This window comes from Salarias fasciatus (assembly GCF_902148845.1).
Source record: "Salarias fasciatus chromosome 23 unlocalized genomic scaffold, fSalaFa1.1 super_scaffold_20, whole genome shotgun sequence".
NCBI lineage: Eukaryota > Metazoa > Chordata > Actinopteri > Blenniiformes > Blenniidae > Salarias > Salarias fasciatus.
The window spans coordinates 2,254,020-2,326,108 of NW_021941230.1; the positions used below are offsets into that span (position 1 = coordinate 2,254,020).

General features: G+C 46.2%; 1 protein-coding gene and 1 long non-coding RNA gene across 2 annotated transcripts; one reads left to right on the top strand and one right to left on the bottom strand.

The window, feature by feature from the left end:
- Positions 1-16,882: 16,882 nt before the first annotated feature.
- On the top strand, positions 16,883-48,978 carry LOC115384265 (NACHT, LRR and PYD domains-containing protein 12-like; the record flags this gene model as incomplete). Its single annotated transcript, XM_030086596.1, has 16 exons — positions 16,883-18,206; positions 18,327-18,807; positions 23,052-23,225; positions 23,480-23,662; positions 27,396-27,569; positions 27,653-27,826; positions 28,903-28,994; positions 29,649-29,716; positions 31,474-31,529; positions 33,614-33,828; positions 33,910-34,172; positions 34,518-34,631; positions 34,805-34,955; positions 37,687-37,764; positions 41,304-41,450; positions 48,899-48,978. Coding segments are annotated over 16 exons (3,774 nt in total), but the record flags the coding sequence as incomplete, so codon positions are not given.
- Positions 48,979-51,742: 2,764 nt separating this feature from the next.
- LOC115384172 (uncharacterized) lies at positions 51,743-52,569 on the bottom strand. Its single transcript, XR_003930837.1, has 3 exons — positions 52,558-52,569; positions 52,106-52,279; positions 51,743-51,803 (listed from the first exon to the last, which is right to left on the bottom strand). It is a non-coding gene; the product is annotated as an uncharacterized LOC115384172 (long non-coding RNA).
- Between the last annotated feature and the right edge of the window lie 19,520 nt (positions 52,570-72,089).

A 72,089-nucleotide genomic window follows, 5' to 3' on the forward strand; every position in this document is an offset into this window, starting at 1 on the left:
CCTAACCCTAAAGAAATGTTTTTGCACTTTTACTTTTTTCAGTAACAACAACATGGTCAAGAAAACACTGTTTCTCCTACTTAGGACCGGAAAAAGGTCCCCACAAGGCACGTCGTTCCACGTTTTGCTATCCTTGTGGGGACATTTGGCCCCGACAAGGATAGAAATACAAGAACGCGCGCACACACACACACACACACACACACACACACACACACACACACACACACACACGTTTGTACTTATATCGTTGTGAGGACACTCATTGACATAATGCATTTCTTAGCCCCTTACCCTAACCCTAACCATCAAAAATAAATGCCTAACCCTAACCTATACCCTAAACCTACCCTAAACCCAATTGTAACCCTAAATCAAAAACCAAGTCTTAACCCTCAAAAAGGTCAAAAAAAGGGCTTTTGAAAAGTGAGGACTGGCAAAAATGTCCTCACTTTGCAAAAATGTTCTCACTCTATTAGTGAAAAACTAATTTTGGTACTTACTTTTGGGGATGTACAAGAATACACACACACAGTTTTGGACAGTTGAAGCATTTTCATTCCTCAGCTGCAGCACCTGTTCCTCTTTTCTGAATAGATTCTTTAATTCGGTCATGTTGAGTGTCTTTATCTAATTCTATTTTTGATGAACAAACCTTTTTTTTTAACTTGACTTCCATAGAAACTCCTCACATGAAAGCCTGTGTGTCTGAGCTGTTGGTTCATGTGAACAAATGGAAATAAAAACCTTGAATCTTTACTGATTGATCAATCCTGATGTCATGTTAAAAGGTTTATGTCTGAACTCACTATGTTGAGAACATGTAGTTAATGAAACCACATTGGTCTTACCTGAGCATGTGAGATTAATGAAAGAGGGAGAATCACAGGACTTGAAGCAGTTCTTCAAATCTGACGGAGACTGGGTACATTGAGGGTCAACCCTCCACACTGATCTGCTTGATGACTCAGATGTTGATTTCATGGAGACAACAGAGCCACAGTCCAGACATTCACAGACTGCTGTTAATAACTTCTGGGTCCAGTAAAAGTCATCCACTGGTCTCCATTCTCCGAGGTGTTTCAGCTCCAGTCCACCTGAACAGCCTGAGCTTCCTCCCACCAACCTGAACTCACCATCAGCCTCTGAGCAAAGAGCACAAAGTCAGCAAGAACAAAGATTCACTTTCTGTCTTCATCTCTGAGGACTGTCTTTACCAGCTGGATGGTTTCTGTCTTCCAGATGGACTCCTGTGGGGAAAACAGAGTGTTCAGGATCAGGTTTGAATGATTCTCACTTCTGATCATGCAGCTTGAGTTCAGTGTCAACATTCCAATGAAATATGTTTGATCTGAAGATGAGCTGAAAGTATGAAGACTTTTAAACTTCACATTTTCAGTTTGTAATTGACACAAAGGCTCCATTTTTACCATTTCTTAAGAGAAAACTCATCCTTGTTGTGTTTCTGTTTATTGTTCTTGTCCATCTACTGAACATGAGCAGAAGAACTGTTGACCACGGCTGTGCTGTGCAGCAGCAGTGTTTCCCCAGTCAGAGGAGACTCCCCTAGCGTTTCCACAAAGTCTCCTTTTCTCTTATATGTTCATCAGACAGTTCACTCTGAAGTTTTTTTTCCAAAGTTTACTTACAGTCAGATCGAGGTGATTCTACCTGGAAATGCTAAAGCAGCCCTTTCTACTATTTACACAGCTGTTTGAAAACTACAGTAAAGTTGAACATGATTGTATTCAGTAAGTTGTAGTGACTGAAACAGATTTGATCCTCCTAAACATGTTGTCATCCTCTATAACAGCACTTTGTATCGCAGTCGGCATTGTTTGAAATCACCACTGCACACATGGTGCTCTTATTGTCTAAAACAGGTCTTCTTCCACCTCTCCAAGGTTGCCTTGCAATCCTCTGTGGTTCAGAGTAAAACGACAGTAAACAAGCCACTGTACACTACAATACACTGAATCTGGGCTGCAGTAAAGCTGTTAGTCTAAAGGTAAAAAGTGACAAATTCTTCACACGCAGATAGTAGTTGCTGTGGAGATGCTTCGACAGAAGCAGTTCGGAGTGAAGGCAGGTGGCATTGGGGGAGAGAGAACAAGGCCATAGATTAAAAAAAAAAAAAACAATCCCTGGCCTGGCCTTGAATTTTTCAGAAGGTGTTTTGACTTCCAAGGGGCACCAGATGCAATCAGTAGGTATCTTGTTTTGGTCTGAGAGGAGCCGTTGACCTTCCTGTGCTCGGTTCTCAAGTTTTTCCAGACAAAAGCTGAAGTTTCACCCTCTCTGAGATGGTGACATCCAACTGGTGTCTCAATCGTCCATAACCCAAATTGTCCAGCTTTCGAAAGAGCTCGCACAAACGGTCAGTCTCAGCTTTTGCCCGTTGATTTGAAAAGACCGTCCTCCCTTGGACGTCTTTTGTGGTGGCGGTCCTCTTAATCCTCCAGAGGATCAGGCCGCAGCACAAGCCAATCAGCAGCAGACCGATCCTCAGAAATCCGAAAAAGCAAACATTTCTTACGTCCTCCACGGACAGGGGTGCCTGGCATGTGACCCCCCCCTTCACTTGCCCCGGGTGTTGATCACATACCCGGCATGCCAGGCCCCGTTCGGGCAGGCAGGTTCTCCCGCTCTTGTGCTCTTCATTGAAAAAATCGTATTGTGTTGGGAGACCAGCTGATCAATTCCATGGTTGATATTTGGTTTGTTCAAAAAAGCCAAGTCTAGAGATTGCTCCAGTCAAAAAGATGAGACGAAGGCAGCAAGCAGAGACAAGAGGGAGGGAGAAGCAAGTAGGAGCGACAGAAAAAGCGTCCGCCTCCTCCAAGAGCCAAGCAAGAAGATTCACATCATGATCCACAAGTGGAGTGCTCATTTCATCAGGAGTCCTCCTATGTACTTGGCCTCTTCTTCCTCTTCCCCTGTTTTCTTCTCTTCCTCATCCTCCCAGCATCCTCACCTCTCTTCCACCAGGCTGACCTTCCATTTCTGTGTCTCAGTGTTGTAGAAACGATACACTCTCTGCTGGTAAAGTTGGGCTTGATGGGATTCAGCTGAGTGTCCATGGAGAGGTGACTTGTTGGAACTAATAAGAATAGATGAGAAAATGCTTCACACACTCCTCATCAGTGAAAGCTGAAGTTCACCTGAGAATAATCCTTCAATTTAGGAGCCATTTTCAGGAACAATATTAAAAATGTCTAAATTCTGCTTGAGATGCTGACAGCTGCTCAGCGGTTTCAGTGGTCCGGTACGCTCCGGTACGGAGTTCCAGGACTTCTAAAAATGTCAGCTGAGCGTCCTGGCACTTCTCCAAGCTCCAACAACGTAGTGATACGCTCACCAGCGCGTCTCTTTGAATCCTTCAGATAACATCAGCCTTCACAGGGCCCAGCGCACGTTCACCACTTCATCCTGCACAGACTTCATTACCCATACTGCACTGGGCTTTATACACAGAAGTGCACATGCCTCGTTCAAGCTGCCTGCAGTAAGCATGCCAGTCCAGCCAAAGTGCGTGTGGAACCAAAGCTCTTAAATTCAGAAAATACAAGGAAAACTCAAAAACACATTCAAAAAATGCTTTGATTCACATCAACTCTCAGTAAATGTATGTTGTTTGGAATTCATGATTGGAATATAGTGACTCTAAAGTTCTGACAGAAGGTATAGAAGCAGACAGAGTTCCAGAAATCAAGTTTCTGAGGGTGAAAATCAACAAGAAGATCTGTTGGAAACCTCATATCAAACATGTTGAATCCAAAATATCCACAAGTCTTTCAGTCCTCAGCAGAGCAGAATCCTTCCTGAACAGCAAAGCTCTCCAGATTCAACATCGATCACTGATACTGTCGTACTGGAATGACTGCCTGGAAGTTTGGAGTAACAGCTCCAAATCCTCACTGCCACTGCTGTGCTTACTCCAGAAAACAGCCATCAGGAGGATCCATGAAGCAGCTTTCAGGACCACACTCATGTCTTGTGTCTAGTGTGTGGAGTTTGGAGCAACAGCTCCAAATCCTCACTGCCACTGCTGTGCTCACTCCAGAAAAGAGCCATCAGGAGGATCCATGAAGCAGCTTTCAGGACCACACTCATGTCTTGTGTCTAGTGTGTGGAGTTTGGAGCAACAGCTCCAAATCCTCACTGCCACTGCTGTGCTCACTCCAGAAAAGAGCCATCAGGAGGATCCATGAAGCAGCTTTCAGGACCACACTCATGTCTTGTGTCTAGTGTGTGGAGCAGTAAAACTCCCAGATGGAGGAGAATTCCCAGCAGAGAGAGAAGCAGCAGTGAGCAGCAGAGTCCTACCTGAGCTCCACAGCAGCAGCAGCAGCAGCAGCAGCAGCTTCAGCTCCATGTTCCAGGTAGACCACGTCTCTCTGGGTCTGATTATCTCCGTCTCTGGATATTTGTCCAGGTTGAGAAACCTCTGTAACCATGTTGAGCAAGAGGTCATTTCCTGAGAAACGGACTTGTATAATCAGATCTGATAGGAGGCTGCTGTCATGTCAGGATGTGGTTGTGTTTCCATGACAGAATTAGAGATATCCTCTCAGATTAAAGCAGTCTGATTTGTCTCTATGTATCTTCTGCAGGCTGAAAACTGATATTCACAACACCTAAACATGTTTGTGTTTCTTCATTCTTTATGTTCTCAAACAGTATTTCAATCAGTAAATTCCAATCAGGCTGGATCAATAAGAAAAACCTTTATACAGCTGGAAGATCCAAACGCTCACAGCTTAATGCTGAAACACACTGCAGGATGGATTTTGTCCTGATCTCTTATTGTCAGAAATCAGAAATACTTTATTGATCCCCAAAGGGAAATGTCTTTATGCTCCCATTCTAAGGTCTAAAGAAAGTGGGACAACACAAAATATTAATCAGTTAAATATAAGTACACACATAAAACAATATCTGAACAATAAAATCTGAATCTAAATGTACATTTCTCTCTTTCTAAAATGATAAAATATTATATTTTAGGATTGCACATGGATGTTGTTACACTGGATTATTGCACATCAGTAGTTATTGCTTCCTACATGAGAGTGAGGAGTTCGACAGTCTGACGGCCACAGGCATGAGTGACTTCCTGTGATGCTCTCTGGAGCATTTTGGTGAGATCAGTCTGGTCCTGAATGTCCTCCTGCCACTGAGCAGCCGGTTGTGGAGAGGCCAGATGAAGCTGCTTACCCCTGGTGTGGAGGGTGAAGAGGAAGGGAGAGAGGACAGTCCCCTGTGGAGCCCCGGTGCTGCAGGACTACAAACTGTGGTCTGCCAGTCAGGTAGTCCACAATCCAGGATACGAGGTGGGAATCCACCTGCAGCGCTGTCAGCTTCTTCCCCAGTAGAGCCGGACGGACGGAGCTGAAAGCAGCGGAGGAGAAAGAACATGACAGTCACAGAGCAGGCCGGCTGGTCCAGGAGGAGGAGATGCTGTTCAGTCAGCAAAGGCCCGGCTGATGGATGAGAGAAAACAACATGGCGTCTGATGATCCTGTGGTGTGAGGAGTGATCAGAGTGATTGATCCTGTGGTGTGATCAGAGTGATTGATCCTGTGGTGTGATCAGAGAGATTGATCCTGTGGTGTGTGATAATGAACATGCTCAGTCTTTGTTTCTAGAACTCCTGCAGTGTGTGTGGAGCTCTAGAGGATCCAGTCTGTCACTCCCTCATCATCAGCCTGGTATTCACTCCCTGATTGGCTAAACAGCTCCGACTCACCAAGGTGTTGCTGGAGCTGCTTTTAAAATCCTCCTCAGCTGTCAGTGTGGCTGCAGATGGTGAAACAGGGAGAAGTGGGAGCTGCTCTGCTCAGTAGAGCTGAAAGTGAGTCAATCCTCAGTCACTGTATCACTGCTGGAAGCGTTTCCTCCATTCAGACCCCAAACCCAACACTTGTCCATCTGATTCTCCTCCATCCTGACACCACTCTCAGGGAGCCTCATGTTTTCATTCATCTCCTCTATGAACAGTCACCGAAGAAGGAAAAAAACTCCTCATGAGCAGGAAGGGAAGCAGTTCAGGAACCACAGAAAGTTCATCAAAACACAATAGATGAGAGCGCTCAGTCCCTCAGGTCATTTATTCATATCTGCAACTCCCCTTCAGCCACCACCACCCCAACACCATCACCACAATGGAGCATAGATGGTGAGGCTCAGTCAAAAAAAAATAGGTTAACAATATAGTAAGAGGGAAGATAGTTTGAGATAAATTTATCATAATTCACTCTCCACATTTCACACATTCATGTCTTACAGACTGTGGAACAAGCTGGAGACAATAGAAAGATGAGCACATTAAGAGCAGGATACTGTGAGGAGATATTTCATCATTCAGCTCATTAATGCTTTTTTTTTGTTTTTTTTTTTTACTTTTGACTCCGGAGTGGAGCAGCAGACAAATCAGTTATTAGTAACGGTATGTGACACATACAAGTGTTTTTGTTTTTAACTCACCAAATATGTACTGTCATTCTTTTCATTGTTTGTTCCAGATTGAATAGTTTAGATCAGAATAAACACATTCTTAGGTTTGATTAGGAAAAGTTTAATTGTGCTTCCGCTCTGTCTGCTCTTGTTGAAGTCCCTGAGAGTTTCTGCAGGAGTGGAGGAGATGCAGATAATGAATTAAAACTGTTCAGAGTTGAGTCTGAATGGAAGAAATATGTCCAGTTCAGGAGCTCTGAGCTCTCCCTGTTTCACTGACATATATAGTTAATATATTCTCAGAACACAGGAACGTCAGACACTTGGTCATTTTCACACATCCATCAATCGGACCTTTGCTGACTTTGATCATCAGAGATCAGGACTAAATCCATCCTGCAGTGTGTTTCAGCATTAAGCTGGGAGCTTTTGGATCTTCCAGCTGTATAAAGGTTTTACTTATTGATCCAGCCTGATTGGAATTTACTGATTGAAATACTGTTTGAGAACATAAAGAATGAAGAAACACAAACATGTTTAGGTGTTGTGAATATCAGTTTTCAGCCTGCAGAAGATACATAGAGACAAATCAGACTGCTTTAATCTGAGAGGATATCTCTAATTCTGTCATGGAAACACAACCACATCCTGACATGTGACAGCAGCCTTCTATCAGATCTGATTATACAAGTCCGTTTCTCAGGAAATGACTTCTTGCTCAACATGGTTACAAAAGTTTCTCAACCTGGACAAATATCCAGAGTTAAAACTCCAACAAACTGATGCAAATGACAACAAATAGATGTAAAGCCTCCAGAAAGTGATGGAAGCTAATAAACAGATGTAAAAGTGAATTAAAGCCGCAAGCGGCATTGGTCGGGACCGAGCCTCCCCGCCGGCCAGCGACTGAGACGTCCACCCACTAACATGAAGCTGTAAGACTCTGTCTTCCACTAACACAGAGTTGTTAGCATCTCCCATCCACTAACATGGAAAAGTTAGCATCTCCCATCCACTAACATGGAGCTGTTAGCATCTGTCATCCACTAAGATGGAGTTGTTAGCATGTCCCATCTACTAACATGGAGCTGTTAGCATCTCCCATCCACTAACATGGAGTAGTTAGCATCTCCCATCCACTAACATGGAGTAGTTAGCATCTCCCATCCACTAACATGGAGTAGTTAGCATCTCCCATCCACTAACATGGAGTAGTTAGCATCTCCCATCCACTAACATGGAGTAGTTAGCATGTCCCATCCACTAACATGGAGTAGTTAGCATCTCCCATCCACTAACATGGAGTAGTTAGCATCTCCCATCCACTAACATGGAGTAGCTAGCATCTCCCATCCACAAACATGGAGTAGTTAGCATCTCCCATCAACTAACATGGAGTAGTTAGTATCTCCCATCCACTAACATGGAGTTCTTAGCATCTCCCATCCACTAACATGGAGTAGTTAGCATCTCCCATCCACTAACATGGAGTAGTTAGCATGTCGCATCCACTAACATGGAGTAGTTAGCATCTCCCATCCACTAACATGGAGCTGTTAGCATCTCCCATCCACTAACATGGAGTAGTTAACATCTCCCCTCCACTAACATGGAGAAGTTAGCATCTCCCATCCACTAACATGGAGTAGTTAGCATCTCCCATCCACTAACATGGAGTAGTTAGCATGTCCCATCCACTAACATGGAGCTGGTGGCATCAGTCCTTCACTAACATGGAGTTGTTAGCATGTTCCATCCACTAACATGGAGTTGTTAGCTTCTCCCAGCTGCTTTTGACAGTCACTGAATGAAGGCAATCAGTGGCAGAGTTTGATTGACAGCTGCTGTCAGCTGTGTAACTGCAATACATGCCCATATATGGTAATGTGAGTTAGAGTGGAGAGAGGAGAAAATAAAAGTCTTTTTTGGGGAAACAACTGGTCCTTGTTCCTTTGCTGTTTGGCAAAACTGAACAAAAAATATCACGTTTGATAGAAAAATTTGTTGTCTTTCAGTTGGTGAGGCTTTCAGAGCAGTCAGACTTTTAGTTTGGACTGTAGAGGCCTCAGTTTGTGAGAAGCGCGAGATTTTTCCCCATCCGGCTCCATTATAACTGAGAGCAAAAAAAATGCAGAGCGCACACCTTTTCTTACCTGTGAAAACATACATATAACATGATATTTTCCCCACTTATGTTACATCATCTTGTTCGGGAGAACCTGCTGGAACTTTGCGTGTGCTCGGTTTGTTGATAGGAGTCACGGTTTAGCCGCAGTCGCCACTTGTTCGAGGTGCTGAAAAAAGGCGACTTTTTTCCTTTTTTCCCCATTATAACGGATGAGGGCCGGAGCAAGGCAGGATTTCAGACTTCCAACTTCGTACACTAATAAAATCCACACCGTCAGACTTTTGACAAAGTTGTTCACAACTTTTGTAGAGAAATTTGTCCTCTTTCACGTCGTGTGACTGTTATGTCTGTGCGACAAACGGTCTCGGAGGAGATAATTTTTTCGCGAGGAGTGATTTTCATCAAAATTTTACTTTGAAAGGGAAATAGCGGACTTCCTGTTGGATTTAGGTCAGGGGTGTGAGCGCGTGAAATGTAGATCTTGATGAGACGAACGCGTGCGTGTTGGTTTGATCTCTCTACGACATTCCTGCGGGCCGTAGCGTCTGTTTTAGACGTTTTTCGGGATCTAGGTGGCGCTATAGAGCAGATGCTGGTTTTTTTTTTCCATTTTATCGAATTTTTCGCCGATCCGGATGTGTGTGCCAAATTTGGTGAGTTTTCGTGCATGTTTAGGGGGTCAAATTGGCGTTTATTTGGGCGTTAGTATAATAATAGAGAACGAGAACGACAAACGAACGAACGAAAAACAATAGAGACCTTGCCCTCCGGGGCTCGGTCCCTAATAAAGACATGTAAAGTCCAGTCCTCAGATGTGTAAATCCACCAACATGAGGGATGATGTTTGACTGGACTCCAGGATGGAAACGGCTTCAGTTGAATCCAGAAAAAGTTTCCCATGTGAGTCTGAGACAACAAGACTCTTTAGCGTCTGGTGAAGAACAAGCAGACAGGATGTGGGTCAGCTCGGCCTCATTGGAGTTCATAATATGAGTCACAACAACTTAATCTATTGTTTGCTTCCAGGAACAAGTATTGCAAACTTTCCTCTTGTCTCAAATGATGTTTAAAGGAATAGATTTCAACTGGAATCACCGTCCGTCTGTTGGCCACTCCCCCCGGTGGTGTAGGATGGAATCTGCAGCTCCAGTCCTCTGGGGGAGAAGGTTGGTGTTACAGAGGGAATCGGAGGATGCCAGGGAGCTGGACAGCTGGGCAAGGCCCGGGGGTCAGAGGTTAGGATTCAGGAGACACCAAAGAGTGGAGGAGGAGATGAGGAGAGTTACTGACTGAGAAGCAGCAGCAGAGGGTAGCAAACTCAACATGCAGTAGTGATAGTGTGTGTGTGTGTGTGTGTGTGTGTGTGTGTGTGTGTGTGTGTGTGTGTGTGTGTGTGTGTGTGTGTGTGTGTGTTCAATAATATACATTTATAGTGTGCAAGACAATCATTCATCTTTCAAATCAATTCAATCAATTCAACAAAACTCCCTTTTAACAGGAAGAACCCTGCAGAACCAGGCTCAGAGGAGGCTTTCTGCGATTCCAGTTGGGGTGAGGGGACAGAAAGAGAAAAGGACAGGACAAACAGAGCTGTACTAAATAGAAAGGTCTTGAAGGTGCTGTAGGCAGGATTTTGCTAGTCAATGCTAATTTTTCTGTGTTTTCTTTGGAATAAATGTTAGAGTATCCATTGATAATCCTTTAGGAGTGTAGTATAATTGCACTACCGCAAGGGCGCAGCGTTTCCATCTGTCTCTGTTCTGAGTTGATAAGGAATCTCCACCGCTCCAGGTATTTGTGACCAATCAGAAGAGCCCCTACATACAGGAAGCTTTCACCATGACCCTGAGGAACAGATTCGAGGTACTGCAGGAGCTTACCACCAATGACGCCGATGCCCACGACCTTTGGAAAGGAACAAAAGAAGCACTCAAAGAAACATGCCAAGAAGTGCTTGTGCCAAAGAAGAACCAACATAAGGACTGGATCTCAGTAGACACCCTCCGGAAGATACAAGCAAGAAGACTCAAGAAAGAAGCAGTCAACGTGAAACGTACAAGAGCCAGCAAAGCAGCAGCCCAAGCAGAATATGCAGAAGCCCATACAGAAGTGAAGAGGAGCATAAAGAAAGATAAACGACACTATATAGACAGCCTGGCGCAAGAAGCAGAAGAAGTGGCCTACTACGGCAATATGAAAGACCTGTACATGATAACCAAGAAGCTAGCAGGCAAGTACAGCAGACCAGAACGACCGCTCAAAGATAAACAGGGACAAAACATTACAGACTCTGAACAACTATTAGAGAGGTGGGCAGAACATTTTGAGGAACTTCTCAACAGACCAGCTCCTGAGAACCCACCAGACATAGCAGAAACAGAGATTGACATCGACATAGACTGTGATCCACCAACTAGAGAAGAAATTATCCATGCCATCAAGAAGACGAAGAACGGCAAGGCAGCCGGCCCAGATGGAATTCCAGCGGAAGCCCTTAAGGCGGATGTAGAGGCAACAGCTGACATGTTACTACCGCTCTTTGTGAAGATCTGGAAACAGGAAGAAACACCAACAGATTGAAGAGATGGACATATTATCAAGCTGCCCAAGAAAGGTGACCTCAGCAGCTGTGAGAACTACAGAGGCGTCACACTCATGTCAGTGCCGGGGAAGGTGTTCAACCGAATTCTGTTGGAGAGGATGAGGGACGCAGTGGATGCCAGGCTCCGGGACCACCAGGCTGGCTTCAGGTGGGACAGAGCCTGTACTGACCAGATCGCCACGCTATGTATTATAGTCGAGCAGTCCCTGGAGTGGAATTCCTCATTGTATGTAAACTTCATGGATTTCCTCAAGGCTTTTGACAGTCTGCATCGTGATACCCTGTGGCAACTCCTCCGACACTATGGGATCCCAGCCAAATTGACACGCATCATCAAGGAGTCTTACGAGGGAATGGGGCTTGTCAGGTGGTTCATGGAGGCCGGTTGTCGCGTCGTTTCGACGTGAAGACCGGTGTTCGTCAGGGGTGCCTTCTGTCGCCGTTCCTATTTCTCCTCGCCATCGACTGGGTGATGAGGCAGACGACAGATGGACAGAGAGACGGAATCCAGTGGACCCTCTGGACCCAGCTGGACGACCTGGACTTTGCTGATGATCTTGCTCTGCTCTCCCACAATCAACAACAGATGCAGAACAAGACCACAAGACTAGCCTCCCATGCCTCCCAAGTCGGCCTCCACATCCACCCCAACAAGACCAAGATCCTGAAAATCAACGCCTCCAGCAGAGAAGCGGTGAAGTTGGGAGATAACAACCTGGATGAGACATGGAGAACAACAAAGACCACCATCAAAAGAGTCCAGACCTTCATCAATTTATGCCTGTGAAGAATTCTAAAGATCCACTGGCCAAATACCATCAGTAATGCAGATCTCTGGGAAAGAACCAACCAAGTGCCAGCAGAAGAAGAGATCAGGAGGAGAAGATGGAAATGGATAGGGCATACCCTGAGGAAACCATCAACAAACATTACACGACAGGCCTTGACCTGGAATCCTCAGGGGAAGAGAAGGAGAGGCCGACCAAAGAACACCTGGAGAAGAGACCTGGAGGCGGACGCCAAACAGACTGGCTACACCTGGAGGGAGTTGGAGCGAATCGCCCAGGACCGTGGACGCTGGCGTACTGTTGTGGATGGCCTATGCCCCTCTAGGGGTTTAAAGGGCAAGTAAGTAAGTAAGTAAGAAGAGCCCCTGAGGCTCTCTCCTGATTGGTCGAGGGGCGGCGCTTCATCCTTCATCACGATTGGTTGTAAAGCTCTGCTTCTCATGAACGCGCATGAGAAAGTCCAGGCCCACATATTTACCTGCCTCATCGGACATAACATGTCACATAATGAGTGCTGGAGTGTTTTGATACCGGCAGGCATTGTGTCGCATTCGTCGCACGTTCTTGTGGGAGGGGCTTAACTTGCGTAAGGGTGTGATGTCAGAGAAAACAGGACAGGATTGGCTGTGCCGGGTCCCAATTCGCCATCTTAGATGGGTAATCACCGTCTTGCTTAGGTAAAGGCCTCCACACACTACAGGATGATCGGGCCGAATTTTGCCCAGATCTTCTCCTCCTGATCGAAGCCAACAGGGTCCAATTGTCAGGAGTATGCAAATAAGTTCTGGTCAAATCTTCGTGTAGTGTGCGGTGTGTTCCGAGAGATTTTTTCACGCTGACAGAGCGATACCGATGTGAATGAATGAACTGAGGAAAGGAATGAGTTCTCCACTTATTATTGAAAGTGGAGATGAACGTAAAAACAGCAATGAAGGGAAACAGCACAAGGTCACGTTGGGTGACGCGAGATTTGAAGGAGTGAGGAGCCGATTCTCGGCTGAAGAATCTTGTAGTGTGTGGTCTGCCCTAGAGCGACACCACACACTAGAAGATCAGGAGAGGAAGATCGGGTGCGATCTGTCCTCTGTTGTCTTGTAGTGTGTGGTCTCTGAATCGGGGAAGATTGAAAAAATCCTGTAGTGTGTGCCGGGCTTAAGCCAGAAGGAGGGGGGGGGGTTCAATGTGGCTTTCATAAACAATAGCTAAAGCTAACACCAACCGTTAAGCTAACAGGCTGGCTTCAATCAGCTGGGGGAAGAGCGGTCCTCACCTGTCAGTAAAGCTAACACAAACCATGTGTCAACAGTCGGGCTTGATACCAATAAGCTGGGAGAAGAGCGCATGAACGGCGCCTCCACCAGCAGCGTCTGAAGCTAACACTAGCCATGACGCTAAACAGCCATGCTAGTCATTTATTAAGTCGCGAGAAAAACGCATGAATGGCACCTCCATCAGCAGCGTCTAAAGCTAACACTAGCCATGTCGCTAAAAAGGCAAAACAGGTACTAATAAGCCGGGAGGAGAACGCACAACAGCACCTCCATGGGCAGTTTCTAAGATAATGCCTACCGTGTGGCAAACAGCCATGGTGGGGCCCAATAAGCAGGGAAATACCACAAAGCAGCCTTACAGGCAATGGTTAAATCTCAGTAAAGTTTCCTGTAGTTCATGAACAATGTCCTGCCTTGAACTAGATGTGTTTGACTTCGGGAACAGCAGTGGAGTGTGAGCATCAGAACATTTCATTACTTTGTTCACTGTAGAGTTCTCTAACAGAGGTAAAGCTGGACTTGTTGCCAACACTTCCACTGCATACACTGATAGATTATCTGATGTTCTCCTCATCACATTAATCTTCAGGCCTGGAATATAGACTGAGAACCCAGTTTTCCCTGGAACAGGATCCTCAGATCCATCAGTATGAACTTGAACAAAAGCTTGATATTCTGACTGTAACCAGTATTCATCCAAAACATCAATGTTTTCTGACTCTTAGAACATCTTAAACTTGTCATAAACTCTGTACAAGTAGTTTTCTGTGTGTTTCCTGCCTGAAGCCCAGACTGTTCTCTGATCAGACTTTGGACCTGACGGATTACTGTGAAGCTCCATCATAAAACCTCATCAATCTTTAATCCAATGAGTCGTAAATGACACTCATCACACATTTCTCCTCCTCTGACCGTACAGCTCACAGGAAACATTTCCAATTTCCAGTAACAAGGGAACTGTGGCCTGTGGTCTGGGGTCTGGGGTCTGGGGTCTGGAGCCCCCACCCAAGAACCATGGAAGGCACACAAGACACTGCAACCTTGTATCCTCAGACGGGACTGGTAACGCCCCGCTCTGATGATCAGTGATTCTCTGAGACCTCAATTAGAAGGAACTGTGAACCTGAGACATTGGAGAAAAGAGATAAATAAAGAAAGAAGCAGACTCAGAGGAGGAGACTTCCTGTTGTTCCAGCTGGAGCTCAGAGGAAATGGGGTGTGTTGGCTATTTGTACATTTGTCTGAAATAAGGATTCAGGAAAGGTTGTCTTTGAAAGTTTATTGAAGCTTCAGTTCATCATCATACCCTCCTCTCAGGAGTCTGGATGAGAGTGAGACCCTCTCAGACACTCGAGATCTTCAACCCTCTATGGTGGGCTGGGGTCCGAACAAAGCACAGACAAGTCATTCCTACTCTACACTTCTCTAAACGACTCAAGGAGGATTGAACTCATTTCTGCCTTTACTCCATAAAATTCTTTTTCTTTCTGACTTCACCCCCCTTTCTCCAAACAACACTCTGCACTGCTATCTCTTGACCTCTGACCTCTGGTGTAAACTGCTCCCATGAACAGCATCCAACAAAACACGCCATGTGCAGCTGTGAAACTCATTCCTTTTATAACCAACAGTAAATAAGGAAACAGTTTGATTACAGAAGATTTCATAGAATTCTGCCACCACAGGGGGTCCATGTGGAGGGATGGGGTCTGGTTCTGCAGGTCTCCTCCTGTCATGTTGTCCTTCAGCTGGACTCTCCTCTGGTCTCGGTGTTTCCTCACCTTGTTGGACAGAAAGACGGTCAGCAGCTCTCTGAGAAGCAGCTGTTCTGCTCAGATCCTCTGGACTAACAGCTCCAACAGTCTGGTGGAAGCTGATCTTCTGGACGTGTCCCTGGTGTCTTTTGAATCCAGGGTTTGTTTGCTTCATGCTGTGAGGATCTGACCTCTGACCTTCATTCATGACGGGTGTCAGTGACAGAAACATAAAAAGAGCATCTCTTCAAAAACACATGATCTTAGTTTGAGGAGCTGGTGTGTGTCACACACTTCCTGGAATGTGAGGCTGTGATTTCAGATCATAAAGGAGGAGGAGCAGCTGAGCTCAGGTGATCCAGGTCCAAGAGTCCAACCAGGAAACCAGCAAGTCCAGAGTCCAGCTGACAGTCAAGAGGAGGAGAACCGCTGAGGGTCTGAACAGCTTCTGTCTTCTAACGTCAAAGTGGGACTGAGTTTTGTCTCCGTGAACGTCAAAAAGAAATACTGTGTGTGACTGTTGGACAGGTTTGTCCTGATTCTGTCTCAGCTGACTGAAGATGAGTGACGTGGACAAAGAGGAGGACAGATCAGAGTCTGTGGACAGGTAAGAGACGGCAGCTGCTCCTGCAGAGTCCACCAGCACAATCCACACAAAGAGACATGTTGAGAGGAGAAACGCTGAGGGAGAACATGAAGACAACACAGTGAGAGCAGAGAGAAACGCTGAGGGAGAACATGAAGACAACACAGTGAGAGCAGAGAGAAACGCTGAGGGAGAACATGAAGACAACACAGTGAGAGCAGAGAGAAACACTGAGGGAGAACATGAAGACAACACAGTGAGAGCAGAGAGAAACACTGAGGGAGAACATGAAGACAACATAGTGAGAGCAGAGAGGATTCAGAGAGAGATTATGTTACTGAGTTCAGATATTCAGGACTGAGAGCAGATCTGATGTTTTGGTTCAAGTTCTAACATTTCTATTGTATTCATTTGACCTTTATCATCTGCTGACAAGCTGTCTGTGTGTGTGTGTGTGTGTGTGTGTGTGTGTGTGTGTGTGTGTGTGTGTGTGTGTGTGTGTGTGTGTGTGTGTACGGGTTTTTCTATCCTTGTGGGGACCAAATGTCCATTTGGTCCCCACAAGAATAGGTAATTCCGGCACGATGTGCCTCGTGGGGACATTTCTTGGGTCCCCATGAGGGGAAACGGTGTTTTCTTGACCATGTTGTTGTTACTGAAAAAAGTAGAAGTGCAAAAACATTTCTTTAGGGCGACGCATTGTTTTGGTGTGGGTGAGGGTTAGGGTTAGGGTCAGGGTTAGGAGTTAGACATGAATGGGAGTCAATGGAAGGTCCCCACGAGGATATAAATACAAACGTGTGTGTGTGTGTGTGTGTGTGTGTGTGTGTGTGTGTGCAGACCCACAGCAGAGTCTTCAGGATCCAGCATGTTGTCTCTGAAGAGTGACAAGTCCAAAGATCTTCCACCAGACTTCAGTGTTGAACCTGGACCTTCAGACTCAAAGTAAGAAACTCTTAGTTTCTTTGATTTCCTCCAAACCAGAGTGAGAGATGTTGAGCTCCCTTTCAGATTCAGCTCCAGGATTGTGAAGCAGTGTGAGAGTTGAAGCTGGATCTTTGTGTTGTGTTGCTCAGAGTAAATGTTGCTTGGTGTCCACAGAGAGAAGAAGAGGACTGATGTGTGTGAGGAGCAGCCAGAAAGATCCAGAAGCGCCGCTGCACTAAGTAAGAGTGGACATGTGTCTGCTGAGGGACTGGTCTGTCTTCACTGGACTTGTTGTTGTGTTGTAGAGACATGAAAGCTTGTTGTTTGTGTGCAGTGTGATTGTTGTTGTTGTCTGTGAGCAGGTGTGGGTCTGCAGCAGCTTCTAGAAGAACATAAGAAGAGTGTGAGGAGGAGATGTGAACGTGTGACTGAAGGAAGTGATGAAGCAGGAGGAGGAAGCCTCCTCAACAGGATCTACACTGAGCTCCACATCACAGAGGGACTCAGTGAGGAGCTTCAGAGGGAACCTGAGCTGAAGCAGCTGGAGACAGCTTCCAGGAAGGAGAGCCTCCATCACACTGCCATCAGGGTTCAGGACATCTTCAAAGCCTCGACCCAGCAGCACACACACATCCGAGTGGTTGTGACCAGCGGCGTGGCCGGCAGCGGAAAAACCTTCTCGGTGCACAAGTTCAGTCTGGACTGGGCCGAGGGCCTGGAGAACCAGGATGTCAGTGTGCTGGTGGTGCTCTCCTTCAGGGAGCTGAACCTGCTGGGAGAGCGGCCGTACAGTCTCCTCTCGCTGCTGGCTGTTTTCCATCCCACGCTCCAGAAGCTGACGGCAGAGGAGCTGGCCGTCTGCAAGCTGCTCTTCATCTTTGACGGCCTGGATGAAAGCAGACTTTCTCTGGACTTCAGCGGCGGCCGGCGGCTGCTGGACGTCTCCCGGCAGTCTTCGGTGGGCGAGCTGCTCACTAACCTCATCCGGGGGGATCTGCTGCCCTCGGCTCGGGTCTGGATCACTTCCCGACCGGCGGCGACCCATCAGATCCCTCCAACATGTGTGGACAGACTGACAGAAGTGCGAGGCTTCACTGACGCCCAGAAGGAGGAGTACTTCAGGAGGAGGCTGAGTGATGAGGAGCTGAGCAGCAGAATCATCTCCCACATCCAGACCTCCAGGAGCCTCCACATCATGTGTGGAATCCCAGTCTTCTGCTGGATCACTGCTACAGTTCTGGAGCACATGTTGAGCAGCGAGCAGAGAGGAGAGCTGCCCCAGACCCTGACTGACATGTACTCCCACTTTGTGCTGCTTCAGACACACAGGAAGAAGCTCAAGTACCATAGAGCACATGAAACCAGTCAGAGAAAGCTGACAAAGGCTGACAGGGAGCTTCTTCTGAAGCTGGGCAGGATGGCCTTGGAACATCTGGACAAAGGAAACATCCTGTTCTACCAAGAAGACCTGGAGCAGTGTGGTCTGGATGTGACTGAGGCCTCGCTGTACTCTGGAATCTGTACTCAGATCTTCAAGAGAGAGTCTGTGATCTTCCAGAAAGCCGTCTACAGCTTCGTCCATCTGAGTGTTCAGGAGTTTCTGGCTGCAGTCTTCATGTTCCACTGTTTCACCAGCAGGAAGACAGACGAGCTGAAGACCTTCATCAAAGAGGAGGATGAGAATAATGAGTTTAGTGAGGATGAGGATGATGAGTTTAGTGAGGATGAGGATGATGAGTTTAGTGAGGATGAGGATGAAAAGTTTAGTGAGGATGAGGATGATGAGTTTAGTGAGGATGAGGATAATGATGAAGATGATGATCCTTTCTCATCTCTGGACAACTTCCTGAAGGTCGTCCTACAGAAATCCCTCAGCAGTCCGAACGGTCACCTGGACCTGTTTGTCCGCTTCCTTCATGGCCTCTCTCTGGAATCCAACCAGAGACTCTTAGAAGGTCTGCTGGGTCCAACAGAGATCCGTCCAGAAACCATCCAGAGAGTCATCCAGAACCTGAAGGAGATCAGAAGTGAGGAAGTGTCTCCTGACAGAAGCATCAACATCTTCCACTGTCTGACGGAGATGAAGGACCTCTCAGTCCATCAGGACATCCAAGAGTTCCTGAAGTCAGAGAACAGATCAGAGAAGAGACTCTCTGAGATCCACTGCTCAGCTCTGGCCTACATGCTGCAGATGTCAGACCAGGTCCTGGAGGAGTTGGACCTGAAGAAGTACAAGACATCATGGGAGGGACGACTGAGACTGATGCCAGCTGTGAAGAACTGCAGGAAGGCTGAGTGAGTCCACATGTCCTCATGATCAATGTCTCAGTGATGTTTGTAGAAAGTAGTTCCTGTAGTTCCTCTGTGGAGATGATCCTCAATGATCTGTCCTGAAGAACCTTGATCTACAACAAATGATGATGTTGACAGTGATCTAGTCATATTAAGGACCAGAAAACATGAAATGATTATTATTCAACTGATTATTTTTTTCTAAAATTTTTTCAATAAATTTTGTTGTGGGAACACTTCAACAATAAATCTCAGGCAATGAGAATGGTGGTGTTGAGGGTGAACCGCTCATAAAGCAGCTCCCACTCTCACAGGCATTTATGCCATAGAAGACAGGAATCCTGTCGTCATTTTCCTCCCGTATGTTGGCCCAACCTATCAATTCCAGAAACATATGAATCAGCAAGTTGATGAAAATGCCACACAACAGGAAATAGAAAACCATCAGCTTGTTAAGAAAAAGAATAACACTTTTTTAGATTGTATTGTGAACCAGTAACAAATATACAAAATTCTATATTTTGTTAATTAAAATGTGTACATACCAAAGTGTAACTGCAAGCAACCCTATTGATACTTAGAGCATTTGTAGTCTCACATTTGAAACTTTTATTTTGTTTTGATGTGTATTTTTTTCTGATGAAAAAATGTTTATTTCAACGTGATGAATGAGATCTGAGTCGGCAGAATCTGCAGTGTGCTGCTGCTGCCAGTAGGTGTCACTGTAAAACTGTGGGAAAATCACTGAAAAGCAGCTATTTTAATCATCCATATAAATTAATTACATTTGATGCTACTCACCTTGGCAAACGCTGAGGCGACTTCATCCTGGAGTTGGTCATCCGACACAAAGGTGGAGAGGCAGCGCTCAGAGATCCATCGTCGGACATTTCTGTCTGAAAATCCCCGCACCGGGCCAAACTGACTGCACAGGTGTGCAGAGATTTCAACTGCAGTCATACCGCTGACATTCATGTCCACTATTAAGTGGGCATAATCGCCTAAAAACATTTCCAAAGAAAATGCGCATTTTTATATTTAGGCATCGAGAATGGAGGCCCAAAAGCAAAGAGGATGAAGTAGCAGAAGAAGAAGAGAAAGCTCAATTTCCAAGGTTTCCAGCAGCGCAAACTTGAGAAATGGTTGAATTAAATCAAGGCTGTATTTTATTTCCCGACTTTTGTTTGATAAACACACAATAAAAAATCAGATAAAGGCTCGTTTTACATTTTTTGGTTTTCGATTTCCAAACAAAAAATGGGAGATGGTTTGTTTCAAGTTTTTTTGTTCACCTTCATCCAAATGGAAATGGGAAATCGGATGGTTTTCTGTTTGTTGTTCATTCATATCAACCCGGAAAACAGATGGCCGCAAAGTACACAGACCGCAGTCATGGGTTGCAAGGCTGTACTTTGTCTTTTGAAGGTGACCTTCAATTGAGTCACTGCTCCAGATCGCTGGGATATTTCCTCTGAAGATCAGCTGCTCCAGAACTCGATCTTTTTTGACAATGGATGAAATGTTGCGCTTGCAAATCAGTGGATTAGTGGAGGCTGGCTCAATATGGTTAAACTCTGGTTCATAAAGCAGTGGTGAATTGGTGGAGGATAGTTCATGATGGTTAACTCCTGGTTAACTCCTGGCTCATGACAGTTAACTCCTGGATCATTATGTAAACTCGTGGCTCATTTTGGTTTACTCCTGGTTAACTCCTGGTTCATGATGGTTAACTTCTGGTTCATGAAGCAGTGGTGAAGGAGGTTAGTTCATTATGGTTAACCCCTGGTTCATTATGGTTAACTCCTGGTTAACTCCTGGTTAACTCCTGGTTAACTTCTGGTTAACTCCTGGTTAACTTCTGGTTCTCTGGAGACACAACATGTTGGTGATCTGCTCGGGTCGATCCCTCAGACTGACTTTCAGAGACCAGGTGAGTCTTGCTGGTCTCCATCAGCCACAGCAGTAACTCTACCAGGCTGGAGCTACAAGGAAACACATCACTGAGTGAGACCATGAGGATAGAGGAGACTACTCAGACCTGGTCCTCCAGGTCCAGTCTGGGTCCAATGGGGGTCAGGTCCAGTCTGGGTCCAATGGGGGTCGGGTCCAGTCTGGGTCTAATGGAGGTTGGGTCCAGACTGGGTGTAATCAGGGTCAGGTCCAGGCTGGGTCCAGTGGGGTTCGGGTTCTATCTGAATCTAATGGGGGCCTGGTCTAGTTGGGGTCTAATGGGATTCAGGCCAAGTCTGGTTCTTTAAGTGGGGAGATCAGTTGTCTTGCAATCGGGAGGTTGTTAGTTCAATTCCTGTCTGCATGTCGAAGTGTCCTTGGGCAAGACACTGAACCCTAAATTGCCCCCGTAGATGGACTGAGGGCCGTGCATGGCAGCTGCCTCCACGGGTGTGTGAATGGGTAGATGTGTTAATGCAGTTAAATCACTTTGGGGTCAGTTAATGCAGAGGAAAAGTGTTATATAAGTGTAGATAATTTACCATTTAGTCTTTAATGGCGATCAGGTCCACTCTGGGTCTAATGGGGGTCAGGCAGTCAACAGACTGACTGGAGGCTCGATGACTCGAATCAGAATGTTCACCATGGCCTGGAGCAGACTAAATCCTGGTCCTGGTCCTTTTCTGGAGCAGACTGGATTAGTTCGTCCAGAATCACCAAGGTATCCAGGATTAATCTCTGATCTTGGTTTTGTGCAACAGGTCCCAGCTGCACACACACACACACACACACACACACACACACACACACACACACACACACACACACACACACACACACACACACACACACACACTCATTTTTGTTGCATCCTTAAGGGAGGCATTGTTCAGGACTAAGCCTCATGGGAAATGCCACCACTGGGGTCATCCAGCCCAGGAGAGGTCAGGACTGATTTTACTCTGAACTGGATTATTTTAAGAAAGAAGATCAGAATCTAGACTGTTGATTCAACACAGAACGACTTTTCGAAATAATGGCTCGTTCACACCGGACGCGTCGTGGGCGTCGTGAGCGGCGCTGTTCTATGCAAAGTCTATGGTGGACGAGCGTCGTGGAGCGGCGGGCGGCGGGGCGGCGCGTCAGGACCGTCAGGAGAGTCGACTTTTCAAGCGTTTCGAGCGTTTTGAGCGTCCCCGGTGTCAGGAGCGTCGTGAGCGTCGCTTTTTGAGAGTTGGGAAAACTGAACTCTCGACTCGCTGCCGCTGAGCGTCAACCAATCAGAGACGTCAATGAGCTGCGGGTGCTGCTGTGAGCCCCTCCCCCGTCCCAAAGCACTCACAAGCGGTCAACGCTCCCCGCTGCAGAGCAGAGAGGAGCAGACCAGCCAATAGCGACTTTTCCGACGACGACGCGGTCTAGCTTTATTTAACAAATAAAGTAGACGGAGCTCCAGCCTGATGGCTCCACTTAAAGACACGGAAAGAGTGAAAAACTCATGGAAAGAGAAAGCAGACTGTCTGGAGGGAGGAGAAGGTCTGCAGACAGAAGTGAAAGTCTCTAATCACTCCGGTGCTGCCCCCGCGATTCAGAAACAGGAAAAAAAGGCTAAATAAACTTTATTACTTAATGATAATGTACTGACAATGTATGTGCTTAATTTTCTCTAAATAATCCGTAATCAAGGAGCAGATAAACAGTCTGTAGTGCCGGAAAAGCTTCTCGAGGCTGCGTGGATTCACCGTGCCTGGATGGGATGCGCACAGCTGAGCTCAAAATGTAGCATGGGAGAAAGCGCGTCCGCATCGGTGGTGCGCGGAGCTTCCAAAGCGGACGTGGAAACGCATACATTTGAAGCATGGACGGGCCTTTAAGGCGAGCCGCTCTCCTGATGCGATCCGCCATAGCTGGAAACAGATATCAGCCTCCCGCGCGCCAATAAACTGACATGCGTCAAGAGCGTCGCAAGCGTCGTGGACTTTGTGACCACCGGGTGTCAAGTGTCGTGCTCGAAGTGTCACAAGCGTCAGCTTCGAGGCGTCCCAAGCGTCGACGACGCCCGCGACGCGTCCGGTGTGAATGCAACATTAGAGACGTCTGAGGCCTGACCTGCAAACAGCAACATAGAGAAGACCTGAGAACTCAGTGTTCTCTCCTCCAGGTTCTCCTCCAGGTTCTCCTCCAGGTTCTCCTCCAGGTCAACATGAAGCCAAAGTGAAGAAGTGAAGCTCTGATGTCCAACAGTCCATCAAAGTGTCCTCTCTCATAGCGTCCTGTCCTCTCTGGTCTCATTACAGTCTTTCTGGCTGTGGACTCTCTGGTCCTCACTGTGAAGTGATCTCCTCAGCTCTGACCTCTGACCCCTCCCATCTGAAACATCTGGACCTGAGTAGGAACGACCTGCAGGATTCCTCAGTGAAGATTGTGTGTTCTGGACTGGAGAGTCCAAACTGTAACCTGGAGACTCTGAGGTCAGTTCACTGTCTGAAGGGAGAATCTGTTGGAGGCAAAGGACTGAGAGGAGATCAGGAGGATTCCAGATGTAGTGTGGACAGAGAGTGGACTGAGCTCTGCAGCATGTTGATGAGAGCTCTTCTCCTCCTGGAGGCTTCAGCTGTTTGGACTTTACATTTCTAAACTCTTCCAGTCTGAACCTTCTTCAGCTCTCAGTCACTTCAACATCAAACTCTGTCCTCTAATCTCACTTCTTTCTCACTTTATTCAGGTTGGAGCTCTGCAGTTTGTCAGAGATCAGCTGTTCTTCTGTGGTCTCAGCTCTGAAGTCCAACCCCTCCCTCCAGAAACATCTGGAACATCTGGACCTGAGTGTGAACCGTCTGCAGGATTCAGGAGTTTCTCAGCTGTGTGGTTTTCTGCAGAGTCCACTCTGTGGTCTGCAGACTCTGAGGTCAGACTCCATGTTTGAGTGTGTTTCAGTAAAGTAGTGTTGACACTAAAGGTCAGACATCAGGCTGATCTGAGAGTGATCCACACTGAGGATCTCCAGGAGAAACGGAGCTTCTTCTCTGCTCTTTAGTCCTGTGACTGTGGCAGAGCCGTGTGCAGCTCCACATTTCAAAGCTTGCTAGAAGAAGAAAGGAGCTGCAGTGGATCATTGACTGTGAACCTCTGACACGCTCCATGTTGACCTTCAGCTTTCAAAGCAGCGTAGCGGCTGGGCTCTTCACTCCTCCATGGCAGAACTAAACAGCTGACTGAGCTTCACAGGGTTCCAGTGTGGATTGGAGGATGAAGAGTTGTGAAAGTGTCCAGCAGTCCAGTGAGGTCTGGATGGGATGTGGTTTCAGAGTTCAGTCAGAGGAGGAGGAGAGTGAACAGGCTGCAGAGCTTCTACCAGACCATGTGGGCAGTAGTCGAGTTGTGAAATAAACTCAGGGGGAAATGGTCAATTTTTTATTTTTTATTTATTTATTTATTTTTTAAACATTTATAGAAAAAGGATTGGGGGGGGGGCGGGGTCTCATTCATGTGAATTCATTATCAACACAAAACACTAAATAAGACTTCTGAATCCTCTCAAATCAAGTGAAGCCAAGTTTATTTTAAGTGAAAAATCATAGCAATTTACAGAACAGAATTTCCAACATTTTACAATACTTTTACAACAAAATCAAACAGATTATTTTTTTCTCATTTCCATTGACATAATGAGGTACAGTAGGTGGCAGGCCTATATATGAATTGAAAAAGAGTCTAAACTCAAAAAAAAAAACCAAACAAACAAAAAAGAGTCTATACTCAACATGTAAAAAAATCAAACCTGTTCCTTCCCCTCCTGGTCCTCCTGCTCCCCTGTGCTAACCCTCCTCTCTCCGTTGTCACGGGTGCAAGGTGGAAGGACCCAGGCGCAGGCAGCAGCCAGAGTTGAAAAGGGTCTTTTATTTCCAAAAACTCAGGAGGTCAGGAAACCAGGAACTCAGGAAACTCAAGAACAAAAGGCAAACAGGGCTGAGGTGCAGGCAGGGACACGGACGCACGCAGACAGACCCACAAGGAGCCGACAAGACACACCAGGAGAGCAGGACTTAAATACAGGGCAGGACAGGCGAGGCACATTAGAGAGTTAAAGAGACAGAAGACCAGACAGGAGAACAAGAGGAGCAGGCAGGTGACCAGGCAGGAGAACATGAGGGCAGACAAACACAGAACAGGACCCCATCACCCCGACAAGGTCGCAGGGGCACAATGCCTGACATCCGTGTTTCCACTACAAAAACAACAAAATCAAACAGATTAATTTTGCTTATTTCCAGAGATAATGCGCTATATACTAGTAGGCCAACATATGAATTGAAAAAGATAAATGTGTAAACTACAGGTTTTACTAGACTTTTTTTTTTGTTGTAATCGGTCATTTTGACAGTCATGAAAATTTTGTTATAATCAGTTTCTACATGACAAATTACTTAATTACATTGAAAGATGACTGACAGCCTTCAGATTTTCAATTATTGTGTAGAAAAAACAGCCAATTAGTGGGAATTCCCATTTAACATAATCCTGATCAAAACCCAAAAGGTTTAATAATTAAACCTGTTTCTTCTCCTCCTCTCGACGCTCAGGCTTCCTGGCCATGGCTTTCCTTTATGAGAAGAAAACAACATTATAGGGTTTGGTAGACTGAGCTGGCATGTCATGCTATTAAGCTTCACAAATGATTAAAAGCACATGAACTTGCTTTTGGATAACAGCTGTAGATTAAAATCACATTTAGCACATTCACTGTCTTTAATATTAAATGACAGGCCAGCAAAAGGCCCCAGAAGGGGGAAAACCCTTTGGAGATAACCTTTAATGTCACCTGCCTTGAACTTCATAATTTTAGCTAACATCTCCACTTATTTTTGTTGCCTGACGAGTCCTATTGGTGGAAATAATATCAGCCACATGAGGAATATTTCATCATTAATACTGGGAAAATATTTCAGACAAATTCTCGTCTCACAGTAAATATCTATTCCACATTTGCCACACTCATAAACCCAAATTTAACGTGACTGAATGGCAAGTCCTGTGTTTTATCAAGCTACCCAGCTGGATTAACGTTAACGTGAGTTAATCACAGCTACTTTGGAGGCTGCACGGCGATTATGGAAAACTAGCTGTGTTGTTATTGAGCATGCAGCCTGTGGCAAGTCTGGCGACTTGTATAGATTAATAAAAAGTATTGACTGAGATTCCTGAGTCTTGATTTATAGCTCACCTGTAAATCTCGTCTTTTTAAAATATTCCTTGACATCTCGTTGTCCAGCTGCTAGTTTGGCCAGATGTTGCAGTGATGTCGCTCAGTGCTGCTGCTTGTCCAGCTCCCTCTGGCATCAAGCATCAACCAATAACAAAAAACAACTGCGTTATTTTTAATTGGTTTTTTACATTTACTGTAAAAAGTGAAGGGATGGAAAGGGGGGATGGCATTTTTACAGGGGGATGATTTTAATCGTTTTTATTTTAGAGGGGATGCCATCTAGCCTGGTAAACCAGACCCGCCCACTCCTCATCCACATTTGGATTTGGAGTTGGGCCTGTCTGGATAGGAGCCATAGAAACTTCTTACAGGGGGCGTTAGTTACTCCTTTGACTGACAGCGTACTTCAGCCAATCAGCGCTTCAAAACAATACGTCATCAAAATGCGTTCGCTTCTCTAAGGGTTAGCATTAGCTCATTAGCTCTAGCTTCCCCACACACAAAGACATGCGTGTAGCGCTACACGTGTAGCGCCGCATTATGTAATAACGCCGCACTATGTAATAATGTAATAAATTTTCACATCATTATGTAATAACGCCGCATTTTGTAATAATTTGCCACATTTTGTAATAAAATTCTTGATGCAATATGTAATAAAGTTTGCCACATTTTGTAATAAGTTGTTACATATTGCACCAATTATTACAAAATGCGGGTATTAAAATGTTTTTGAAGAAAATGTAATAATTTGGTGCATTATGTAATAAACCACCAAAATTGATGTCTTCATTAAAAAAAAAACATAACGTCAGAACAACACTGATTTTAAACATTCCAGCATGACTCATAACTAAGAATTACTTTCGCAAACTAGTAAGATGTTTCATGAGTCAACACTTATTTAAGTATAACTGTTTATTATAATCATAGAGAATGTGTTTGAAAGTTCAGAGACAAAAGCTGTATTAAATGCATGTTAAAGACAGAGACATCAGTGCACTGAAATATCAGAAGACACACACACATCTGGATTATGTTATGCATATACGTGATAGAAAGCAGACAAAAGACAAAAACTAATATGGAATAGAAAAAACTTTACTCCAGTTCCATTTGTGCTAATGCAACATAGATGTCCTTTTCTATCTGTTTAAGGTTTGCTTTATAATTATTTTCACGCTCCGCCAGGTTTTGCTTTGACTCAAACTTGCGTGCACGATATCAGACTGTGGTGAGATTTAATCTTTCATACAGTCACGATCATATTGACAAATGCCAAACCCATCTTTCACCTGGTCGTACGATGGCTGTATGCCGCCGTACGACCGTTTGATAAGTGAGGGCCAGTATGTTTGTGATGCTCCAAGTCAGAGATGTAGAACTGAGTCCATGACAAACGTTGATGTGGTTTTCATTGTTGCTTCTCCTTCAGGTTGAGCTGCTGTGGTCTGTCAGAGACAAGCTGTGGATCTCTGTCCTCAGCTCTCAGCTCTCAGTCCTCCAGTCTGACACATCTGGACCTGAGTGACAACAACCTGAAGGACTCAGGAGTGAAGCTACTGTCTTCTGGACTGGAGAGTCCTCACTGTAAACTGGAAGTTCTCAGGTCAGGATCCAGCTGCTGCTTGATCATGTGGAGGATCTTCCTTCTTCCTTCTTGACTTGATGCAGCCATGTTTGTGCCTCCAGTCTGTCAGGGTGTCTGGTCTCAGAGGAAGGCTGTGCTTCTCTGGTCTCAGCTGTGAGATCCAAGTCCTCCCGTCTGAGAGAGCTGGACCTGAGCGACAACCATCCAGGAGACTCAGGAGTGGAGAAGCTGTTTGCTGCAGTGGAGGATCCACAGTGCTCACTGGAGACTCTCAGGTATGAACTCACAACAGGAGCTCATCCTGGAGGCCAAGATGTTCTTCACATTGTCTCCAGTTGATGATCAGACAGAATTTATCAGGGGGAGGTTTTAGATCTCTCTTGTGAGAAGACTTCTGCATGTTGAAATGCAAGGAGATTTTTTTTTTTTTTTTTTTTTAATTTTGAAAAGGACTGTGGTCCTTCTTATATGTTTAACATTTTTTAAGACATGAACAAACAAGGAAGATGGCCACGGTGGCACAAGCAGGTCAAAGGGCTCCAATTATAGAAAATCAAGTTATTGTCAATACATACACTCACACACCACTGATGTTACATGCTGAACATGATTAGAGAATGACCGATACACTGATTAACTGTGAGCTGGAGCATGTGATAGCACACAGGAGGCTCAGGCCCTCAGTCCACAGTCTACAATATGCATGGATGATGTCTATCTATGGGCTGTGTGTACTGTTAGAGGTGTGTATAATGTCAAACCTGTGGCTGTGTGGAGGCGGCTCATGACTACACATGGGCTTTGCCTGCTGTTTACATAATGAAGCATTAAAGATGCTTTGTGTTGTTTAATAAATACTGGCATTCATACTGAATATCAGCAAGCAGGTAAAAGTTGGAAATCATTTTGTCCCTTTCAAAAAGTTGCATCAGCACAATGATGTCAGTGTGATGGACTACAAAACTTCCTACATTTGTTGTGGAAATTCATTTATTTTCGAAATGAATCATTTCTGCAAAATCAACAAATGTCTGAAAGTGTTTTATGCAAGACTCTCTCGGGACAGGGAGGAACAAAGGAAAGTGTCTCACAGGGTGATCCTCTCGGTCTTCTCCCTCAGTCGGGGTTCAGACCAGATACTTACACAACAAGCTGATAACGGCGCCATCTAGTCTGAGCAAAGCAGAGCAAACGCTCCTGCAAGGGTGTAGTGAATAATGAGGGCAAAGTAACCCTGAGAGAGAGGAACAATGATCAAACCAGAAATGAATATTAGAATAAAATGCAATGTACACAAGAAAATCATTTATTCCTCAACACATTATTCACTTTTACTTCTTCAATTTTCTAGGTTAGAAAGGGAGGGGCCTGCCAAATCCCCACCAGATCCCCACCCTGCCTCACCATCATTCACATTGTCATCACCACCACAACCATCTGATGGCAAGTGTACTCTTATGTACTGGTCGCTGATGTCTGCCAATGTGTGTATACTGTATAATGTGTATAATGTGTGTATACTGTGTGTATACTGTATAATCTGTGTAGCTACACATTCAACTGAACCTCAGAGAAATTACAAAAAATAGTTATTCATGATTAAGGCATTCAGCTTGCACCTAGTTTTGTAGTAATCTTGTCATTATTTGGTCATACTGTCACTTGGTCACATTATTACTGTTGTATTGTAAAGATAGACATGTTTGTCACTGGAGTGTCTGTTTTGGCTACCATATCCTCATCATTTCCGGTGCCTTGTCGCTCTGCTCTCAGAGTGTTTGCAGCTCCTGCTCCTTGAATGTGTTGCCAGCTGCAAAACTGACACTGATTTTTCTTTTATGTGTCTCATTCCAGACCTTTGCATATTTGGGAGTCATGTCTTTTCTTTGATGTGTTTGGTCTTTTTTTTTTTTTTTTTTTGTCTTTTTCTTGCTCATCTTGTGTGTTTGTGTGTTTGCCAGTTTAACTGATGAACTGTGTACTAAACCGTTCAAGTATTACCATCGATAATCTGTCTCATGCCTGCTCCTCTGACTTGTGTATATAAGCCCTGTGTGAACCATGTCAATACTATTCATTTAAAATCATTTTGTTCAGATGATCCTCAACTCACAGCGGAGCCATTCAGTGAAAACACCGACCTCGAGTGCTCAGAGAAAGACAAGGTATCGTGAAGCTCTGACAGCCCCATTTGTCTTTAATCTAATCATTTCATTTTCATAAAGCACTTCACAGTTGTCTTTGTGGAGGACCATGTCCTGTTCATAGTTTAACCTGCCTCTGTCTAGTGTCACATGGGGAAGCCTCCAATTTCTACAACTATCACTCAGACATGCAGGTATAAATGATGAAGAAATAATGAATGATCAGTCATTACACTCTGTAAGAGAGAGCTTAAAAAATAAATAAATGAGACAGAGCTTAGCCCAGTGACTCCCATCTGTCCTAATCACAATAGGCCAATTGTCGAGGACGGACCCACGACGGAGGGTCAAATACAGCACCTACTTCATCTACTTTGCCGTGTCCCTTGTATTTCTGCGGCGTAAACATGCCCAAATACTGTGGTGTCATCAGTTACACCAAGAACAGTGCAAGGAGGAGCGAGCTCCCATTTTACTAGATACCCAGTGAGCAACTGAGCCAGAAAGATGGAATAAATGGCTCCAGGTGATTGGAAGAGGTGTACACAAAACTCCACAAAACTATGGCGGCCTTAATCGTAAACGTTTATTTTGGTGGAAAACTTTACAAAAATAGATGGTTCATAATGTTTGGCAATAGTCTGAAGAGGTTGGAGTTTGTGTTTTAATGGAGCAGACAAGACACCATGAAAGCTTGTGCTTAGATTTTTAACATTATAGCCCAAGAATATGCACAAAAAAAAAAGGTAAGTGAGTGCAGAACATACTGTACGTCACACATACTGGGGAATTGATTAGGTAGTTGTAAATGTCTGGACACTCAAGCCTGGGCCATGCATTCAGATTGTTTTCCCATGAATCTGCTGGATGTAGATTTGGGCAGTTTTCTGGCCCTACAGGGAGAGAGAGCTTCGTACGCTATCTCGCCAAAGCAGGCACTGGTAGACTTTTCATATTCTGAAGAATAACATCTCACAATCAAATGAAATAAGTCTGTGTTCGTTATGCAAAGTTAATCGGAGCCTAAAGTGGCGTAGCGTCGCCAGTCTCTATGGTCTCTCATGTTTTATCAACACTTTTGCAAGAAGGTGGCATTCGGTCGTCAAGGAAGCGATGCACATCTGACGTCAGGCTGTCCTCGAGAATACAGCACATTTCTTACTGCTGCCAGAGTCAAACAACTTGAGCACAACATGACCTTCTGCACAGGCACCCTGTCCATCAGTCTCACTCAGAGTAGTGGAGTCCATCATTCACCCTCACTGCAGCCCAACTCCACACACACAGAGATGAACCTCTGAATCTATTAATACAACACAGCTTGAGAAATATACCATATATAACCACATCAACAACAACTATCCTTGTCTGACATGCTCCAAGTCCCTGGATTATCTAAAGCCAGGGAGTCCAACCTGTTCCTGGAGCCCTGTTGTTGCATGTTCTCTCTCCTTCCTTGTTCCAGAACACCTGACTGCAATGACAGGCTCATTATGGGCTTTGATAGGTGCTTGGGGGAACAGAATCACCAGATGCAGGTCTGTTGAAGCCTTTAGCCTAAGAGCCTGTCAAACAACTATTGTGCATCAGTGTATTTCTGATTGCATTAATACCAGGATGCACCGAGCATCTAGTTGTGGCTGCAACCAGCTGCTTTCAATAAAAATGACAGTTTCAAGCAGGGCCCTCTCAGACTGCATTTCCACTCACGCATCAAGTACAGAATAAAATATTTTTTTTAATGTTATTTATTTATTTATTTGTTTATTTTATTTCAGGGCCCATTCCACTTTGAGCCAAGCATATCATATGAGCATGGAGGGATTTCATACAGGTAATCAGAGTATTTCATTCTGCTTTCTCTTTGGTGTATCATTTAACATTATTTATACTTTTTTTCACGAGCAAAAGTAACAATAATGTGTGAAACAAAATAGAAGAAAATATAGAATGCAGCAGACAGACAAAAAATCAGGTATAATATTGGATCAGGACACAAAAAGAAAAAAAACCTTAAAAAACTGTGGATGTCTTAAAAGTAAAAGGAGAAGGAACACTTACTGGATAAACATGCATGAGATGCTGTCACCAGGCCGTTATGTGGACAAGTAGCTCAAATGGCGAACCCAGAAACAGGAACGCCAGAGAAAGGCCTCATTGACCGATTCAACCACAGGCCTAGGGGCTGGGAAGGGACACAACAAGCACACATGCACAAAATCCAGACCCCACTGAAACAAGACTGAGAGAATCCAGGTCCCAGCTCTGACACCAAAAAGACAGCAGCAATGGATCCAACAGCATAATCCAGCAGGGGCCAAGGTTGAGGAAATATGTCAATATGGAGAAAAACTGAAACCTTCTCAGTGGGCCCCTAAAGGCTTTCCAAATCACCCAGGGGGGCCCAACCTGACTGCTGGGCCACAAAATCATTGTAGCTGAGGATTCATAGACTAACACTGGTGAACTGGTGTCACTCACCTCTGGGTGTTGGTCAGGGCATGCAACTAATGCTCTGAATTCTGACTTAACTTCTACTAGAAAGCCGCAGTATTACAGACATTTAGCTCTCTTTGTAACTGAGCGGGTGGGAGTGGGTGTTTGTGGTCTTCCTACAAGACAGGAATAATCACAGAAATATAATATTACTGACTACATTCAGCATCTTAAATCAAAACAGGAATTACACCAAACACTAATTGGATTTACCAGAATACATGCATACTGAGTCACTGATCTATTCAACAGTGACATCAACTGGATGCAAAGTATAAAACCCACAAACTTTTAGATAAGCATCAATTTACAAGTATTTACAGAAACTACGCTGATTCATGCAAACGCAGCAAAAACACATTTCTTTTATGAAACTGGCAAACACCGCTCTCAATAGAATCCTAAATCATGTTGTGAAAAAGTCCCAATGATATCTCAGTCATTACAAGCTAGTATTAGCATGGTTATTAGCATATAAACCACAGAAATGAAACATTCCACAAGAACTTCCAACATTCAGTGAACATTCAGTAATAACACTCATGTAATCAGATAAAATATACTGAGACAAATTTACACAAGAAAGCCCATGTTGCTTCAGTAATTTCACTCCACCCCATGCTCCAAGGGTAATTACAGTCACGTGAAAGACCAGCTGAACAGTCATGGCTTTTTCCTATCAGAAGGTGGCAGACTAACCACCAACAAACTAACTCAAACAGAACCGCCTCACTGGTCCTGCAGACTGGTGAACTGTGCAGGGTGGACCCCGCCCTCACCCAAAGCAGCTAGGATTGGCTCCAGCACTCCTTCAAAAGATGTTTCCTTAGTGCAAGATGTTCAACTTCAGCCTTACATAGTGATCAAGTGTGTTGTCAGTGTGCTAACATTAAAATGGAAGGATCAGGTCGTTCTGGTTGGATTGAGGCAATACAAAGTATCGTTGGATTAATTACCAAGCTGAGGTCCTCCACATTCCTCCAGGTGGCCTCTCAGCTCTGAATGGATGTGATGTATTACAAAAGGAGGGTAGATGAACCAGGCAGGAGAGAAGGAAGGGGGTGGATCGTAAGGATTGAGAATGATGAGAAAGTGTTCGAGGAACATTTGCCAAAATAAAACCTTAAATAGTGTGTAATTTAAAAAGTTTACTTTGTTAAAAGATTGTCATCCATTAACATGCCTGTTTTCTGTGGGTGCTGTCAGTGGAAGTTGATTGTTGACAGTGTTATATCCCAGTGACAGTACTTTTTTTTTCCCTCATGTAAAGATGTCAAGAATTCCACTTTGTGTGCTGTGTGTTGTACATCTGCAATAATCAGATGAAAGAAGTCTACATTCTGCATGTGTACATGTCATCCATGCTGTGATGTTAAAACGACATGTTCAAAGCACATTTAACCCTTGACTGGCACTGCGCAGGTTCAGAGGCCTTTGTCCGGGTGTGTTCCTGTGTAAGCTGACTGGAATTGGCTTCACAATGACTCGAGGGGGAGAGCTGCTGTACAAGATCATCCAGTGGGATGAAGAACTCCTCCAAGCAGCTGGAAAAGTCCCTGCAGGTCCACTGTTTAAGATCCAGGGTCCTGCCAATGCTGTGTCACAGCTGCACCTCCTGCACTGTGAGCCGAACCCCAGTAAGTATGTCTCGGTTTCACTGAAGTATTTGAATGACCTGGATGGCATGATGTGGATTTAAAGTTTCCTTTTATTTGCAGTCACACTTCCCACTGGCCTGTCTGCAGTCCACATGAGTGATGAAGGAATCAGCATCCTTGAACCACTGGAGATAAATGAAACTCATGTTGTTGTAGACGTCAGTAATTTTTCTGACTTTGGCTTGGTGAAAAAAATTTGCAGAGTCCTAAAAATTAAAAGACCGATAAGTAGCCAGGTGCTGCTGTTCCACCGTCCAACCTGGACTGAGAGCAGCCAAAAAGTCAACGTCTTCCTGCTGCCAAAGAACATCCCACTGGTCGAGGTAAGACGTCACGGTTCACACTTGTCAACCTGCTGTCTGAACTTGTTACAAACATGATTCACAATAAAATCAGCCTACTTATTTATTGAACTTATCCATTTGTGATGTGACATTTTGCTTCACAGCATAAAAGTACATCAGAAATAAGGACAAAAAAAATGGTATCTTTTTTTTTAAGTGACTTAATAGCATTGCATTTTTAGTTTTCATAATGCTAAACCATTAGCTCCAAAATGCTTAAATATTCTTTCTTCAACTCACCAGATGTAGGGTTGCAATCACACTTCAGTAGTATCTTGACCAACATGACTTGGCTAATCAAGCTGCATTGCTTTTCTACTAAAGGTGAAACAACAGCAGCAAAATGCATTCCACATTGAGGCCACTTCCTCCTGTTGCCTCATTGAAGATCACACTTACACTCTGCAGTGTCCCGAGGCAAAGTTAGTCCAGCCCCAGGTGAGTATCTACACTGCAGCCGATAGATCACAGCTACCTCTGAATACTAAAGCCTTAAGTTTTTAAAGACATCAGTAAAGCTGAAAAAGCTTCGAACCTAGTTATTTTATAGCGTGTCAGTTATTTCACTTTTGAAAAGCATAAAAAGTGAAATTATGATCATTTATTTACAGAGTGTGCCGTTTGACCTCCACTGTGGACCGAATTACCACCCAACGTTCGAGATGCGGTTCAGCCTGGATAAAACAGAGGCCACTGTCACAGTCCGCACACAGCAAGCAGAATCTGTGTGGGAATATCATGCAGACCTCACTCCTAAAGAAGGTGAGACTGTGTCGCTACTTCCAAACACTTGTTTGCCTAAAGCCCCATTTAAATGATGACTTTTCAAGTGAAAACTCATGTTAGCATTTTCATTTTATATGGTGGGCTTCTCTGGTGCTGTTCTTCACTAGTTTAGCTCTTACCTCACAGGCTGATGTTTTGTCCTCAAGAACCCATGAAATTAGGTGTGGGGTTCCCCAAGACTCAATTTGAGGTCCCATTCTTTTTAACCTCTACATGCTTCCTCTTGGGGACGTCATCAGGAGACACGACATCAGTTTCCATAGTTACGCTGGTGATACTCAGCTGTTTATCACTTTCCATCGTTACTCTGATGATGCTCAGCTGTACATTGCAGAGTCTCCTGATGACTCAGGGCCAATAGAAACCCTTTTTAATTAAATTCCATTTGATTTCTTGCGTGAGCACAAGGTACACAAACATTATTATCTTCGCCAGGAGGTTATGGAATCACGTCCGTTTGTTGGTTGGTTGGTTGGTTTGTTAGCAAGATCACAAAAAAAGTAATGGACGGATTGCAATGAAACTTTGTGGAAAGGTGGGTCTTGGGATAATTTAGAATCCATTAAATTTTGGTGATGATCCGGATCATCACAAATTTTTTAAGGATTCTTTATCATTGACCGATAGGGTTTACCGCCCAGTGGAACTTTAGCTTTAGTTCCTAGTCGGACCTCTTTCACGGACGGACCAGTCACGCAGCAGCACGACAATATCGCCACAAGTTGGCTTCTCTTCAAAACTTGATCAGAGCTTCGTCTGTAAGTGATTTCACCCTATGTTGGACTGTTCGTTTCCTTTGTTATGCATCTCTGCATGTCCGTCATTGTGTTGTTTTTTTTATTGCTGAGTTACGTTACGCCAGGAACGCACTGGACGCGGAAGCGCCGCGCGTGCCACCAATGTCTCCGCGCCGGCGCTTGGCTGTTCACACTGGAGGCGTATCTGCTGCCTGCGCTCTCTGCGCTGGTCACACATCGACTGCACTCGGCTGGCTCCGTCTGCTCTCGGTTTTCACATTTGTTCCCTCTGTCTCGCTCTGCAGGATGGATGTGTGTGTTTTGGTGGCCTGTGACTTTCTCCTCCTGTCCTCTTTTTTTCTGCATCACGCGAATCTCTGTCGCTGTGTGTGTGTGTGTGTGTGTTTGATTGGGTGCGTACGTGCACATGTCTGTTTGTGTGTGTGTCCATTTCTCTTGTCATTAGACCCAAGTGACAGACGGACGAGCAACACCGTAACTAATCGTCATTTCATTTATTTTATTTTGAAAATTGACCGGATTCTCTTGTCTTTTCTGTTTCCAACTTCCTGTCTGGTCCGATCTGCTTGATCCAGCTTGACAAATGGCGCTCTCGCCGCTCGCGGTTCACGTGAAAAATAGAACGAAGCGGAGCGGGCAGCGCGAGCCGCGACGCCCCCCTGCGCGTTGTGTGCGGCCAATCAGATAGGTTAACATGGGAGGCGATCAGAAGCGCGTGCAAGGCGCTTCCGTGTCCAGTGCGTTCGGGCCGTTAGGGTGACAACTTTCATTTGACCAGTTTAGTACTGTATCTATCCAGCAGAGGGCCTCAGTACTACGTATTAAATTGATGACAGGGTTTGTTTACATCTGTTTACTGATATTTATATATGCTGTTCTTATTGTTGTTGGTGACTGATTTCACCTGTGGCGGAGGTCTGCACTCTCTGAGTGCCAAATTCTAGTTAGCCTATAGATTCTCTCACTTTTTAAAGGAATACTCCGAAGATTTTGGACCCACGCCCTATCCCTATCATTTACAAAGTGAGATAAGCTCATAAATACCTTTTTTGTGTCCATTCGTCCAGCCGCGGGCTCCCAGCTGTTAGCATCGTAGTTAGCTTAGCTCAACTACCGCAGGTGAAGAGGAGACAGAGCCAGACTGAGAAAGTGGACAAAATACTCCTTCCAGTGGTCCAGGGGATGGCGTATTAGCACGTGAAGTACTGATGATACTGTGTATACATGTGTATGTGCGTTCAAGTGTATGTATGTATGTGCACATAAATATGTCTGTGTATGTCTATGCATGTAAGTGTATATCTATATGTATGCATCCATAACTTATGACATGTATGCTTTATGGCCGAAATAAAATTAAATTAAAAAAATTAAAGTAAATCCGAATGGTTATAAAGCATTTTAAAAGACGTGTTTTCTTTTCAATCCGTTAAAATAACGTTTTGATCCACACAAACCTGCACATGCGCAGTGCTCCGCGGAAGGATATACCGGAGCACAGCAGTAGAAGCGTAGACTCAGCCGCTGTGCGCCTGGTATATCCTTCCGCAGCGCACTATGCTTGTGCAGATCTATGTGTATCAAAACACAATTTTAAGGGATTGAAAAGAAAACACGTCTTTTAAAATGTTTTATAACCATTCGGATTCACTTCACGTGCTAATACGCCGTCCCCTGGACCACTGGAAGGAGGATTTTGTCCACTTTCTCAGTCTGGCTCTGTCTCCACTTCACCTGCCGTAGTTGAGCTAAGCTAACTACGATGCTAACAGCTGTTAGCCAGGCACTGGACGAACGGACACAAAAAAGGTATTTATGAGCTTATCTCACTTTGTAAATGATCGGGATAGGGCGTGGGTCCAAAATCTTCGGAGTATTCTTTTAACAAAGGATGAATTCTGGCAAATATTTTGCAGTAAGCTTGCTCCTTCCCTTCTCTTCTGGTTCAGGTATTAGATCGGCCTTGAGCTCTCAGCTCGTCTCGGTTCTACCTCCCGACAATGAACCCATCACAGCTGATACCACAGGTGAGCTATGCTTTTTAGAGAGATTAGTGTGAGAGATTTTGTGAGGATCTTATTTTCAATAGGGAGAGAGTTCATAGACTAGAAGTGCCACAGTGATTAATGACACGTAGTCGTGAAACATGTCGAATGAGAAAGGAGAGAAGACAGCCTCTGTAGCTGAAACTGGAAGTTGGTTCTACATGGCAAGACCTTGAGGTTAAGTGTGAAAACTTTATTTAAATTTTTGGATTTAAAACAACAAAAAAAAAATCTGATAGTGAATCTCAGATAAAACTGAAAAAAAAAAAAGATTTTAACATCAAAATTACTGTATAGTGAAAAGACGCATCCATGTACAGAACTCAGTATGTATTACTGCATCTGTGTTGTGGAGCATGGAGGCAACCAGCCCGTGGTGATGATGATGAGGAGTTATTTAGAATCAGAATGAGAAACGGGTTTATTGCCAGGTACAGTATTCTATACGAGGGATTTGTTTTGGTGGAGGTGCAAACAGACAAAAGAATTTTATAAAAGGCACAGGTATAAATATAGACAGGAGGAACAGGTTGCTCTCATAGCCACTTCCATCTCATTACTGAGCCTTTCCTTCTTCTTCTTGACAATACCACAGAGATTCACGGTGGGGCTGAGGTCAAATGAGTACGCAGACCAGCCAAACACAGTGATAAAAAGCTCATCAACAGAGAGAAGCATGAAGTGAAGTGAAATATAGCAAACCATCAAGAGCAGAAGACCTGCCTCCCAAATCATCAGTGACTGAGAAGTTGACTCTGGACCTCAGCTTGAGGACCTTGATTTCCTCATGAAAAATAGGGTTGAAATGATTCCTCGAATAACGTGATGATCAAAATCCCACAAAGTAAAATTCTTTGCATCAAATGGTCTACACTTATATGGCGCTTTTCCTCTGCATTAGCTGAGCCCAAAGCGCTTTACTCTGCATTAACACATCTACCCATCCACACATCAGTGATGCCGGCCGCCATGCAAGGCTCTCAGTCCATCCACTGGGGGCAATTTGGGGTTGAGTGTCTTGCCCAAGGACACTTTGACATGCATACAGGGGGAGACAGGAATCAAACTAACAACCTCCCGATTGCAAGTCAACTGCTCTCCCCACTGAACAACAGCCCCCCCATCAAGACTTTGTTTAATTCATAGCTATCGACACAATGCGCTAATTTCCACTTTTGATGCCACAAATCTCTGTGCATGCATAGCACAGAATGCTGAATGTGGACGATGCATCAGTTAATCCTGGAAGCAGGCTGGCGGTCAGTCCTTGAAGTGTCCTGGAACAGGTCGCCAGGAGACGCTCACCTTGAGCAGAGGCGATCAGGCAAGAGGAGAGACTCACTCTGTAGAGTTCCAAGTGTTACAACCACAAACCAAGAGCAGCAGAGGCCAGTTGTGTACACCAGCACCATCTTGACAGTCATCGGCAGGTCAGGTTACTTCTTCAGAAATTCCGAGAAGGAGCAGGCAGTACAAGCAAACTGCAGTCAGACAGCATGACCGATCCAGGAGTCTCTTTGATGTGAGACAGTGCTGAAAACAGCTCCACTATACCGTTTTCCAATACGACAACACAGTGGTCAAATGTACGACTCTATCAACAGGGGTGAAAAAAGAGTTTGCATGTTCTCCCTGAGTGTGCGTGGGTGCCCTTCAGGTGCTCTGGCTTCCTCTCACGGTCCAAAAACATGCATGTCAGCTAGGGGTGTGCGATATGACGATATAAGATCGTTAAGGATTATAACATCGGGACATCTCATAAATCAGAAAGATCGTTAAATTGTCTATAGGGCACGTTCTCCTCCTCGTTCTTTTTTCACCTATATATAATTTTTTTTTGGAGTGATGATGTTACCTGAAAGCTTCAGATAATATTAACTAAATATTCCCTCTAGTGCAGTTATCCACATACATACTAGATACATGCGGAGCAACATTAACGGTGATTAAAAAAACAAAAACAAAAAACAACCGCAGCCACAGCCAGCGCTGCGTTCAAGTTAACTCGGAGACGCAAATGCAGCTAATAACGAGCGGAGTATGGTGTGACAGCTTCTCTAACTGGAGCTGCTGCTGGGTGGAGGCTGTGTCAGGCAGAGCTGGTTTACAGCAGCAGTACGGGATCTACAAGAGACCAGCCGCCATAGAAACACCCCGAAAAGCTGGAGAGAGAGAGCTGAAGCAAGCACTGATGCTAACGCTAGCTAGCGAGCTACCGCTAGCAGTTCACAAGCTAGCATGAGGGATTTTATATACAACAAATCACAGAAATGTGAAAAGACACTTAGTGAACATACCATCAAGTTAACAGCTGAAACGGCCCTTTAGTCTAATGACTAGTGGAACGTCTTTGATTTAATGGGATTATGAGGGGCTGTATTTCAAGGGAGACAGAGCCCTCTAGTGGTCATATAGCGCAACTATTAAAACTGTATCCCATTAAAACTGCTATTTGATGTTTAGTTTTTTGTGTTACAAAAGTGTACTGTATTGTTCATTATCTTTTACCTCATTTTAAAAGGAGATAAAAGCTTAGATCTCTGAACAATGAATTATTCTCAAGCAGCTGTATTATTCACTCAGGTTATAGATATTAAAGTTAAATTGTTTTTGTTCTAAACTGTTGCCCTTTAAGAGATAACCAGATAACTTTGCATTTTTATTGACCCTTTTTAATAATCTATTTGGTGTGTTTAGTTTTTGTGTTACGAAAGTGCACTATATTGCTGTTCATCACTTTTTATGTTTGTGTTCATTACACATTTTGATTAAAAAAAAACTGTACTATTTAAATTAAAGCCAATCTCATTAGCTTAAATTGTCTTTTTTTTCTTTTCGGGTTTTACATGTTTAAATACATTTTATATGTTTTATATGTTTAACATTGGGGGAAAAAATGGTCAAACTTACAAATTAGTCTAGAAAAATCAATATAAAAAAGAATCGAGACAAAATCGTGATCGTGATATTGATTTTAAAAAATTGTTATGACATTTTTGCCACATCGCCCACCCCTAATGTCAGGTTAACTGGGGATTCTAAATTGCCCCGAGGTGTGAATGTGAGAGTGTCTGGTTGTTTGTCTGTGTGTGTCGGCCCTGAGACCGACTGGTGAACTGTCCAGGCTGTACCCCGCCCTCGTCCTCGCCCATATGAAGCTGGCATTGGCTCCAGCCCAGCATGAGAAGGACAAGCGGTCAGGAAAATAAATGAAAGAATATTTTCATTTGAATGTACTCTCCTTTTAAAAATAAACTATTGATTTATGGCTTTGTTGATTGATTTATGACTTTATCAAAATGTTGACATTACTCACTGAACAAATCAAATAACCTATTTCCAGAAATAGCTTTTTATTCATATTTGTAAAGAAGATGAGCATGTTTGAAACAGTTTCCCAATCCAGCAGCTTCTCCATTGATACAAAGAGCAAAGTTTCTGTCAGTGAAATCAATCTCTCGGTCTGCTTTTATCAAAGTGAAGATTACTGAATGGAAAACATTTTCTGGCTCATCCCCCAGATGATTCAGGAATACCAGATGTGGCATCAGTGGAAAAGAAGCTGTTCTCCATACGGAAAGGCTTCATTGACAGAGTGTCCAGCTCTGTAGTGAAGGATCTGCTGGACATCCTTCTGCAAAGGGGGGTCATAAACTACAACGAAAAAGGTCAGATCCAAGCCAAACAGCAAGACAGAGACATATCAGAGGAACTGATTGACATGATGTTGAAGAAGGGACACTCAGCTTGTAAAATATTGATTGATGTTTTTTGTCAATTAGATCCATATTTGTCTGCCGATCTGAAACTACCCTAAAAAGACAAAGCATCTCAGGGCTTGTGTTGAGAGTGAACAACTGGAAATACATTTCTGAAAGACTGTCATCAAGTCTGACAGAAAAGAGTGTTTTGTGAGAGATCTGTAGTAAATGCTTAGGATGTCCTGATACCACTTTTTTGCTGACTGATTACAAGTATGAGTACTGATATTTGAGTCCTAGAAGATATTAAGTAACGATTTCAGTAATTAATATACAACAAATTAAAATGATTTTTTTTTTTTTTTTTAGCACATGTTCCCTTAACAAACATGACATCACTGCCACAGATTTCAAGTTTAGCCTGGGTGATCTATGCATGAGCTGATAGCATAAAATCAATCAAATATTTCCACAAGACCACTCCTGAAATAATGCCCTGGTGTTATGTTCAAGTGAGAAACAAACTATTTAGATACCAGCTTATGTTGTCAGTCAATATGCTCTGCCCAAATACTTCAGGCAACAGGGAATAATAAATATGAAATCCAACAGCTACTATTGTTTGAACTAAATTGTCCTTTAATAACACTGATCATTAGTCATAGCCTGTTGGTCATACTGACACATGGTAGATGCTCTAGTACTGGGCTCAACTTCTGAAGCACCAGAACAGCTGATATCTTCACCTTTTAAAAGGAAATACAGAAATGCATTTTAATGATGATTTTGGAAAGTTCACAAGTGATGTGCTTGAAAGAAATACCAATACATTACCCCTCAACTACGATGTAAGGTTGCCTGGTAAACATTTTTGGATGATGCTCCTCACCACACACACACACACACACACACACACAGGTAGCATACAGACGCACATGCGACACACCCCCTCCTCCACACACGCTGTCTGTGTGACTGACAGGACTGTTGGGGTGTTAATCAAAACAAACCAGTCTTATTGTCCTCCCCACACGCTGCTGGCCTGAAAGAAGATTTTAAAAAGTCAGACGGCTGTGAAACCCGCTGAACAGCAGCGTGGAAAAGGAAAACACACCGACATGCAGCCAGTCGACGCATTGGGAAAACTCCTGACATTATTTAATCCTCTAAACCAGGGGTGGGGAACCCTGGTCCTGGAGGGCCGCAAACCTGCATGTTTTCCATGTCTCCCTGCTTCAACACACCTGAATCGAATCAAGATTCATGGCCAAGTCCAGCAGAAAGCCAGATAACGAGCCTCATTGCAATCAGCTGTGTTGAAGCAGGGAGACATGGAAAACATGCAGGGCTGCGGCCCTCCAGGACCAGGGTTCCCCACCCCTGCTCTAAACAAACACCAGATCCACTTGCTCCAGCTCTTGCTCCAGCTCTCCCCTCTTCCACATCGACCACATGTGGAAGCGTCACGCTGCAACAGCTGCTTCACGCTGGTTGCTGTGTTGCAGGTATCAGGTGCTGTCATGGGCGAGTATTTGGCAAGTAGGAGTTCAGCAAAATAGGCCAGTATTGGAGTGACCAATGCTGGGATCAGGATTAGGACATCCCTAATAAATACCTTTACTTTTCACCCACCACTGCACAATCAATGAGTTTTGTGATTTTATAACATGAATTGCCAGAAATGCCAGTGCCTGTTTCAGTGCTTCAGTAATCAGCTTACTTGAACTTTTCTGTAAGTGTAACAGAGTTTGAAATGTATTATAATAATTATTGCTTTCAATTTACATTTATTGTCGTTTTGTTGAGTGTTTTTGAATTTTGTCTCAGAGGTTTATTTTTTATTTCTCATTATTTCATTGTTTTTTTTCTATGAAAAGGTTTTCCTGTACTCAGCTGTGTGAATCAGGACTGTGGGGGGGGGGGGGGGGGGGGGGGGGGTTACAGAAACCCAGGAGGGACAAACAAGGCAGAGGATAGTTGAGGGATAACATGCAGCTGTGAAAATATGTTGTTTTGTTCTGTACATTTAGTCACTGACATTTAATCCTTCCATGCATGTATATTATCATGTTGTCAAGCTGTTTGGAGTTGTGTAAGTTTTGTGAAGCCTTGTGAATTGTGAAACCTTTGACTGTATGCTTTCATGTCAAGAGAATTTTGGACCAGGTCCAGATGGAAAACCAATATTTTTATAATATTTTCACTTAAAGTTCCATGGGACACTGTGAGGAGGACACGCTGCCTTGCCTCGAGTTGAGAGGACTCACATCTGTAGACCAACAGATGTTATTCTGGAGGCTATCATCGATAAACTGGGTTGAGTGAAGCCATGGTGGAGAAGGCTGGAGTTCGGAGAGAGTGTCAGCCTTGCTCTCAGTCAGCTGATTTATCTGTATCCTTTGCAGTCCGAAGATAAAACCTTGTGCAACATCAGCATCTTCAATCCTCATCTTTGGCTCTGTGTCACAAAAAAAGTCCCCAACACTCAAAATCAACAGGTAGCCAAAAGTGAAGTGGCGGTACATGGATCTGTGTGTTGATGTGTGTGTAAGTGTGTGTATCCATTTATGCCCTGGTCTTTCACACAGTGTGCCTGCTAATTGATTCTTCAGTACCATGGACAGTACATTTGCTCACAATAAAAATATGTGTGCACATCTCTTTTTCACACAGTATTTGTCTTTTTAAATATGACTTTCATGTGATCTGCTGCAAACTAAATTGCCCTTCAAGGGACAAATTCAGGTGAAGAGGCTGAAGTCTGATGTACCTGGTAACTGTAGTGAGTTAAGACTTCAGCACCACGGACAGCGTTAAGTTCTCTTCTCTTCTCAGTTCATGAAGGTTTTAGTCACACTTGGTTCAACATGATGCTTTGCTGTAGTTTATAACGTCGTTCAAAATAGTACAACTTCAACAAGTTGTGGTAAAATACTGTAAAGGACAGTGTTATTTTACTGGAAATAAAGTATTTCGTTAAAAGCTGAAGTACAGAAGTATCTAGTTTTTCACATTTGCTCCTCAGTTTTTCATTCTGGACGTTTTCTTTCAGTGGAGTCTGCTCACAGTGTAGTTCTTCTGCTGAAGTAAATGAGTTTAGTATTTTTGCACAACTGGTTATGTGCCATCTGATGGAACATGTCCTTCTGATTGGAAGTTTTTTTCTCCACCATTGCTGTGTCAAAATGACTTAAGTAACTACTTTCTTGGACATTACAGGGTTTTCCAGGACAGCCATATGGCACCGACTGTGGCATCTTCATGTTGATGGTGGTTGACAGTTGTTGTCTGGTTCAAATGACCTTTGTGTGTTGAAGATGTTAAATTATTCATGTTTTTTCCCCGAGTCTGCCCTTTAGACTATGTATTTTATTTTTTCTCTTTAATCCTCATCTGAGCCATGAAACAGTGTTTGCCTACTGGACAGAAGCAGAAAAAGCCCTGCTGTGAGATGAAGCGGCTCCACCATGAATTCTCTGAATTGGTCTCATATTGTGTGTCATGATAGAACATGCTGTTTCTGAAGCACTTGATTTAAAGCCACACCGCATGCTGTCTGCCAGTCTACAGTCTACATTAGTGAAAACTTATCATTCTTATTTTCAGTATAGATTTCTTAAAGAACCAGTCTTGACGGTATCCTGACTGTGATGAATGTTGAAACAGATCATTTTAATTAAATAAGTATGAAGAGCAGCACACTGCGTCTCTTCCAGACTGGACGTCACTCCACAACAGTGAAAGAGGAAGTCTTGTTGCCCAATCTCTATCAGATACTATTTGTGCAACTTTAGACAGATCATTTTTCAATCTTTTCAAGAGGACATGACTGAGTCTAGAATGAGTCTACATGACTGCAGACGTGCAGCAGGACGAGTTCAAGCTAACAAGCTTCTTCACTGGAAGAGTGGAGCTGACTTCAGTTCTGGACCTGGGAGAGATGGAACAGGCTGAAGCTGCTCTGCAGGACCAGGTCTGGTGTTCAGAAACATCATCAGAGCTGCTGAATCCCAGTCACAGTCTGAACTGGGATGTTTTGGTTCCGATGGATCAAACAACATGAACGTGTGACCAGGAACAGAGGAAGTGACGCAACATTCACATCTATGGAGGCATTACTGAGGTGAGAACTATTTCTCAGTGTGTATGAAGTGCTGTATGTATGTATCTTAATCTATATCAATGAAAAATGCTGACAAACCTTGTAGAACAAAAGTTCTCAACATTCCCTGAGACAGAGTAGGGAACCACTGATGGAGAGTAACAATAGAATCCCCATAAAGCCCACGGACAACGCTTTTATAATGCTTTCTACACTGCTTCAGCAGAGCCAAAGCGCTTCACACAGTTGATCACATTCACACACCAGTGGATGTGTCTGCCATGCAAGGAGCTCAATCCATCCACTGGGAGCAGCTTGGAGCTCAGCGTCTTGCTCAAGGACACTTAAACTTTGGGGCTGGACAAGACGGAAGTTAAACCAACACCCTGCTGATCGTGAGATGACCACTCTGTCAACTGAGCCACAGCTGCTCACAGTTAAATTCAAAATGACTCTCCACATTTTCAAGTCTAAAGAAAGAAAGATGACAGCTTTAATTTAGAATGTGAAAGCATGTGTCCTGTTCAGTGTGATGTGTACAGTCTGGTGAGGGGTTCATTTTTCCCAGTTTGAGATTTGTGCAGACATCGTGAAAAGACCGTTCAATCTACATGGTAGAATTGGTTAATATGACCTCATGACCTGCTCACAGCTTGACAGGTGAACATGCAGCCGTGAGGAGATCGCTCATGTAGGCAGACAGAGGATTCTTTAAGTGGCGTTCCCAGACAAGATAATGTTTTCCTCAGGAGTGATTTTGATGAAGATTTTACTTTCTAGAAGTGGTGTTTGAACAAGCGATAATGCTGCTCACAAACAGTAATCTCCATCGTGTGGTGACTATTGGTTACTACACTTAACATGAACCGGAGCAGTGATTTTGAGCCAAATTTTTCATGGAAAGGGAAATCACGGACTTCCTGTTGGATTTAGGTCAGGGGTGTCAATCTGTGATTTTTAGATCTCGATGAGATGAATGCATGAGCATTGGTTTGATCTCTACGAATTCCTTCGGGTTATAGCAGCAGTCTCTGAATAGTGTCCTTCCGGTGCTGGAACTCATGCAGGAGGCAGTCAGTGAGGTAGTGGGAGGACACAGACCCCCCCCCATTCCAGCCATCAGAATCACTGTACCGGCTCCAGAGTGCTTCCCTGCCGCGGAAACTGGGTGATGGTTCTCTGCCCGTAAGACCCTGCCTCACCAGCCATCACATTCTGGCAGCAGAGGAGATCGGCCAGGTTGGTGGAGCATCTCTGTCACCTGGTCGGCCATGTCTGTGGGGGACTTCCCAGTGCGCCTCAGCTCATCCAGGACTGACTTGCAGATGGCCTTCTGATAGGTCAGCAGTGCTGGCAGCAGGTTGGTGAATCTTCCAGCCAGAGAGGGTTGTCAGCGTACCACCTCTGACCACACCTCTTGCAGAGCAGCCTGGAGGACAGCAGGTCGTACTGTCCCATAGAGGTGTCCCCAACTAGGAATTTACATAGTCGAATCTGATTCATCCGATCCTGCTGATCGTTGACTGATAGTCGAATCTATCATCTTTTTTTTTTCTTTCTTTCTTTTTTAGAATCATCTGAATACAGGCTACAGCAGAATGTTGCAGTAATAATAATAACAAAAACAAAACAAAACAAAACAAAACAGCACAGTCAGGTAAAACAACATTTATTTTTTTTCCTACACAGCTGAAACACAGACTGGAACAAAGTGTCGGTAACTCTAAACATCAAACAAATGAAGTACCGTAGTTCAAATGACCAGAACCAAACCCTCTTCTAACAAACGGGCTAAAGCATGTGATTTATTTATGTCTATAAGCTCTGCGGATAAGCTCAAATTTAAACAACAATAAACAATTTTTCACATTATCTGCTCAAATTAAATGAAATAGGCTTAATTGTGCTGTGTCGGTCCGTTGCGAATCACAACATCCATGCAAAAAAAAACAAAAAAAAAACAACAACACTAAATTAAATAGAATCAGCCTTTTAGATAAACACAAAAATAATATAACCTAAAATATTACAATTACAGGAAATAAAAGTCAGCGTTCAAAATGAGTGACAGAAACATCTTTTCTTAGCCCAATTATCTGACTACTTACCCGTTTAAGGTGGAAAGCCATGTCAGTTGTTGTGGAGCGATAAGAAAGGAGCTGCAAGCACAACTTGCATTTGACTTTTTTTGGATCATCTTTGACTTGTTCTGAAGTTTTTTTTCCGACAATGTGAGTCTTTTAAAGTTAAAGGGGCTGTATCATGCAAAATTCACTTTTTGTATGTTTTCACCTTGTTATATAGTTATGTACTCACTAAAAACACCCCCAAAGCGTTTTTGTCCTTCGTGCCTGCGTGTTTGAGCTTTCCTGGTGTTTGTGCTGGTCAGAGAGGCAGCCCCTCCCGCACCCGTGAAAACACTCTGTTTTCCACGGTCACGTCACACGGAGAAGACGGTTCCCCTGAGCCCCCCTCCCACAGGCCCTCGGCAATCAGCGTTGCTGCTTTTTTCTAACTCTGCTTATGGATATAAACTTTAACCATCATCTGAAAGCAACAGTGAAGCAAGAGCAAGAGTCTGAAGAGTCTGCGCTTGGTGAGTTTCTTACAGGAAAAGACGTTTCCGCGTGTCTTTGCGTGTAGAGAAGCTAGAGCTAAAGAGCTAAAGCTAGCCAGTGTATTTGTTTTGAAGCTCTGATTGGCTGAAGTAGCTGTCAGTCAAAGTCCACAGGGGGAGAGGCGGGATTTCAGTGAAACGGAGCGTTTTCTCTTCCGGGTTTCAGAATTAGCCCCAGAAAATCTTTTATTTCACACAAAATTACTGTACCTTAGCGCCAAAAATAAACTATTACCATGTTAATGCCATTTCTAGGGTTTGTACTGGCTAAAAAAGCAGGATACAGCCCCTTTAAGCCAAATCACCACCGAGATGCTGCTCTGTGATGGAGCTCTGCGCAAAATGGGATTGTGCCACTTACCATGGAGGTTCATTCACAAACACTAAATAGATAGAATATTGAATAAAACTACAAGTTAAGTACATTTTTCCACAGTGTATTTGATAGGCTAACATGTATATCAAATAGGATTTATATCATGTTTATTTGGAAAAAACAAGCAATTCTATGTAAAACCAGTCATTCAGCACCCCCATACAGCTGGAATGGAATGGTCCTCGTTTCATAACCACATTTTGCAATGCTTCGATTGTATGATTGGCAGTCGAATCAGGCCCCTTTGAACGAATCGTTGAATATCTGAAGACACCACTACTGTCCTATGAGGCTCACGATCACCCGAGGTCTCCCCACAGCGGCAGACACCACACAGGGCTGGGCACAGTCTCCAGAGCAGGGCAAGGGGGAACGGTTCCTCAGCCGTGCCATCAGGTAGTCACTCTCCGGCTTCCAGATGAAGAAGGGATGGAGCTGAAAATACTTGGGAGAGGGCAAATCCCCAATGCTGCCAACGAGCTGGGGCTGAGGAGGGAGGCGCCACAGGGAGAAGGTTCTCATGGGGTTGCTGACAGTGCGGGATCCAGGCCAGAGTCCCATGGCTTCCAGCTCCAGCTTCATCCAGGTCTTCTGCTGGTGAGAGACATTCCACTGGCTGAGCTCCTGGTCTGCCTGAGGGAGCAGAGGAGGAGGAAGAGGAGGAGGAGGAGGAGGAGGAGGAGGAGGAGGCCTGATGACTGCTGCTGCAGGCTGGACTGGAGGCTGGATGGATGGAGAGGCTACATGAAAAGAAAAAAATAATTCATTAAATATGTTGTTTGTTGTCTGTGAACATAAAGAGTTCCCAACAGTAAAAATGTAAACCCTCAAAATGTTGGTAATATGTTTTACATACTACAAAAACTATTGTAAAACTTCTGATGTTAACGAACCACTGTTATGATTGCAAGTGTTAATGTTAATGTGAGACTACACTATCTGTACATGTTATACTGAAAAAACATGTTGGCACAGTATAATACAGCTGCTAACACAGAGAACAATGTCCTAGCAGTGTTCTGCCATGATGCTGAAAAGAATAAATACTTCAGCAAAAACTATAATTAGTTTTAAGTTGTAAACTCTAAATGAGGAAAGCATTTGATTTCTGAAGTGTCTGATGTCTCTTTCTGACCCCTGTAGTTTCATGAGCTGCATCTGGAAGAACATTTCACACCTCGGGGGTCTGATCCTCAGAGGCTCTGCTGTGGGATGAATGGGCTGCAGGAGGAGCACCAGGGGTGGAGAGAGTTTCTGAAACAAAGAATAAACACATACAACATAGAAAGTGTGTGGTAGGATTTAAGAACAAATGTGTTCCACAATCAGACCTGGAGCAGAGGAGTCTCTGGAGTCTGGAAGGAGAACCTTCAGCTCCGGTGGAAGAGGGACAGGGGTCTGCAGAGGAGCCACAGCTGAGGAGAGAGGACAGATGTGAGTATTTCACTGTAAATCTTGACTTTGTGAATATAAAATATGCACTGAGCTTTTGTAGAGTGCTTTATTTGTACCGTCTCCTGATTCCAGGGCAGCAGAGGCGGCCTGAGCAGAAACTCTGGCCGCAGATTGAGCAGCTGTAGAGAGGAAGACTCAGTTACTTCATATTACTGATACATTGTCATTTACAGTGTTTACACAAATGTTAGTCCAATTCACACAACATTCAACCTTAACCTCTTCTGCTCATCTGCTTGACTTGTTAACTTTTACGTCGAGAGGACTGAACTTATTGAGTGTTAGTTTGTAATCAGAATAACAATAAATGTCTGAGCAGAGGAAGCACTCACATCAAATCATAAGTAAAAACCACCACTCACCACCTCATTCAATTTCACAAGCATGCTTAATAAAAATATGACTTACCCTCAACGCAGAATGTATCAGTTCATAGTCACTTGGACTTTTGGTAGAACAGACATGAAAGGAAGCGAGCATAAAGTGACCGGAATGTGGTCATGAACGTTTGAACTCATGTTGTCAACACAGCTGTCAACAGAGCAGGAAACAGATCAGGAAGAAAGTAGGAGCAGAGCAGCAGACAGACCACCAAGAGAAGATCCAGGAGAGTCCAGGAAGAGCCACATTTTCATCCTCTGCTTTTCAACAAATAAACCATCAACTAAAGAGAAACTAGCCTGACTGGAAACTCTGTTTCCTGCTCTGTTGGTTCACTGCTGCTCCACCTGTGGAGTCCTGATGACAACTGGAAAACTCTCTTTACTGCTGTGAGGCCAAAGAACTGCTGACTGCGGCTGTTTCCTCCCGTTTCCATGGAGACCAGTGGCAGCAGTTTTCTCAAAGTTGTGTTTTCAGAGGCTGTGAGCAGCGTGGTGGTGGAAAGAGGACGGAACAAGAAACAGTTCAACAGACTTTATTAGAACAAGCATTGAACATGTTCCCAAATCAATCCAGTCAGGAGGGAATTCTCTGTGTTTCCTTCTAAACCAATGAAACAAAGCTCTCAAACAGGAAAAGAGTTCTCTGACTATCAGCTGACATCAAGACTTCAATCAGGAGTTTAAGCTTCAGAGAAGATGAGAAGAAAACAGAAGAAACAAGAAACCAGCTTCACTAAATATTGATCAAAATAGAGTTTTTATGAACAAAGAGGACAAATGAATCTGGACTGTTTCAAAGATTGTGTCTAAGATCTGTGTCTTAGTAGTTTGATCATTTTTACTGAGCTGCTAAACAATTAGAAATCATTGAAAGTTGAGGATTGACTTTAAAATGTGACTGAGAGGAATAAAAAACTTCACCAAGCAGAGAATTACATGACTGAACAATTCATCATTTTTCTTCTGCAGTCAGTCCAAAAGTTCTCCTGTTTTCTGTCACATGACTCAGAAATGAAGAGATTTAGTCTGGAATCACTTTGAAAATCAAAGCAGATTGTATCTGAGAGCATGAGAAGAACATCTGGACAGTTGTTTCTCCACCAGTCTCACAGAAGCAGCAGATGTTGTTGATCTGAAAACGTTTTCTGAGTGGTTCTTTGGATAAATCTCCTTCAGGATGGTGAAATGAGGGAGAGCAGCAGGGCTGAACGCTGAAGATCTACTGATGCTCCATGGTTCCATGCTGGACTCTCACAGCTCTTCACACTGCACCACTGACACTCAGCAGCTCTTCTGCTGCTTCCTCTGTCACTCAGTGCTGGAAGAAGCTCTGCTCTCAGTAGATCTTCAGGACTCACAGCCTCCTCTCTGCTCTCAGTTCTTCCACCTGCAGAGAGATGAGAGGTGGTGGTCAGAGTGTGTGAAGCAGTGAGGACTTCAGTCCTGTTCAGAGCAGCAGTCAGCAGCTCAGAGCTCATGAAGGACCACCACTGTCAGACCAACACAACAAGCCTGTGGCTCCTCTGATTGGCTGACTGTGTGTCCTCTGCTGTCCAATCCTGAAGCTGCTCAGCGTTCTCCTCTCACAGCCTCACTGAGAGTCAAACACTGGATCTTTGTTCTCACACTGACTGTGTTTAGTCCAAACCTGCTGAAAGCAGCATGGACTCACTCCAACCATCTACTGACCTCAGAGTCTGCAGGCTGCAGTCTGGACTCTGCTGGAGAGCAACCAGCTGCTGCACATCTGGAGACCGCAGCTGGTTGTAATCCAGGTCCAGCTCCTTCAGGAGGGAGGGGTTGGACTTCAGAGCTGAGGCCAGAGAAGAACAGCTTATCTCTGACAAACTGCAGCCCCTCAACCTGAATAAAGAGAGAAAGCAGCAGAATCAATGAGGAGGAACCAATCAGATGTATTGATGGAGAAATGAGCAGCACCACATTACTGAGTCCTGATCAATGAGCTGTTCTGTTGTTGTGGATCTTCATCACACACAACATTCACACTCCTCCTCATGTCCACACACAGCAGTCAGCTGCTGCTGAGCTCAGTCCACTCTCTCACTGCAGGATCAGAGTCTCAGATCACAGCTGCTGACAAACATTTCTCCTTCTACAACAGGAACAGACAGTCAACTGACCTCAGAGTCTGCAGACCACAGAGTGGACTCTGCAGAAAACCACACAGCTGAGAAACTGCTGAATCCTGCAGAGGGTTCCAGCTCAGGTCCAGGTGTTCCAGATGTTTCTGGAGGGAGGGGTTGGACTTCAGAGCTGAGGCCAGAGAAGAACAGCTGATCTCTGACAAACTGCAGTTAAATAACCTGAATAAAGAGAGAAAGAAGTGAGATTAGAGGACAGAGTTTGATGTTGAAGTGACTGAGAGCTGAAGAAGGTTCAGACTGGAAGAGTTTAGAAATGTAAAGTCCAAACAGCTGAAGCCTCCAGGAGGAGAAGAGCTCTCATCAACATGCTGCAGAGCTCAGTCCACTCTCTGTCCACACTACATCTGGAATCCTCCTGATCTCCTCTCAGTCCTTTGCCTCCAACAGATTCTCCCTTCAGACAGTGAACTGACCTCAGAGTCTCCAGGTTACAGTTTGGACTCTCCAGTCCAGAACACACACACACACACACACACACACACACAGACAAACACACACACACACACACACACACACACACACACACACACACACACACACACACACACACACACACACAAACACACACACAGACAAACACACACACACACACACACACACACACACACAAACACACACACAGACAAACACACACACACACAAACACACACACACACAGACAAACACACACACACACAAACACACACACACACACACAAACACACACACACACACACACACACACACACACACACACACACACACACGTCACACAACAACAATGTGACTTGTGACATCCCATAATGAGCTGACACGTTAATGCCAACAAGCTAATATCCTGACATGCTTATGCTAACATGTTTACATGCTAATCCTGCCATGCTAATTTCCCAACATACTGATGCAACCATGCTAATATCGTAACAAAGTTATGCTAACATGCTAATGTGCTGACATGCTAATGATAGCATGGTAATGTCGCAACATGCTCATTCTAACATGCTCATATGCTAACATGTGCCAACATGTTCATGTCCTGACATGCTAATGCTAACATGCTAATGTCCAGAAATACTCATAACATGCTAATGTTCCTATATGTTAATGCAAACATGCTAATATGCCGACATGCCTATGCTAATAAACCAAAGTCTTATGGTAATGTTCTGTCACACTCATGCTAATATGCTGACATGCTAATGCTAACATGTGTCTCTCCTGATATGCTCATGCTAACATGCTAATGTACTGATATACTAATGCTAAAATTCTAATGTGCCCACATGTTAATGTCACTATGCTAATATGCTGACATGCTAATGCTGATATACTAATGTGCTGACATTCTTATGCTAACATGCAAATGCCCTGATGTGCTTAAGCTAACATGCTAATATCCTGACACTCTGATGCTAACATGCTGATTCCCTGACACACTAATGCAAAGACATGCTGATGCTACCATGCTAATATGCTGGCATGCTCATGTGCTGATATGCTGATGCTAATGCTAACTCAAACATGCTAATGGGCTGATATACGAATGCTGACATGCTAATGTGTTAACATGCTGACATGCTAATGCTAAAGTGCTAATGTACTGACATGCTAATGACTACATGCTAATATGCTGATATGATAATGATAATGCTAATGCAAACATGCTAATAGGCTGATATACTAATGCTAACATGCTAATTTGCTGACATGCTAATGCTGAAATGCTAATGTACTGACATGCTAATGACTACATGCTAATGTGCTGACATGCTAATGCTAACATGTTGTTTTGACATGCATATGCTAGCTTACTAATTGGCTGACAAGCTAATTTCAACATGCCAATAACCTGACATGCTAACATACTAATATGCTGCGTGCTGACACACATGCTATTGTGATCAAATGCTAATGTACTCACATGCTAATATGATGACACGCTTATGCTAACATGCTAATGTGCTAATATGCTAATGCTAACACAAACATACTAATAGGCTAATATACTAATGCTAAAATGCTAATGCTAACATGCTACTTTGCTGCTAATGCTAAAATGCTAATATACTGACATGCTAATGCCAACATGCTAATGTGCTGATATGCAAATGCTAACACTAACACACACATGCTAATAGGCTGATATACGAATGCTGACATGCTAATGCTAAAATGCTAATCTACTGACATGCTGATATGCTGACATGCTAATAGGCTGATATACTAATGCTGACATACTAATGCTAACATGCTAATGCCTACAGGCTAATGCGTTAACATGCTAATATGCTAACATGCTAATGTGTTAACATTGTGTCAATGTGTTTTGAAGCCATTTGTCTTCCAGCTGTTAGCTTGGCGTTAGCTTAGCTTCATGCTGACTTGAACTTTCTCAGTGGAATAGTTTGGTCCGTGCAGCCAGGTGTTCTGCAATGAGATCAAATTCCTGATGGCGAGCTCCCAATCAAGGCCAGGAGCCTGAGAACAAGTGCTGCCCCCACATGGTCTGGTAGAAGCTCTGCAGCCTGTTCACTCTCCTCCTCCTCTGACTGAACTCTGAAACCACATCCCATCCAGACCTCACTGGACTGACTGGACACTTTCACAACTCTTCATCCTCCAATCCACACTGGAACCCTGTGAAGCTCAGTCAGCTGTTTAGTTCTGCCATGGAGGAGTGAAGAGCCCAGCCGCTACGCTGCTTTGAAAGCTGAAGGTCAACATGGAGCGTGTCAGAGGTTCACAGTCAATGATCCACTGCAGCTCCTTTCTTCTTCTAGCAAGCTTTGAAATGTGGAGCTGCACACGGCTCTGCCACAGTCACAGGACTAAAGAGCAGAGAAGAAGCTCCGTTTCTCCTGGAGATCCTCAGTGTGGATCACTCTCAGATCAGCCTGATGTCTGACCTTTAGTGTCAACACTACTTTACTGAAACACACTCAAACATGGAGTCTGACCTCAGAGTCTGCAGACCACAGAGTGGACTCTGCAGAAAACCACACAGCTGAGAAACTCCTGAATCCTGCAGAGGGTTCCTGCTCAGGTCCAGATGTTCCAGATGTTTCTGGAGGGAGGGGTTGGACTTCAGAGCTGAGGCCACAGAAGAACAGCTGATCTCTGACAAACTGCAGCCCCTCAACCTGAATAAAGAGAGAAAGAAGTGAGATTAGAGGACAGAGTTTGCACACACACACACACACACACACACAAAGTCACACAACAGTGTGATTTGTGACATCCCATAATATGCTGACATGCTAATGCTAACACTTTACTCTCCTGATATGCTCATGCTAACATGCTAACGTACTATTATAGGGGAGAGCGGGGTAATTAGTGCCAAGGGGCAAGTAGTGCAACCCCTATTATTTAGAAAACCACAGTAGTGTTTGGTCATGTGACCACGTATTTTTGAAGAGGCGTCCATTCCGCTCATCTTGCAAAAAAGGGAGAGGTAAGCACATTTATGAATGAATGAATGAATGAATGAATGAATGAATGAATGAATGAATTTATTTTTTCGAACATATATAAAGTGAAGAAAGAAAAAAAGATAAAAAAGAAAGTAAATGCAAATCAAAGAAAAAGAAAAAAAACAACAACAACATAACAGCATAGTTCGAAAAAAAAGGAGTAGGAAGAAGTAAAAAACTTTTTAGAGATTCCTACCCCTTTTTAACTATTAACAAGTTTTAAATCATACATCACAGGACATCATATAAAATAATATATGCAGTTCACATTTAAGTTCAAAAAACATTTTTTTGCCCTCCAAAGTAAAATTTCCATGGTTAAGGGTTTTTGATTGCTGTGTTTGAACAATTATAGAGAACTGTGAAAACATTTCACACATGTTTTATTATTATTTATTATTAAGCTACATCATGAGTCTATACAGTTAACATGATTCCAGCTCAGAACAGCTGGGGGATGCATTTTTTTCAAAATGGTGGATCTGGGGTAATTTGTGCAAAAGGACCAACTTATGATTGGTTACTATATATGACTTTATTGTATTTTATTGTCGTTGTACATCTTATTCTTCCATTTGATCACTAAAACTATGAGTCATTCTTAATGTCAGATCAAAATCCATCATGTCACGCAGATACAAAAGGAAGACAGACAGGGCTCCAACTTTTCAAAGTTTCTGAAGCAAAGTTATGAGGCCTGTTGATGGAAAGTCCATCTTCACATTTAGAGAGAATGATGAAGGAGTCATCCCTCGAGGTGATGTGCTTAAAAAATTTCCCCCACCATAAAAGCGTGGTGACAGAGCCAGAAGGGAGCACAAGTTCATATTCCACTGCAGCACTGACAAGTGGAACGTCCAGTAGTAGGTCCAATCTGTGAAGATATTCAGATGCAGATGCAGTCAGGTGCAGTGTTGTTTTCGTTAACGATGACGACGACGAAAATATTTCATCAACGCCTCTTTTTTCCGTGACTAAAACGAGACGTGACGAGCTAAAAAATATCTCTTTAAAGATGGAAATGTGACGAGACGTATCTGTTGTTTTCGTTAACGAGACGAGATGAAAATGTCTGTATTTTGACTTTCAAAATAAATTAAAACAAATGCGATTCTCCCAGCTTGTTCACGCAGATCGGCTGCTTTACTCTGAAAATATCAGCAATTTACGAACTGCTTCCTGTTTGGCCAGCCTGCACTGCCTGCACCGGCCACTAGAGGGCGTGGAGCAACTTTCGCCAGGGCTTAGCAGGAGGAAACAACACAGTGATTTATGGATGAACTTTAATCAGAATCCAGCAGAAAATAAAACAGAGCACCTGGTAGTGGAGACGGAGGATCTGATCCAACTGTTTGACTGTTTGTTCTTACTGTGAAACTGCAATAGGAGCCCACCATCGATTAGTAAAGATGTTTTTTTTCCCCCAAGTACCTAATAAATCTTTACTTTGTCTTTTTTTTTTTTTTTTTTTTTTTTTTTTTTTTTTAAATAATTCAGGTGTTGTCTTATTTTGAAGAAATGTATTTTCACTTTTGTTTTATAGAGAAAATTCAGGTCAGGAATACGCACAAAGATGATCAAACTCAAGTTCTGTTTGTCATTTCAGTTTTGAAGACTTCCAAGTGTTTCATACCATCAGGGGAATCCAAGGAATTAATTTTGTTTATTTCAGTTGTTTCAATGGTCGTATTTTCCGAATAACCATCTTAACATTGGTTTTATCGCTCCTCCAAAAGTAAGAACAGGCAGTTACTCTGACCAGTTCAAATCAGGAACAGAAACATAACAGACCAGTTTTAATAAAAGATCTCAGCCTTTATATCAGTCTGGACATTATAAAAATAGCTTGAAAGTAGCAGCAAAATCCTTTAGTCCTCTCATTCTGTCTGCAGAGCTCATATCAGCACCGCACTGAGTTTGCAAAGTATCAAACTAGTCCAGTTTATTATTTAATATTCAAAAGGCATCAATGTGTTCTGTTGGTTTTGTGACATTTAAGTATATTTTATTGTGTTTGTTTGGTTTACAATTTCCTTTGTCTTTTTCCTTTTAAAGCTTTTTTAAAGACTAAAACTGGACTAAAACTATGAAGTGTAGAAATGACTAAAATGTGACTAAAACTTAAGAGCATTTCGTCCAAAAGACTAAGACTAAAACTGAATCAAAATAGGCTGCTAAAAACAACACTGGTCAGGTGCTCATTTTGGATTTTTGATTTTGTTCTTAGCATGTGTTCATGTGGCTCTGGGCCTTGTTGAAGCAAACTGGCCTTTGATGATGTTCAAACTTTAAATAAGCATTGAACAAGTGCTTTTGTATTGAATTTGTCTTGTTTGTATCTAGCATGATCATTTTTGATATTAAAATGATCTTTTTTACGTCAGTTAGTGGCACAACTTACCCCAAACTTGGGGTAAGTTGTGCCACAAAACCACTTTTTCTTCCAAAGCTATATTTCTCACACAGTTTATTTAAGATCCAAAGTGATTCCTCCCAGGGATTAACAACATCCTGAACTATATGAACATATTTTAGTTGCAGGCATTCCTGTTATCCCCTTGTGTAAAAGGCACTTTAAGTAAAAATTGGCACGACTTACCCCACTCTCCCCAACTAATGCTAAAATTCTAATGTGCCCACATGTTCATGTCACTATGCTAATGTGCTGATATGCTAATGCTGACATACTTAATGTATGCTAACATGCAAATGCCCTGATGTGCTTAAGCTAACATGCTAATATCCTGACACTCTGATGCTAACATGCTGATTCTCTGACACACTAATGCAAAGACATGCTGATGCTACCATGCTAATATGCTGACATGCTGATGTGCTGACATGCAAATACTAATGCTAGTGCTAACGCAAACATGCTAATAGGCTGATATACTAATGCTGACATGCTAAAGTGATGACATGCTAATGCTAACATGCTGATGTGTTAACATGGTGTCAATGTGTTTTGAAGTCATTTGTCTTTCAGCTGTTAGCTTGGCGTTAGCTTAGCTTCATGCTGACTTGAACTTTCTCAGTGGAATAGTTTGGTCCGTGCAGCCAGGTGTTCTGCAATGAGATCAAATTCCTGATGGCGAGCTCCCAATCAAGGCCAGGAGCCTGAGAACAAGTGCTGCCCCCACATGGTCTGGTAGAAGCTCTGCAGCCTGTTCACTCCCCTCCTCCTCTGACTGAACTCTGAAACCACATCCCATCCAGACCTCACTGGACTGACTGGACACTTTCACAACTCTTCATCCTCCAATCCACACTGGAACCCTGTGAAGCTCAGTCAGCTGTTTAGTTCTGCCATGGAGGAGTGAAGAGCCCAGCCGCTACGCTGCTTTGAAAGCTGAAGGTCAACATGGAGCGTGTCAGAGGTTCACAGTCAATGATCCACTGCAGCTCCTTTCTTCTTCTAGCAAGCTTTGAAATGTGGAGCTGCACACGGCTCTGCCACAGTCACAGGACTAAAGAGCGGAGAAGAAGCTCCGTTTCTCCTGGAGATCCTCAGTGTGGATCACTCTCAGATCAGCCTGATGTCTGACCTTTAGTGTCAACACTACTTTACTGAAACACACTCAAACATGGAGTCTGACCTCAGAGTCTGCAGACCACAGAGTGGACTCTGCAGAAAACCACACAGCTGAGAAACTCCTGAATCCTGCAGAGGGTTACTGCTCAGGTCCAGATGTTCCAGATGTTTCTGGAGGGAGGGGTTGGACTTCAGAGCTGAGGCCACAGAAGAACAGCTGATCTCTGACAAACTGCAGTCCTCCAACCTGAATAAAGAGAGAAAGCAGCAGAATCAATGAGGAGGAACCAATCAGATGTATTGATGGAGAAATGAGCAGCTCCACATTACTGAGTCCTGATCAATGAGCTGTTCTGTTGTTGTGGATCTTCATCACACACAACATTCACACTCCTCCTCATGTCCACACACACCAGTTAGACTTGTAGTCAAGACCGCATAGACCAAGACCAAGAGACTTCCATTTCATAGAGTATCAAGACCAGCTGAGCTCCAGACCCAGACCAGAACAAGTTTTTATCCATCTTGCGTAATAAAAATGTCTGAGCTTCATTTTCTACAAATCATCTGCAGTCAGAGAGCAGATCAACAGCTGATGGTTCTGGAACAGTTACCTGGAGGAGGCGGGGCTTAGCAGAGATTCACCAATCACTGATTAACCATGTAAATGAATGACATGAAATCAAACCAACCAGCGACAGTTAATGACTGAAGGTTTAGGGAGAGTTGAAGGTCAACCATCAGCCATATAGCCGTGATCACTAGAGCAGATAGAGATACAGCCATAGAGCTCTGATTTTTCAAAGATCATTTTTAAATAGAAGTTCAGACATCTGTGGACAAACATCTATTGACATACATCTATGTCAGTAGATGTAGAAATGCTATCTACAGTTAGTAATGACCTTTTCTGGTGTCTTGTCTCATATTATCACACAGAAATGTTTGAATGATTTATATTAATGCAGTGTTTCCTGTTTGTCATTTATTCTGTCGTGTCCATTTATTTCATTCATCATGAATTCAGTTTTATAATGAACATGCATGTTAACGTTCCGTTAAGAGGGGATCCAGATTCTTTCACATATGTAAACACATTTGTTTTTTAAAGTAATGCAATAGTTACTTTGCACAGTAATTATATTTAAAATATTGTAACTCTGTTACTTTTTGAAGAAGTAACTGGTAACTACAACTAACTAATTTTAGAGTTTCTTTCCCAAATCTGGAGATGAATTCACATGATATAAGAGTGAGAGATGTGGACAATTATATACATTTAAAGTTCTACTTCGTAAGTGCTTAGCCCGCCTACGGGCTTCGCTAGTGGCACACCTCCAATCTCTGTCCAATCCACTGAGACTATACAAAGCTCGACGCACCAATCCCCCGCACGCGATGGCGCAGCGCCACGCCCCACACCGAGGGTACATAACCTCGGAAGGCGCTAAGCAAACCCTTCTTCTTTCTCAGCATCTCCATGAGACTTAGAAGCCTCTTTCTACGGATCAAGATTCGACTTGAATGGATTCGCCGGCCCAGGACCAGTCGCCATCGGGCGTCGGGCCGTTCTCCTGCCGCTCCTGCGGCATTCCGCTCATCGTGCAGGACTGTCACGAGCTCTGCTTCCTCTGCCTTGGCTGGCAGCATCACTGCCAGCGGACCTCCTGCCCGGCCTGCCTCGCGCTGCCGCTCGAAGAGAGCCAGCGGCGAGCAGCCTTCATGGGCGCAACGACGCCGAGGAGACCGCTGCGCCCGCCGCCGCCTACGACTGGGCCGAGATTCGCGGCAGCGTCAGCAGCAGCAGCAGCCACAGCAGCGTGTCTGTGTCAGGGAGTTCGACTCGGTTCGACTCCGCCTCCACCGCATCCCGTCTTCCCCGCGAGCCTGTGGAGCACCTCGCGGGGCTCTTCACTTCAGCCGCCGAGCGCACCGGCCTCGCGCTGCCGCCGCAGCCTCCGGAGCCGGTACAGCATGATTTTGCACTCGGGCTGGCAACCCAGTCACGGGCTCGGTCCCGGACTGCGGTGTTATGTCCCGCCGTGCCGTCGTTTCAAGCTCACGTGCAGCAGGAGGACTCCGTTCGGCTGTGCCTCCTCCCCGGATCCTCCGCCTGGCCCGGCAGAAAGCCCGTGCTGCCATCGGAAAGGGACAGGCGCATGGCGAGCTTTCTGGATCGTGGCTACGCTAGCGGCAACCTGACGTTCGCCCTAGCCAATAACATGACCTTCCTCCTGGGCTCTGTGGACAAGATCTGCCACGAGAAGTCCCAGCTTTCCCCTGAAGACATTGTGGAAGTCCAAAATACGGCTGAAGTCCTGATGCGCATGTGCAGAGCCATCGCCGTCAGTGGAGGCCGCGTCATGGCCAACGCACAGCTCACCATGAGGCACCTGTGGCTTGGTCTGTCTTCTTTATCTGAGCTTCTTTATCTGCCTCTTCTCTTTTTGGGCTCGATATACAGGTGATCATCGAGCGCCTGGAGGCAGCAGCACGAGGCTCGCAGCAGCTCGCCCCGCACCTCCAGCCCCGCCGTGAGCTGCCGCCGCTGCGCCGTCGCTCCGCGGACCAGCGGCGTCCTGCTCCTTGGAGCACCTCGGCACCTGGACAGACCGGACCGTCTTCCCGCCGATCCTCCCGGGGCGCCGATCAGCCCAGACGGTCCCGCGCTCCCGAGACACGGAGCGCCCCGTCCGCTCGACCCGCACCTGCCAGCAAACATGCAAATAAAGGCCGTCAGGCCCGTTACGTCTTCCAAAGAGCAGCAGTCCCTCCTCTCCCCCGTGTTAGCATGATCGAAAAGTGCAAAACCCGGCTGGGCCCTTCTCCCTCCCTCCTCCCGCTCCGCGATAAGGCGGCTGAGGATGGTGAGCGGAATGCGCACGGAACCGCCTCTTCACCGGCGCTTTCTTCGCGCTCTGGCCGCAATGCGGCTGCGGACGCGGGGCATAGCAGCGCGCTGGAGCCGCTAGCTTTCCCGCTGTGTGCGTCACGCAAGCGCCCCGCAAACGCTCCAGGCTGCACTCTCCACCGGCTTCGGCTCGAGTGAGCATTTCGAAGCGTCAGAGCGACGGCTCCGGCCCGGCCCGGATCCCCGCCGAGGGGTATCCCGGCCCCGGCCGCACCCATAGCGCTCTCAGCAGCGTTTGTCCGCCGTTACGCCCCGGGCTGCCGACATGCAGCGCCCCAGCCCCGTCGCCACTCATGCCGCTCCCAGCGGAGTTTTTCCGCCGAGCGGCGGACTCACGCCGGCCCGGGTGTCCGCCGTAAAGCGCCCCGATCCCGGCCTTATTCGTGTTGCTCCCGGCAGCGCTCCCTCGGCTTCCCCGTGTGTTGTCACGGCGGAGCCTCGGAGCAGCGGAGCTCTGCCGTCCCGGGCTCCCGCTATTGAGCGTCCCGGCTCTGGCTTCAGCATCACGGCCAGCGATCCGGAAGGTTCCGACATTAGCACCAAGGACAGCGACCTGGAAAACTCCAGGATCGCGCCGGTCCGCGGCCCCCTGACGGCCGCCCGCTCTCATTCAGGGGACGCCTGCTCCACAGCCCTTCGCCGGGGGCCCCCCGTCTCCCGAGGCCGGGAGGACGGGTGGGCCGTCCCCACTGGCCGTGGTACAGCCACTCACGCTCTGGTTCCACACGTGGCGTGTTATGTTGGGACAGCTTTCTCCCTGGCTGTTCAGGACACTGAGAAACGCTTATGCCCTGCAGTTCGCCTGTCGTCCGCCTCTCTTCAATGGCATCCTTCGTACGCGGCTTGCATGCCCTGCGGGGACGGCCGCTCTCGAGGCAGAAGTAGCCTCACTCCTCCGCCGGGTTGCGGTCATGGAGCTGAGCGCGACAGAGGCGCACTCGGGTTTTTATTCCCCCTACTTCTTGGTCCCCAAGAAAAGCGGGGGTGTAAGACCCATTCTGGACCTGAGGGTCCTCAACACTCACATAGCCACCAGGAGGTTCCGCATGCTGACGGTCAAACACCTCCTGGAGAGCATTCGACCTGGGGACTGGATGACTTCGATCGACCTGATGGACACCTACTTCCACATCCCCCTTCTCAGAAGGCACAGAGCCTTCCTCCGCTTTGCCATGGGGACCAGGTATTTTCAATACAACCAGCTCCCCTTCGGCTACTCTCTCGCCCCTCGCACACTTACCAAGTGTGTCGAAGCAGCGTTGGAGCCCCTCCGTTGTCGTGGTCTGAGGATCCTCACTTACATCGACGACTGGCTCATAATGGTGTCCTCTCATCAGGAGGCTGTGCTGCACACGACCCAGGTCCTGCACCACATCGAGCTCCTGGGGTTCATGGTGAACCAACACAAGAGCGTGCTCACCCCAGCTCAGAGCATGGTTTATCTGGGGTTGGAGCTGGACTCGCTCTCTATGACTGCCCGCCTCTCCAAGGAGAGACGGACCTCCCTTCTCTCGACCCTGAGGTCTGCAGTGACCACACCCCTGGTCGGGGTTCGTCTGGTCAGGACCGTCCTGGGTTTAATGGCTGCGGCCCACTCAGTGGTCCGGCTGGGCCTTCTACACATGCGCAGGCTGCAATGGTGGTTTGCACGCCTCCGCTGCGTGGGGAAGTGGGACAGATGCAAATGGTTCCCGATCCCGCCCCAAGCACGCCAGGATCTCCTTTATTGGATGGATCCTGCTCTCCTAATGCAAGCAGTTCCCCTGGGCTGCGTGTCGCATCACGTCGAAGTGTTCACCGATGCGTCTCTCGCGGGATGGGGAGGCACCCTAGACCACCACGCGGTGGGCGGTGCTTGGGATTTGACTCCCACTCACATCAATGTGCTGGAAATGACGGCGGTGCAGAGGGTCCTGCTCCATTTCCAAGCCAGGCTGAAGGACAGCCATGTGCTCATCAGGACGGACAACACTACGGTGGTCGCGTACCTGAACAGGCAGGGGGGGACCCGGTCTCCCCCTCTTCATCGCATAGCGGCGGAGATCCTCCGGTGGGCGGACCGGCACCTCGCGTCTCTCAGAGCGCGTCACGTGCCCGGAGTCCTCAACGTCGGTGCAGACAGAATGTCCCGGGGAGGCCCACTCCACGATGAATGGGGCCTGTCCCCGTGGGTCGCAGCCCGACTCTGGCGCAGGTTCGGATGCCCAGTGGCAGACCTTTTCGCCAGTGCAGAGAACACACAGTGCCCACTCTGGTTCTCGCTCAGGTCGTCAGACGCCCCCCCTCTAGGGGTAGACGCCTTCGCACACAGGAGCTGGCCGTCGGGGCATCCTGTACGCGTTCCCTCCAGTCCACCTCTTGACCCCGCTGCTGCGCAGGGTGAGGTTGCACAATCTTCACGTGATCGTGGTGGCTCCGGACACCCCGAGTGCGCGGTGGTTCCCGGACCTGGTTCACTTGGCAGTCGGGGACCCGTGGCCGATTCCCGACGGGCCCGACGCACTGCAGCAGGCAGGGGGCGCCCTTCGGTCCCGCCCCTTCCTGGGCGGGAGGCTCCTGGCTTGGAGACTGAGCGGGTGAGGCTGGTGGAACTAGACCTCCCCCCAGCGGTGGTGTCCACCATCCAGAGTGCCAGGGCCCCCTCTACTGTCAAGGCCTACAGGTCTCGGTGGAAGCTCTTCACGTCGTGGTGCTCGGAGAGGGGCTTGGACCCGGTCTCCTGCACCATTGGTGGAGTTTTGGAGTTCCTCCAGGCCCTGCTGGACAGCGGTCGCGCTGCATCCACCCTGGCGGTGTTTGCATCGGCCATCACAGCGGGCCACGGCGGTTTCGGCTGCTTTTCTGCACGCAGCCACCCGCTTGTGAAGCGTTTTCTGCGCGGGGCGTGTCAGTTGCGACCGCCCCCCAGGCATGTGGTCTCTCCATGGGACCTCCATGTGGTGTTGGAGGGCCTTAAGGGACCCCCTTTCGAGCATTTGGAGCAGGCGGAGGACCGCTTCCTCTCCTTTAAGGCCGCCATCTTGTTGGCGCTAGCATCTGCCAAGAGAGTTGGGATCTCTGTGCATTGTCTGTCCACCCATCCTGCATGGTGTTCAGCCAGGATGGGGGACTCGTGCACCTCTGGCCTAACCCGGCCTTTCATCCCAAGGTGATCACTTCGGACTTCCGGTCGCGAGTGATCCGGATCAGGACGCTTGACTCCATGCCTGGTTCGTCTGGGGACGACCCACGCCTGCGGTCACTGTGCCCGGTCAGGGCTCTGCGTCTTTATATCCAGCGCACAGCTGGCTTTCGCACCACGGACCAGCTGTTTGTGAGGTTTGGAGCCCGGGCGCGTGGTTCCCCGCTGACCTCTCAGCGTCTCGCCCACTGGGTGGGGGGCGCTATTGCAGCTGCCTACGAGGCACAGAATCTCTCGCCACCAGCAGTGATTCGTGCTCATTCCACACGACATGTGGCTGCCTCTGCGGCCCTGTGCAGAGGGGTCACGGTGAGTGACATCTGCCAGGCTGCCTCCTGGGCCTCTGCGTCCACCTTCGTGCGTTCGTATCTGTTGGATATGTGCACTGACTCTGTGGCCATGTCGGTTTTTGGCGAGAACAGGAGTTCGGTCGTCTAACCGTTTCGGTCCTTCTGGCCTGGCTGCCGCGTCCCGGGTGGGCTCGCGGACCAGGGGTTCCCCGCCTGCCACTCGGCTCTGCCGCGGTCTGCGGATGTTGTTTACGGTGTTGCAGGGGCAGGAGTTCTGCCGCTTGCCGTTTTTGGGTTCGCTGCTGCTCCCCGTGTGTGGAACGCGGGCCAGGGGTCCCCCACTTCACCGCCTGCCGCTGTGGTTTCCCGGCCGGCGTGTGTGTGTGTGTCGCTGTGGCGATGCTTCGTACGTCGTGGGCCGCACTTCGTCGCTAGGTGCCCGCCTCGTCCTTCGGGAGTTCTACGGCCGTTCTGGACATACGGTTTGTTTACTTCCGTCTTACGCACCAATCCCGTCAGCAGGCCAGCTGGGAGTACATTCATTGACCTACGGCCTTCGCCTTGGTGAGTACCACTAGCGAAGCCCGTAGGCGGGCTAAGCACTTACGAAGTAGAATTAGTAGTTACTGGATGTAACTCCAGTTCTACGAGTAAGTGCGTGCCCGCCTACCTGCTGGCCCAGCTGTCTGCTTCCCTTGTTTTTGCTACGTCAGAAGAAGGGTTTGCTTAGCGCCTTCCGAGGTTATGTACCCTCGGTGTGGGGCGTGGCGCTGCGCCATCGCGTGCGGCGGATTGGTGCGTCGAGCTTTGTATAGTCTCAGTGGATTGGACAGAGATTGGAGGTGTGCCACTAGCGAAGCCCGTAGGCGGGCACGCACTTACTCGTAGAACTGGAGTTACATCCAGTAACTACTAATTATTTCTTTTGCCCAGTTGTAAAAAGTAAAAACAACATGGTTCAATATGTTTTATATTCTATAAGGTTCACACACTCCACATTTTCTTCCTCTGTCATTTCTTTATTTCTGTAAACGTTGGAATTTCCAATAGTCTTGAAGGCCTCACTGAGGTCCAGCTGCCGTCAACCTTCCTGGAGAGCAGCAGCACAGCAGCACATCACAGGCTGGTTGAGGAGAGGAGCAACCAGGGAGAAAGGTTTCCGCTGAAATGTTGGCAACTTGGCCTGAAAATCAAACTTCAGTTGAAAAGACGATCCTGCTGGTCGTCCTGCTGGAAGAGCTGCAACATGAACACTGAAACTGAAGAATGATGAAGCCCAGCTGAGAAATTTACCACCAGCCAGAGACTTACAAATCCCTTCCAGACCGCTCAGCCAGTCCCAGACACTGCCAGACCCAGAGACCCCAGACCACAGACTGTCCAGACCCAGACCACAGAAAGCTGGTTTGGAGACCAAGAACGGTCTGGAGAACCACAAGTCTGACAGCAGTCAGCTGCTGCTGAGCTCAGTCCACTCTCTCACTGCAGGATCAGAGTCTCAGATCACAGCTGCTGACAAACATTTCTCCTTCTACAACAGGAACAGACAGTCAACTGACCTCAGAGTCTGCAGACCACAGAGTGGACTCTGCAGAAAACCACACAGCTGAGAAACTGCTGAATCCTGCAGAGGGTTCCTGCTCAGGTCCAGATGTTCCAGATGTTTCTGGAGGGAGGGGTTGGACTTCAGAGCTGAGGCCAGAGAAGAACAGCTGATCTCTGACAAACTGCAGTCCTCCAACCTGAATAAAGAGAGAAAGAAGTGAGATTAGAGGACAGAGTTTGATGTTGAAGTGACTGAGAGCTGAAGAAGGTTCAGACTGGAAGAGTTTAGAAATGTAAAGTCCAAACAGCTGAAGCTTCCAGGAGGAGAAGAGCTCTCATCAACATGCTGCAGAGCTCAGTCCACTCTCTGTCCACACTACATCTGGAATCCTCCTGATCTCCTCTCAGTCCTTTGCCTCCAACAGATTCTCCCTTCAGACAGTGAACTGACCTCAGAGTCTCCAGGTTACAGTTTGGACTCTCCAGTCCAGAACACACAATCTTCACTGAGGAATCCGTCAGATAGTTCCTACTCAGGTCCAGATGTTTCAGATGGGAGGGGTCAGAGGTCAGAGCTGAGGAGATCGCTTCACAGTGAGGATCAGAGAGTCCACAGCCAGAAAGACTGTAATGAGACCAGAGAGGACAGGACGCTATGAGAGAGGACACTTTGATGGACTATTGGACATCAGAGCTTCACTTCTTCACTTTGGCTTCATGTTGACCTGGAGGAGAACCTGGAGGAGAACCTGGAGGAGAACCTGGAGGAGAACCTGGAGGAGAACCTGGAGGAGAACCTGGAGGAGAAAACACTGAGTTCTCAGCTCTTCTCCATGTTGCTGTTTGCAGGTCAGGCCTCAGACGTCTCTTATTTTGAAAAGTCGTTCTGTGTTGAATCAACAGTCTAGATTCTGATCTTCTTTCTTCAAATAATCCAGTTCAGAGTAAAACCAGTCCTGACCTCTGACCTCTGCCGGGGTGGACGACCCCAGTGGTGGCGTTTTCCATGATGCTCAGTGAAGAGCCATGTCTCCCTTTAGGACGCCACAAAAATGAGAGGTGTGTGTGTATGAGTGTGTGTGTCTGTGTGTGTGTGTGTGTGTGTGTGTGTGTATACAGGTGGGACCTGTTGCACAAAACCAAGATCAGGGTATAATCCTCTGGAATGAAATCCCTCTCAACATTCAAGAGCATTTTAAATTGATTAGAGAGCAGCATTGATCGATTTCATTCTCGGATTTCGTGATATTGTCTCTCAGAACTCTGCTGTCGAGCTAAAACTGTGTCCTCGACCTCGGTTACCAGGATTCAGTCTGCTCCAGACCAGGACCAGGTTCAGGGTTTAGTCTGCTCCAGACCATGGTGAGCAGACTGACTGGAGTCATCAAGCCTCCAGTCAGTCTGTAGACTACCTGACCCCCATTAGACCCAGACTGGACCCGAACCCCATTAGACCCACACTGGACCCGACCCCCATCAGACCCAGACTGGACCCAACCCCCATTAGACCAAGACTGGACGTGACCGCCAGTAGACCCCGACTGGACCTGACCCCCATTACACCCCGGCTGGATCTGACCCCCATTAGACCCAGACTGGACCCGACCCCCATTAGACCCCGACTGGATCTGACCCCCATTAGATCCAGACTGGACCTGACCCCCATTAGACCCAGACTGGACCGGACCCCCATTAGACCCAGACTGGACCCGACCCCCATTAGACCCAGACTGGACCTGACCCCCATTAGACCCATACTGGACCCGACCCCCATTAGACCCAGACTGGACCCGACCCCCATTAGACCACGACTGGACCTGACCCCCATTAGACCCAGACTGGACCCGACCCCCATTAGACCCAGACTGGACCCGACCCCCATTAGACCCAGACTGGACCCGACCGCCATTAGACCTCGACTGGACCCGACCCTCATTAGACCCCGACTGGACCTGACCCCCATTAGACCCATACAGGACCGGACCCCCATTAGACCCAGACTGGACCCGACCCCCATTAGACCCAGACTGGACCTGACCCCCATTAGACCCAGACTGGACCGGACCCCCATTAGACCCCGACTGGACCTGACCCCCATTAGACCCATTCTGGACCCGACCCCCATTAGACCCAGACTGGAACAGACCCCCATTAGACCCAGACTGGACCCGACCCCCATTAGACCCCGACTGGACCTGACCCCCATTAGACCCAGACTGGACCCGACCCCCATTAGACCCCGACTGGATCTGACCCCCATTAGACCCAGACTGGACCCGACCGCCATTAGGCCTCGACTGGACCCGACCCTCATTAGACCCCGACTGGACCTGACCCTCATTAGACCCATACAGGACCGGACCCCCATTAGACCGAGACTGGACCCGACCCCCATTAGACCCAGACTGGACCTGACCCCCATTAGACCCAGACTGGACCGGACCCCCATTAGACCCCGACTGGACCTGACCCCCATTAGACCCATTCTGGACCCGACCCCCATTAGACCCAGACTGGAACAGACCCCCATTAGACCCAGACTGGACCCGACCCCCATTAGACCCCGACTGGACCTGACCCCCATTAGACCCAGACTGGACCTGACCCCCATTAGACCCCGACTGGATCTGACCCCCATTAAATCCCAGACTGGACCCGACCGCCATTAGACCTCGACTGGACCCGACCCTCATTAGACCCCGACTGGACCTGACCCCCATTAGACCCCGACTGGACCTGACCCCCATTAGACCCATTCTGGACCCGACCCCCATTAGACCCAGACTGGACCCGACCCCCATTAGACCCAGACTGGAACAGACCCCCATTAGACCCAGACTGGACCCGACCCCCATTAGACCCAGACTGGACCCGACCCCCATTAGACCCAGACTGGACCCGACCCCCATTAGACCCAGACTGGACCCGACCCCCATTAGACCCGTACTGGACCGGACCCCCATTAGACCCAGACTGGACCCGACCCCTATTAGACCCCGACTGGACCCGACCCCCATTAGACCCATACTGGACCGGACCCCCATTAGACCCCGACTGGACCTGACCCCCATTAGACCCAGACTGGACCCGACCCCCATTAGACCCAGACTGGACCCGACCCCCATTAGACCCAGACTGGACCTGACCCCCATTAGACCCCGACTGGATCTGACCCCCATTAGACCCAGACTGGACCCGACCCCCATTAGACCCCGACTGGATCTGACCCCCATTAGACCCAGACTGGACCCGACCCCCATTAGACCCCGACTGGATCTGACCCCCATTAGACCCAGACTGGACCTGACCCCCATTAGACCCCGACTGGACCTGACCCCCATTAGACCCAGATGGGACCCGACCCCCATTAGACCCCGACTGGACCTGACCCCCATTAGACCCAGACTGGACCCGACCCCCCTTAGACCCAGACTGGACCTGACCCGCATTAGACCCAGACTTGACCTGACCCCCATCAGACCCATACTGGACCGGACCCCCATTAGACCCAGACTGGACCTGACCCCCATTACACCCAGACTGGACCCGACCCCCATTAGACCCCGACTGGACCTGACCCCCATTAGACCCATACTGGACCGGACCCCCATTAGACCCAGACTGGACCCGACCCCCATTAGACCCCGACTGGATCTGACCCCCATTAGACCCAGACTGTACCCGACCCCCATTAGACCCAGACTGGACCCGACCCCCATTAGACCCAGACTTGACCTGACCCCCATCAGACCCATACTGGACCGGACCCCCATTAGACCCAGACTGGACCTGACCCCCATTAGACCCAGACTGGACCCGACCCCTATTAGACCCAGACTGGACCTGACCCCCATTAGACCCAGACTGGACCCGACCCCCATTAGACCCCGACTGGACCGGACCCCCATTAGACCCAGACTGGACCCGACCCCCATTAGACCCCGACTGGACCTGACCCCCATTAGCCCCAGACTGGACCCGACCCCCATTAGACCCAGACTGGACCCGACCCCCATTAGACCCAGACTGGACCTGACCCCCATTAGACCCCGACTGGACCTGACCCCCATTAGACCCCGACTGGATCTGACCCCCATTAGACCCAGACTGGACCCGACCCCCATTAGACCCCGACTGGATCTGACCCCCATTAGACCCAGACTGGACCTGACCCCCATTAGACCCCGACTGGACCTGACCCCCATTAGACCCAGACGGGACCCGACCCCCATTAGACCCCGACTGGATCTGACCCCCATTAGACCCAGACAGGACCCGACCCCCATTAGACCCCGACTGGACCCGACCCCCATTAGACCCAGACTGGACCCGACCCCCATTTGACCCAGACTGGACCCGACCCCCATTAGACCCAGACTGGACCGGACCCCCATTAGACCCCGACTAGACCTGACCCGCATTAGACCCAGACTGGACCCGACCCCCATTAGACCCAGACTGGACCCGACCCCCATTAGACCCAGACTGGACCTGACCCCCATTAGACCCAGACTGGACCCGACCCCCATTAGACCCAGACTGGACCCGACCCCCATTAGACCCAGACTGGACCGGACCCCCATTAGACCCCGACTGG